At 40.3% G+C, this 56,717-nt stretch overlaps 2 protein-coding genes across 2 annotated transcripts; both read left to right on the top strand.

Annotated features, from left to right (window-relative positions):
- Positions 1-16,846: 16,846 nt before the first annotated feature.
- On the top strand, positions 16,847-35,025 carry LOC124269261. Its single transcript, XM_046704271.1, has 9 exons — positions 16,847-17,055; positions 18,048-20,265; positions 21,807-21,937; positions 24,452-24,619; positions 25,667-25,856; positions 32,091-33,675; positions 34,041-34,145; positions 34,402-34,937; positions 34,981-35,025. The coding sequence occupies exons 1-9, from the start codon at positions 16,943-16,945 to the stop codon at positions 35,023-35,025; spliced, it is 5,091 nt and encodes a 1,696-aa protein (XP_046560227.1). The 5' UTR covers positions 16,847-16,942.
- LOC124269228 lies at positions 34,936-47,629 on the top strand. Its single transcript, XM_046704244.1, has 4 exons — positions 34,936-37,308; positions 37,557-37,662; positions 42,585-42,781; positions 46,301-47,629. The coding sequence occupies exons 1-4, from the start codon at positions 35,148-35,150 to the stop codon at positions 46,393-46,395; spliced, it is 2,559 nt and encodes an 852-aa protein (XP_046560200.1). The 5' UTR covers positions 34,936-35,147; the 3' UTR covers positions 46,396-47,629.
- The last annotated feature ends 9,088 nt before the right edge of the window (positions 47,630-56,717 follow it).

Genomic DNA, 56,717 nt, shown 5'->3' with positions numbered 1-56,717 from the left:
TAACTTTTTAACAGTGTGGTTAACTCCCAAATGGCGTTCATGACTAACACTGCTTTCATGATGCCAGTTCAGCAAAGAAAGGATAGGGTGTATCGTGGACTGGACTTCGATGTTGGTAATTATTCTGACGAAGACTTACATACGAAACTGTATCTATGCACATCATAGGAACTAAAATACATGTTGTACAAGTACATGGTGCCTACGTTTCATCTTTTAACACTTGTGGCAAGGTTTATATATGCTTTACTACACTAAATGTGTGAATTTCTTTCTGTAAATATTATTCAAACAAACACTTTCAAAGAATATAACATGTACACCCACACCCTATACCCACGTATGATATGATATTGAACACGGTTACATGTAGATAATTAAATTAGTTTCATGAAAAAATATCCGAACGATTACATTATGATACTGAAAGTGTAATCGGCGGGATATGGTGATTGTGTATACTCTTATTCTACCGACCTTCACCTCAGAGAAATTGCCAAATACACTCCCAGGGCTACAGATAAGGGGCGTACAGGCGTAATGTACGCCACAAAATCAATTAAGTATGACATAATATAAGATTTCACGCGTATCATGTATGCACAAAAATACCTTTGAATGTCTAACATTTAATTTCCGTGCGTATCGTGCAAATGGAAATCTATTTCGGATAAATACTTGTCAAGTTTCTTTTGCGAAACACGATTTTGACACATGAGGAAACCCCGACAGTAGGAATCACTTGCGTTGCCATGCAACGATATGCGTCACTATTTTTCGATTGGCTAAAAACTACACTGTTCCTATTTATATCCAGTCGGACCTGACATTTCGCGCATCACACGGTCGCTCAGTTATTTCTGACTCGTCTTCAAATACAAATGCATGGTTGGAAATAGTGATCGATGAATCGTCCAGACAAACCACATCACCAACTCGCTCACACAAAAACATGTCAGTACTCCTTCAAAATTCTCAGTACACCTCCACTTGCAATATGATGTGTAAGTACACTTGCACCCCCAAAAGTTACCTGGAGCCCTGCACTCACTTTTTAAGAAAGAGAAGAAGCCAGAAATGCAGATTATTACTGTTGTCGTTCTGTGTGATTTTGCGTAGTGATGGCGTCAAGCAGTCCAGAAACTTGACAGTTTCGTGTAAACACATCACATTCCTGTATTGTATCTATTTTTAATTTCCTGTTTCTTGCTACTATTCTCTGTCCATGCAAATGGGTGTCTGAAAATTTGAGAAAATGCTACATTGTGTAAAGTCTGAAATTTTCTTGGTTTACATTTCAAACAGGTGTTGTCTTTTCGAGCACAGCAGTTGTTTCCACCCCCAATATCTTTCGTTTCACTTTATCTAGACACTTGGTATTGGTGCCAAACAGACCAGTTGTATGAGGAATTCAGTAGGGCTGGGACAGGTAGGAAACAATGGAATCGAGTACCCGCATGTACGTACCCGAATCGGAACCGAGTACCCGGAAATGTAAGAAATACATTCGGGGTCAACTTTCTGAATACTCAATCACGAATTGAGATTTTGAGATTATTATAGAAAACCAGAACAGTTGGTAATAAGACATTAAAACTGACCTCAAGCTATTTAATTTACGTCTGTTTAACCAATATATAGTTTGGCATGAAATGCATGTGGATCCGTTTTTTTGTAAATATCTCTTCATCCAATTACCCAATCGATCTCAAACTGTGCAAGTGGACATTTTGTCAGACAACCTAATCACATTGTAAATCACCGATTTTATGCATTTGTATGAAAGAATCTGTCTATGTAACTGTCAACAAAATAAACAGAACGCAGACGGCTTGCAGAGGGAAGGAGCCAATGACCTGTAACAGCGGCAGTGTTGGGTCATAAAGGTAAATGCACGTGCAGTTCATGATAGTTACATGTGCACTGCACAGTGATAGACCGTTTGGAGCATTCACATTGACTACTTCTAGCTGTCATCATGAAAGCTTATTCAGATGATGCTAAACGTTTAGTTAGAAATGTGTTGAATTTTTTTTTAAAAGAGAGCAAACGTGGCAAACCTATTTATGAGGTGTCGGATTACATGAAACGTACAACTTTTGCTCTTGGCATGAAAAAGAACATCGTGGTAAAAATTGGGAAAAAAAAAAAAACAACCAATAAACAAAACCTTGTACAAGAAGGTGGGCATCCAAAGTTAGATTCTTTTGACATCAGGGTCATCAGCATAGCTGACCTACATTGACGAACATTGACCTTTATGACCCAACACTGCCGCTGTTACAGGTCATTGGCTCCCTCCCTCTGCAAGCCGTCTGCGTTCTTCTGTTTATTTTGTTGACAGTTACATAGACAGATTCTTTCATACAAATGCATAAAATCGGTGATTTACAATGTGATTAGGTTGTCTGACAACACATCCACTTGCACAGTTTGAGATCGATTGGGTCATTGGATGAAGAGATATTTACAAAAAGACGGGTCCACATGCATTTCATGCCAAACTATAGAGAGTAACACCATTACTTATATTCCTCGTTATAACAACGAATGTTTTGTTCCTGTTGCTACTGTCATTACAGTCATTAAAACTATGCTCCATTAATTGGACAATACCAATGATGTAAAAACCCGTGAATTTCCTGGTTGGAATATGGATCTTCAGTAACCCATGCTTGTCGTAAGAGGCGACTAACGGGATCGGGTGGTTCGTGTGAGTGTATTTATGAAAACATCTGAACACGATTCCAGGCTTATTGGCAACGTTTCAGAATTATTAGTGATTTTATTAAAAACTGATATCATTGTTAATTAATATGCTATTTTTTAAAGTCTATACTCCAAGTAATTATCCGATTTTGTTTTGATATGTCCGTCTGGCATCCCTTCGCATAGATAGATTTTAATTATATTTTTACTTATCATTTCAATAGGCCTAATTTCTTTTTCATTCTTCGAATGTTTTAATTGAAGCAAATCATCTTTTAAAAATGCTGTATTAATTGATGAAAACTTAGTTAGCATAAACATTGCTCTCGCAACTGATGTGTAGGAAAATAAACAAAACATTATTATGTATCTATTTCTGTTGTGAGTGATATGCAGGCCTAATTCGTAGTCACTTTGATTAAATGTTATATTTGAATATCAAAACCTTTTTGTCACAGCGAACACAACACTATCTCTTGTCATATTACACGATAATATTTGGAATTTTTAACTTATTTTATAACAATATCTGAATGCTAATGTTATACACTGATAGGTTCATATAAGGAAAACTATGGCACAATAGTATTTCTCTGCTGAATCGTTGCAGCGTTCTATAATACACTTATGAAAAATAATACATGTTTTCCGTCCTTGAAGACATTGAAAAGAACTATCTATGCATTAAATGGAGGTTCACCTGATTAATGAGTATCGAGGAAATTATGTTCATCTACTTCAGCGTTCTATAATACACTTATGACATATAATATATGTTTTCCGACCGTGAAGTCATTAAAAAGAATATAGCATTTTCTGCAGTCACTTGTGAATTGAACTACATGAAGGTTCATCTGATTAATGAGTATCGAGGAAATTATGTTCATCTATAAATTAGACGCAGCTTCATGTTTTTCAAGACATCTTTTCGGAATATGCGTCCGTGAAGGCATTCAGATAATGACGATATTGCACTGTATTATTCATGAGATTCCTGTCAAAAGTAAGGTCTGATAATAGATCGATTTTATTCAGCAGTGTTGGCCCAGGGGCCTATAGTACAATTACAGTTTGATTACTTGCACGTGGTGCTAGTAACATATAAAGTTTCTATTGGCATTGAATGCACATTTCAGATAAAAGCTAATGGTATTATTTTCACAACATCTATATTGTTTGATGTTTAAAGATTTGGCAATGTGTGTTCATACATTAGAATTTTTGACAGACTTGGCAAATAATTAATAAATGATATTGATAGCATCTTAATGACTTGGCCATACAGTAATGACAATTTAAGGAGTGAAAAGTGAGCGATAGGTCTTGTGGGAATTCAAAGATTCATTAAGACTGTAGCCGTCTAAGCGTAACTCTGTGTGTAATATTTATACATTTTCTTTCCACGGACAACATGCTTCTAATATTAATATTATTTTCATGGATTCATCATATTTTATCTATAGCTGTGCTATAGGTTTTCATTAAAATGTCTTTTCTGTTGCTGGAATTGAAGTAAGTCCTACACAGAGCTGGGATCATATGTCTTTGAAATATAAATTATGCAAACGTCTGGAACCTTGTGTTCCAATACAAAACGTTTGTAGCGCTACTACATTCGCATGCCTATGATAAACTATAGAGTTGGCCTCAACAATTGACTGGATTACATTCTGTTTGTCAGCAGAGAAATTTCAACTTCTCTTTTTCCTTGGGGTGCAGGCGACATTTTGCGTTTCCATTTTTGGTAAACCGGAAGTAAACAGAAAACGGAACTATGGGATATATGGAAGCTAACCAGTGACGTTAACCACACTGTTAAACTTTGACGGCGACGTTAGCTAACGGCATGACTAACCATGTTTTGAACAACGCATATTTAATGTTCGGTTACCTAACGCCGGTTAAGGATTTAACTGGCCGTTAGGAGTTAACCGGCGGTTAAGATAACCGAGTATTGAACAACCGGGCCGTGTTGGTCATATCCTTGTCAAATATCAGTACCTTGTAATTTAATAACCCTTAATTTATACTTAAAGCAATGAGTTTCATCAATTATCAGTTATGTGAGTCAGGTATAACACATTGTCAGTGAGAAAGCACTTAGGATCGACTATTGATAAGCTCAATCACTGATAAAAAGCTTCACTTAACTATGTACACACACTAATTATTCAAGATAGACAAACTTTATGGATAACAACTTCTTTATATAAAGGTGTCCCAAGGGCAGCTGCGTTTAAGGCTTGGTTATGCTTTTGGTGAACTGACAGAGTGAAGTTTTCTGGAGTGATAGTTGTGACCACAGTGCAGCTCTACAGTTGTATGTCTAATGTCTACTTTCAGATGGCCGTGTTGAAACCCGACTCTGACACAGTGTTATTGATGATGCCAGACTGCGCTCTCACATATCAGCTGGGTGAGGGGTCGTCTTCTCATGCATGTGTCAGGGATATGTCAGGAACTTGTTAACACCATGGCAGGCAGTTTAGGAAAAAGAGCCATATGTCACTCTTTCTTCAGCACTGCATTTGGTGCAATAAAATAATGCATACATTTCCCGTTTATAACACACATGTGTTATAGCAAGAGCAGCATGCACATTTCACACAGACAATGGGTTTTGAATTTTTCACCTTGAAAAATACTTACCTGCTAGCACATCACACCCAATATACATTTTAAACACTATATGATTATGACCATTGACACCTGGAAATGAACCTTTGTTGTCAGAGAATATATTCACTGTGTTTGAAATGAAGCTTGAGTCGTGTTAAGTGACACCCTATTTTTAAGAGTAGTACATTTATTAGACCTGGAAAGACACTTTTAGAATGACACTCTGTGATATGACTGAAATACAGATCAAAGGACAAAGAGACCTCACGTTAAAGCAGCCACAAGAATACCAGGAAGTGAGTTCTTGTTGCAATCTGATTATTTTGATGTACCAAGATATATTGAAGGATAATATTTTCTGAATTGTTACTTTCAGGTTTAACCAAGCCTCATCAGTATCCTATTGTTCTGCACTGTATATTTCTGTCCAAACAGTCCTGCAAGTTCAAATCTCCACGTAAGTTTCTTGTCAGCACGGGGAATCATGAACAGGAAGTACTTTCATTTTCAGTTGTTTACTATAATAGATCACTTTGTGTCCCATATGCCTATACCATGTTCACTGGTTGAGAAACTTGCTATATGTGATTAGAAAACTGCACATAGTAATTGGATTATCACCAATCACTGGTCTTTCTTAGATTTTGATATTAGACAGATCTCTGGTCATTTGTGAGAGTGCCATCAATTGAAGGGAGGTAACTCACAGTTAACTAATAGTTGTATATTGACCTGAACCAAAACAGTTGCTGAAATGAACGAGTTTTGTATAGATACAGTTTATGTTTAGTATTGCATCCCCAGTATGCCAATGATATCCTGAATATGTTAGTAGTTAGTTGTCAGAGGGAGTTGTGAAAGTCCATTTCCATTTTTTTAATCTCATCCTAACAGAAGTCTAGATTAGCTTCTAAAGTTCTGGACACACTTGTTGAGTAATAAAGTTCAGTTATTTGCAACATCTCTTCGTACAGTGTTAAGTAACAAAGTTCAGATGAGTTGAGCCCATTGGCTTAATTCATCTGTACATTTGTCAGATTTGGTTTCATTTTGTTGCAATGCATTGCATTGTATGTCAAGGTGGTTATTGTGATTGTATCTCAGTCAGTTCCAAGTGTACCCGTGAAGGTCCGATTTAGAATATTGATCTTCAGCAACCCATGCTTGTCGTAAGGGGCGAATAACGGGGATCGGGTGGTCAGGCTCGCTGACTTGGTTGACACATGTCATCAGTTCCCAATTGCGTAGATCTATGCTCATGCTGTTGATCACTGGATTGTCTGGTCCAGACTCAATTATTTACAGGCCGCCTCCATATAGCTGGAATATTGCTGAGTGCTGCGTAAAACTAAACTCACTCACTCACTCACTCAGTTCCAAGTGCATGGTAGAATAATGGATTATGTGTTATTGGCAGTTGCATGTGGTACAGTCTGGTTATGCAATTCTTTCTTGTGTCTACTTCCAGGATACATGATGAACCAGTGTCGTATCCAGTCTCCACCTCCACCTACCTGCAATAACAACACATGTGTTGCCAGATCAGCAACATTATCACCAAACTTTGCCACACCTCTTCAAATCAATATCAACAATAACAACAACCAACTCCATCCTTCCAGCCCCTCCCTCTTCACCCCTCCTCCCCCCTCAGCACCACCACTACCCTCAGACCTCTGGTCCAGCACACCACCACCACAGCTACCATCACAGGCACCCTCCCCCAGCTTCTTCCCACCTTCGCTTCCATTCAACCTATGCATACCTCCTCCACCACCGCCCCCACCCCTTCCTCCTCTGCCTCCACCACCCCCACCACCCCATCACAGCCCACAGTCCTACCCTAGCAGCCCCGAGAAATGGCCACCCCTGTCCCCAGGACAGAGACACAAGTCTACCAGCCAGCCCGTGCTGACCTGTGACATGGTTCCACCCTCTCCAACCAGCCCTAGTGGTAAGCAAGTCAACACTGCATGAGAAGTTAGCCTTTGTGCGGCAGTACTGGAACTAGCACACTGAATATTCTGACACCAATCAGTAATTGAACGTAATTAGGAGTTTCAAAGAACAGTAATGTGGTGTTCTACATTTTGTAATGTTACATTTGCCTTTCATTTTGCATGATTTTCACTACCTGATTGTGTATATATTGCTGTACTGTACTTTCATGTATCTTAAGTTTGAATGTACTTAACCAATACCTTGTGACTGATGCTATGAGACTGCTGCTTTCATGTGAACCCTTATTGTCAGCTGAAATGTCCAGTCATTTGGTACAGGTGGCAGTGATTTTTAGGTGCCACAATTTGTCATTCAGAGTTGCTTTCCCTAATCATACCAGGATCAACTGATGAAAGTTTTCTACCATGATAATCCATTTGCCTGTGCATTTGTTTCAACAAAGGGGTATGGGTGCACCACCCACATCTCACTCAGAGCAGAAATACTCCAAAACGTTCCCCTGCATTACAAGGAGTAGAAAACAGATTTCTTTGTCTCATCAAATACTGAATGTTTGTGTTTCCTGCTTGTTATGTTGTGTGTGTGTGTGTTTGTTGTAGTGCTGGTGTCTGCTAAGTCAAGTCTGTCGCCCTTGTCACGCAGCATTGTAGCTGCCCGCGGGAGAGTGGACCAGCCACAAGACTTGGGCCTGTTGCTGGTAAAGTCTTGACATGCAATCCATACTTGTTGTACTACCAGCATGCTGAGATGCTACTAGTGCTGCATCATAGTCAGACTGCCATGTAGTCTGCATGGAGTATTACTGTAGGGATTCACCTATATCGTTCGTGATAGGCGACGTAATGGATGGTCGCTCTGTTGAATGTGTCTGGATCGTTGTATTGTTCACTGGATTGTCTGATCCAGACTTGATTGTTGATAAACTTGTTAATTGTAGTGATAGATTATGTACTCGGTAGATGAGTTATCAATGTATAACCACATATTTCAGTGATGTACAATGTGTCACGGTGGAATCAAGCAGCATGTGTATTAGAAACTCACATTATCCGCAGGTGCCTTCTTGATGCATGATGATAGTAGATGCTATTGTGGGTGTTTATTTTCAGAAGCCAAACTGTTGTACCCTCATTTGAGTGGCCCACCTAGCTCCACACCCTTCCTACAGCGAAGCAGTTCCACCTCCGACATGCATGACCCACCACGTCCACTCCGGATGACCAGCCTTCCCGTGGGATTTGATGAGGGCTTTGCCCAGAAGGTGCCCAACCACTCCATGCTGAATCGGTCCCAGGTGCAGAACATGTTTGACTCTCAGAATAAAGTGCAGCATGACATGAAAAACAAACCACGACAAAAACGTAGTGACTGTGAGCAGGATTCCACCATAACATCCACCTGTGCTGAAGAAGAGGCTCATCTGGCTTTTGAGGCCAGGTTGGAGTCACAATTGGCAGAATCCTCTAAAAGTGACTTCATGTTTGAGACAAAACACCAGAAAACAACAGGCATGCATTCCCACTCAGACATTGAACTTTCTGAAAGTGAAGTCGAGTCCATTGTGAAGAAATTCTCATCAGATTCTTCTGGGAAACATGGAAAGAAGGCCAAGCCTGATGAAGAGAGGTTTGATGACAGTCCATCGTTAAGACCTCTCATTACAGATGTTGTAGCTAGTGCTCAAGACATGAGAACTTTCCTAGAAAACAATCTACAGCGTTCCAGAAATCCACCGAAAGGAGATAAAGATCGTGCTGATAAAGTTGTTGTTGACACTGTACAGCCAGTCAAAGCTGTGTCAAAGGTTGGCAAAGTGGAGGAAGAACCAACTGTATCGTCAACAGATGGGTTAAAAGATTTGAAAATGGCCAACCAACTCTCAACTGCAAATGACATGAAGGAGTTCCTGAATTCCACTCTACTGAAACCCCTCAAGCGTCCTTCTCCCAAGAAAGACGTCAAGAAAGGCATCAACACAAAGACAAGGTGGCTAGGATCTCAGAACAAAGGTACAGTATATCGAAGCTGACTGCAAGTTTTGTGAACTATAACTTCCATTGTGTGAGTGTGGTGTCAGTTTTAGAATTTCCTTAATAATATCATTTAACAAATCCCTCCTGCCAAAGATTTGATGAAAAACTTTCCACAAAATAACCCTACAGCTTTCAGTATTGTAATTATTGTGAATATAGTCGTAGATCATTGAACAGGGCCCAGGCTCCAAGAAGGAATCTTGAAACATGACTTTCAAAAGCATGATCATTCAAAATCTCATCAATTTTAGGACTTATGGTTTCAAACTGTAGAAAATAGTGGTCTTCTCTTTTTATGTAATTATTGCAAAACTTCAGACTTCAAATAGATAGCACATTGTCATTGGTCTAGTAGGATTGACAGAATGTCCCAGTCCTGGGTACAACAGTCTGTTCTATAATATCCCAGTCAAGGGGGACAAACAGTGGGTTTTGTTTTTTTTGTTTTTTTGTTTTTGGTTTGTTTTTTTGGGGGGGTCCCATGTACTATTTCATCACTGTCAAGGGGGGGCAACAATGATGTCTGTGTGCTATTACGTCAGTTTGGGGGCAACAGTGATCTCTGCGTCTCTTTTTTGTCACAGCCTAGGGGAGGGCTACAGTGATGTCTGTGCTCCAGGATTGCTTCATTGTCTGAGCCCTGTTCTTTCCCTCCCCCTCCCAGATAGACTTTTGTTGAAATTAGAATTAGATGCCCTTTTATTGGCATATTAATTATATTGTAGATTAAGCTCAAGCTAACCAATTAAAAGTTTCCTATTGGAAGGCAGATTCAAATTCCTTAACTCTCTAGCCTGTTTTTATAGCTTCCTTTTCATGACGTAACCTTAGCAACATGTGACGTCGGCTGTCTATACTATATCTATGAAGTATTGATTCATCATCTTTCATCATCCATGTAGCAGCTCCTGATAACGGAATAGGAAAGTTTTCAAATATGGTTGTATTTACACTTACGTTAGTGTTTTAGGTATAAGCCTGCTATCAAACTGACTGACATAATGAATCAAGCTTTCGGATCCAAACCTAGTCTTCATTTGAGGGGGGGCATTGAGCTATACCATGGAGCTTGAAGATTTAAAGATTTAAACAGTTGACATTAGACAACATAGGATCAGTTTTCAAACTGACACCAGTGTTATAACTAGGTATGCAGTGTTGAAGAAGTCATGTTTTGTTCAGCTATTGCTATGATTAAAGTCAAATGAATAAATTTATTGGTACGGCAATACAGAACTACAATTTTGAACAGTCAGCAGCATATACACCACTGATCAGTTATACTGGGCCTAGATTTTCGAAGCTCTCTTAGCGCTAGGTTAGTCGTAAGTCTGTGTTAATGTATGGCACTTACGACTATCTTAGCGATAAGAGAGCTTCGAAAATCTAGGCCCTGGTGTAAAGGGTTACCTTCACTGCGACGATGCTGGCATGTGTATCAGCTGTGTATCGTTTGTTGTGACCGTCATCCAGGCATAGTCGCCACATTACCATTCTGTAGACATCATCACCATACTTTCCAACCAATAAAGTAAAGTGAGGATGTTACAAATCTTGTAACAGTGCAGGAAAATTACAATTTCATTCCAATTTATTCATTTACTACGTAAAGTTCCCTACAATCAATTATTATGGCTATATGATACATTTTATCAATATAATTTTTAGACTCAAATTACCCAGGATGTTCATATTTCCTGAATTTAGGGTGTGTCTTTGTCCCTAACAACTTGTGAAGGATTTTACCTGTGGAAGCCAGCACAAGAAGTACATATTTATCAGTGTGTTCTTATCAACATGACGTTGAAATTTGAAGTTTTATTCAGTTTTGAAACACGCTCAAGTGCTACTTTTTGTTCCAGTGACATAGGTATGTTCTTCAGTTGCTGAATGAAACAGAGACATTATTGCTCCATCGGCTTTGTATATAAGTTTAAATTTACAAAGCCCCTCTGCTGAAAATCTTTCTAGCTTTGTCTGATCTTCACCCTAAATTAGGTTGGACCTTTTGTCTGCTAACTTTTTTGATCACAGGACTGTTGTCTTCTTGAAGATGTCCTGTGTCCTTGTATCTGTATGAGGAGGAATATAACTTATCATGTTCCTTATGACATAGACCAGCAATTGTCAGTATTATCACATTAGAAGTGTGGGAGTTCATGAAAACATCTATAACAAGTACAACTGGCCAATTTACTAAATCTATGGTGGAGATGTACATGTGTTTGACAAGAACAGGGGTTACTGGTAATATGTAATAAGTAATATAAGTTTTCAAGGTTCTACCACATTTATTATTTTGGACTCTGATGAACAACAGATTATGAAACATCCTTAATTGAACCTAGAAATTAAATGAAAGGAAACAAATACTGAGACATGTTGCAGAACATGGATAGGTTGTCCAGAAAAATTGCATAACATATGCCTTGAAACTTGGATCAAGTTCAGTTTTTCAACCATCTCAACTATGCAATTTTTGTTTTCTACAAACACCTTAATTCACAAACAAGTTAACTATAATCTATAAACAGTAATTACCGTCAGTGATTCAGTGTTTGAAACTGTTCTTCCTGTTCAGGAAGTCTGTTGTTACCATCGATCCTCTCTAAAGTTCTCTGACGCCCTTGATGATGCAGCAGATGCATGAGACTGTACTTGTCTGTCCAAATGTCCAATGTGAATTCTTAAACAGTTATTCTTTAGCAGGATTGTCAAAATGTGCTGGCAATGTTGTTGCCTGCTTTTTCTCATCTTCTTTCTTTGGCATGCAGTTATTCCAATTTGAGCAGATAGTCAGATATTTAGGAAAGACATAAAACTGAAAGTAGTGTCCACATGATATATTCATTAAAAGAAAAGGTTACGCAATTCATATAGTTTTGTCTTTCTGGTAGTTTGAGAACCATGATAAACAAAGCACCATTTCAAAAAGAAATGAAACATCTATTTGTGGGAGATGATTATCCCATACACAAGAAGTTTATTCAAGAGAAATCGTTTCAATGTCTTTGACATTAGAATGTTGTATATTTATAAATTTGTAATTTGCTGAAGATAATCTGCATTTGTACCATTCCTGAATGTGAACACTAATAACAGGCTTATACCTGCAACACTACAGTAGAGTGTAAATAATGGCTTCCCTCCTCTTACGTCAGGACCTCGGTGACATTTACCACTTGTCAGTGTCTAGTAACAAGCTTCTTGATTCAGTATTGACTGATAGTTGTACATATGATAACTCAAAGACCTACAAAATATGCTTGTCGTAAGAGGCGACCAGTGGATCAGATGGTCAGTTTCGGTTGATAGTGTTATTATACCATGACGACATGGGTCTGTGCTCAGTGACAATCTGTTGATTGTCTGGTATTGACAAAACATTTACAAGCCACTCTCATACAGTTGGGGCAGTGCGGTAGCCTAGTGGTTAAAGCGTTTGCTCGTCACGCTGAAAACCTGGGTTCGATTCCCTACATGAGTACAATGTGTGAAGCCCATTTCTGGTGTCCCCTGCCGTGATATTGCTGGAACATTGCTAAAGCTGTGTAAAACCAAACTCACTCACTCATACAGCTGCAATGTTGCTGAGCATAGCATTACAACAAACAAACAATGATTTTGAGGTCTGTTTGACTGAAGTCCCATTGTGACAGGTTCCAGCTATGCTTGTATGTACTAATTAGTTTCTTTCTGTTAGCATTTTAAGTCCAATTCTCAAGAAAATCAAACGAAGTAAGATAAAGTCATGGATAAAGGCCATCAACACAAAATCTCCGACAACCATCATCACAGGTGCCATTACAAAACCGGTTTCCTTTTTAACATGTTTGCTGTTGCATTTGTTCAAGGAACACTAATGGCATTGCATGGAGTTGTTCAATTTCTGGACAAAGTTCCAAATAGCCTATTTTATTTGAAGATCAACATTTATGATTCATTCATAGACAAGTCACATGCCAGCCAGCGGTTTTTAGTAAGGCTCTGTTCTACAAAGCAATGTTAGTGCTGAGATGATTGTAACTCCCATACTTTAACATTGACCTACAATAGTCGTAGTGCTAACATCTCTTTGTGGAAAGGGCCTTGACCATGCTTTCTTCGCTTCACTACATCATTGCTATAATGGAAGTCTTATCAACATGTTTTGGGGCCATTGGGAAGCCTACTGATAAAACGTTTGCTTATCACGCTTCAGACTAAGTTTTGATCCCCAAATGGGTGGAATATGTGTAGACCATTGCTGGTATCTATTACAACAATAATGCAGGGACATTGCTAAGAGCAGTATGAAATTTCCATTCTGACTGACTATTCCCATTATCAACATAGCTAAGATGTAATAAATATGGTAATAGGAAATCTAGTGTTCTCTTTCCTGAAGATGTTGCATTGCTGTCCTCCTGGTGTGTAAATGTTGATAACAGCCCAGTATGACATTGTTAATAGCCCTGTATGACATTGTTAATAGCCTTGTATGACATTGTTAACAGCTTGACAATAACAGTTTGTGTCTTGTTGCATGGAGCATAATGTGCATGCTGCATTTAGAAACATTAACTAGTTTCAACTAATGTGCATTTTCTTACAATTTAACATGCACCATTTTGCTTGAAATGTATCAGAGTGTTTCCCAAGCAGTCATCCTTAAATGTCGTGTGAAATAGAGATCCCACAATTGGACCAGTTATACTGGATCTGAAAAAATTGTGATGTTTTGTGGCATTTAGATAAGCTCCAACAGTCAAATGACAATTCTGTCTAGCGGCCATTGTATGACTGTACATTTACTTCTTATTCCACCAGATGTGTTCATATTGTTTAGTTATTCCTGAGATATATTGAAATTATTTTGATAGAGTCTCTTGTTGAGGATGACGGCTGAGGATGTTTATTTATAATGGATGCAGGTAATGTTAGTATAAGAATTAATGGTGTTCACAGTCCAAACCAATACATAGCTGAAATCATTCTTATTGCAGCATTAAACAATATTTACTAACTCGTATGTATTGAAAAAAGTACCAAAACCTATTTACATGAAAACTAGTTTGAACTACATAAGATTCAATGTGTTCAGGAACCTGCCTAGAACAATTTAACTTGGCTGTAAGAATATGTGCCATTTTAAAGGTATTTGCCAAGTCTTTCCAAAGCATAACCAAGGTATATTCACCCCATAAGGTGCTATATGATGTTAAGTTAGTATTCAAGGAACATGGTGTATGTTAGTAGTAATATTGAAGTTACTGCCATTTGAATAATCCAATGCATTATGTCACCCTCACTGAGCCACGTTTCTATTGTTTTGTTTTCACCTTCTGGTCCTGGTAAGTTTGGGGCAATTCCCAGTGTTTCTTGTGTTTTAATTCCTTTAGTGTTCGTGCATAAGTGTTGTTGTCAATGTGCTTTTCATGTTCTTTTTTTGCACGTTTGTCTTAATGTGACTTCTTATATCAGTAAAAACGAGCTTTGTTTTCAGTCATATAAACTTTCTCTATTTTTGTCATGATGTTAAACATGTTTATTTGCTTGTCATATTTATGTTGTAGAATACAGATAAAAATCTTGATCAATCAATTGCCCGAAATTTATTAAAGTTATGAATGAATTTTTCATAAATACTTATAGTTTTTTCCACATTTGTCAAAATAATTATCCCATATCTTATAAGGAATTTAGTTGTATAACTGCAATTCAAAGTCTTACTCAAGTGATATTTTTCGATGATTTTTACCAAAATGCTGATGTCTGTGCTGGCATTGCTTGTACAGTGATTTTGAATATTCTATTTTCCTGCATTCACACACATGCCTCCAGTTTGATATTGTCAGAATATACACAACTTGTTGTTCTTGCATTCGAGTAAATAATTCTTATATGCATTTTAGGGTCGAGTTGTAAGAAAGCAGGGAGTATAATTGGCAGCTATGTCTTGGCCATTGACGTAACATTTGATGGGAATACATTGCTTCACTACGGGACCTGTTCAAAAGTTTGGTGTAAGCTAAACCAAAATTAGTTCTTTAAGTTTGGATGTATACCCCCTTTTTTTTCCCACATCAAACTTTTGAACAGGTTCGTTAGTGTATCATGGCATATGTCTGTCTTTCCGTGGGGATTTCATGATTTCATTGTGTTTTGTATGTTGTGCCATGTGATATTTGAACTGATGAAAGAATATGTTACGTTTTTTTGGGCAATATTTCATCACATACGTAAAATTTATATATACATCGAGATGGAAATGTTGTAGTCCTCCTCCCATCAAGTTATCAATAGCTATGACAGTTTCAAGAAACATTGGCAATTCCTTGATCACATAGGTCCCATGTCATGATCACAACTACTGACATCTAGAAAGCAGGGAATATTTACAAGACAACTGTCAAATCAAGGTTTCCTTTGGATCTGGAGTTTATGCCTATCAATTAGTCTATATGCTATCATTAGTCAGGCAAATGTTGCTAAAGAAAGTTGCAATCCTTTCGATCCCAACACAGATGTAATCTGCAACATCTGCCAACTTGTGTATAGTCTGTAGCTAGTAAAATTACTTTAGGACAAGTAAGCACATCTAATTATTATCCATCGGATGACCAAGTTTCATCCACAGTTTGCCAGCACAGGTGAAAGTAGGCCATTTCTACCCAGCATCAGATATCACATGTGTGTTGAACGTGTCCTGACATCAGTAAGGTGCAGTACACACGAAGCATCAGCTGCACGTAACTGATCCATGTTAGTAAATCTGGGCAATAATGGCATCTCTCCTCAACATTTGTGTTGGTTTGGGACATTTTTTTGTAAGTGTTATGACTCTAAGCGGTTCTCAGTAAGATCTGCATTGATATCAATATCTGGGCATTCTACAGCTGTGGTGAAACGCTATAACCATTCAGACGTTACATTGTTTAGCAGAACATGCCTTGAGGATTACTGCCAGTATATATATCATTGTTCTAACTAGTATCAGGGTTCTATTTAGAGATTGACGCCTGAAACTCTCCATAAACTTTCAATTTTAGCCATTTCATTGTGTGTATAAACATGAAAAATATGTTAGATAACATGTTTTGTGCTTTGAAGTATATTATTGTATAAAATGAATAGGTACTGTCCTTAATACAAAGTGGAGTATAATAATTGTATTTAAGCCTAATTTAAACACCCTGCTTTTCAGTGCTTTCTGTCTGTCATGTCTGTAACACCTATGTTCTTACACCCTGTTTCAAGTTGGATCACAAATATTGTTGGCCTTCATACCTAGAACTTTTATTTTTCAGTCCTGCCAACCTTCATTAGAGAGACTGACAGCAAGCACCTGCCGACTATCCACAGTAAGCCCAACAGTTCTGGGTCTGATACTGGAGGATCTCCAGATACACCTTCATCTACATCTTCACCTGTACCCAAAAACTCTTTGCCTTGTTTTACCTCCCCTGTCACTGATACACCGGCCCCATCAAACCCAGAATCACAACAAACACCCACGTCCAAAACTTCCGAGACACCTGTGGTGCCCTCCTCTCCTGGATTCTTGACTCTGTCCAGGAGGAACAACGACCTAGCTAATCAGAACCTGTCAGCTGCAACCCTGTTCTCTCCTCCTCGACATGTTCGAAGTGACAGCTGATGTGACGGAAGTGAAGATCGTCAACACGTACGAGCACGCTACCCAGATCCCTAAGCCTGGCAAGCTGGAAGCTATACAGTACATGTTGCACGGGTAAGTGGAGGGCCTACACTGTATGTCAGGGCCTACGCTGTTTGTCGGGGCCTACACTGTATGTCAGGGCCTACGCTGTATGTCGGGGCCTACACTGTATGATGTCGGGGCCTACACTGTATGATGTCGGGGCCTACACTGTATGTCAGGGCCATCTTAAGGATGGACATACTGGACTATTCCCTATGTGCCCCACAAAAATAGGGCCTTAATGCACGGCTTTGCCTAGGGGTCTATGATTCTGTTGTTCTGTTAAGATGGCCCTGCTGTGTGTTATATATAAGTATATGTGGAAGGGTTACCCTGACATAAAATACTCAAGTCACAGTGCACTACGTTGTCCCTACACATCCTCTGTGGTATGTCCATGGTGAGGTCTTCAGGCCAGAGAGATCTCAAAACCGATGTTATACTGTTCTCGCGACCACCTTTACAGGAATATACTTCAAGTTTTTACATTTTATCATATGGTTTGAATTCTTGAAACAATAAACTTGTTGCCTGAGAAAAAGAAGCTCACATTTCTGAGAAAAGTAACCTTTTCTCCGTTTCATGTACCTTATTTTACTCATGTTTAATCCATTGTTCCCCTGAACTGTTTTTGTTGCTTATGTCTGCAGTCCCCAATGTTACAAGCCATGCCGCTTACAAAGAAGTTTAGGACCACATTTTTCTTTCATATCACAGCAATTAGTCCGTCATGCCATTAACTATTATGGGGGCAATGGGGTAGCCTAGTGGTTAAAGCGTTCGCTCGTCATGCGAGGAAGCCCCGGGTTCGATTCCCCACATGGGTACATAGTGTGAAGCCCATTACTGGTTTCGCCAGCCGTGATATTGCTGGAATACTGCTGAAAGCAACGTAAAACTAACTCGCTCACTTTTTGTATTATGAAAAAAAAACAATTGATGTTTGACTCTTCATGGCCTTAACATGTAATGAATCAGTGCTAAAATCCTTAGTTATAATTTTATATTATTCCGTATTTCAGTCTGACTCAAGAGGTTCCCACCTCACGTTTGTCAGAAAGCATCATGGCTGTCTTGCACCAAGAAGAAGAGGAAGAGGACATTCGTTATGTGAGGTCTGCCGACTCCAGCGACAAGTTGGGGGAGGACAGCAGCAGTCAGGATTTGCTGGACAGTTCTCAACACAAATCACACCCAGAAGCTAACATCAGAGATAGTCGTAATGTTGTTGTCAGTGATGAACAGACTATAGCCGATAAAGTTGCTGAAGCTGAAGTACAAGAGGAAGAGTGGATTGTAACCGATGTTCTTGAGGAGTCCCCTGTAACAGATAAAACGCAGCAGTCTATTTGTCGGTCAAGGTCACCATCAGGTTCTAGAAATTCATGTGGTAGCGTAGGCATCAAACCAACCAAAGACAATTCAGAAGGTTTCAGAAGAGGTAATTCTGAAAAAGTGATAAATGATTTTTCTGAAAGTTTGGAAAAAACAGATGAAGAAAAACCTGAATCTCAGACTACATCCAAAGAAAGCTCAGAGGAGAAAAGCAGGCAGCACAGATCCCGGGTTAAGAGTGGTGACTCAAGTAAGGGAGGAAATGCAGAGAGCAAGAAGTCAAAAGGTCATTCTAAAGATACGGACAAAGATTCAAGGGAGGCCAAAAGTTGTAACAGAAGAACTAGTTCAACAGTTAAAGGTAGAAGAAAAGAAACATCACACAAATACAACACTAGTGAAAGATGTCAGGAATCAGGAAAAGAGACTGGCCGTAACCATAGTAACACTAGTGAAAGATGTAAGGAATCAGGAAAAGAGACTGGTCGTAACCATAGTAACACTAGTGAAAGATGTAAGGAATCAGGAAAAGAGACTGGTCGTAACCATAGTAACACTAGTGAAAGATGTAGGGAATCAGGAAAAGAGACTGGTCGTAACCATAGTAACACTAATGAAGGATGTAAGGAATCAGGAAAAGAGACTGGTTGTAACCATAGTAACACTAGTGAAAGATGTAGGGAATCAGGAAAAGAGACTGGTCGTAACCATAGTAACACTAATGAAGGATGTAAGGAATCAGGAAAAGAGACTGGTCGTAACAATAGTAACGCTAGTGAACGGTATAAGGAATCAAGAAAAGAAACAACTCACAACTACAGAGGTGCTAGTGAAAGAAGTGAGTCTGGAAGATCAAGACATTCCAGCAGATCATCAGGTAGTTCTAGATCAAGTTCCAAATCTGATTCCAAGACTAGGGACATTAGCTTAGATAAACAACTGAAGCACGTTTCAAAGATGGCCAATAAAGTGTCAAAGAAGGGTGACCAGGACAGACACCAATTAAAAAATGGTTCCAAAGAGAAGACGTCAGCAAAAACTAGGCGCAGTTCAGGAGAAAAAACTGAAAAAAGCAGCTGTATTCAGGCAGGTAATAGTGATAAACACAGTAGAAATGTGCATGACAGGCTTACTGATAAGAGCTTATGTCGAATATCAGACATTGCTGACAAGGTATCTAATGTCAGCAAACCCAGCAGTGGTTATTCCACAAGATTTGGTGATGGCAAGCCGAAGTCAAAATCACAACTTATGTTTGAGAAAAAGTATGCTGAAAAACTGAAGCAGTCATGCCTTCCCCAGATACCTGGTTTGTACAGCAGTGAAATGGTGGAGCTATCTAAGCTGCAGCCACTGAAACTAATTACAAATGTTGAAGTATCCCCATCCTTCAAGCTGTTGGACACAGATTCTTGTCACAGCAGTTCAACATTGCCCAATCCGGCCGTAAAGAATCTTCAGAAATCTTTGGAAGATAAAACACATTCGCCTCTGGCTCTGCTAGAGAAACAGAATGAAATATCTGGCAAATCAGTATACGAGCAAAAGCAGACACAAAAACCTGATGCAAAAACAGAACAAGAATTGGAAGGACACAGCATGCACTGCTCTGAAGAAGATTCTCAACCAATTTCCAGAAACCTCCGTTCAATTGTCACTGCTGTGTCGAACAGTGACAGGCCTAATGGCAATGGGTTCAACAACGATATGAGAGGTGATGGCCTTACAGCAACACAAAGCACCTTTGATAGGAGACCCAATGGAGATCCAAGATTAGGAAACCGAGCCAGAGTTAATCATTCCAGAACCAATAGCAGCAATGGTGACAAAGAGAAGACAGATGACAAGCCTAGCAACACTTCAACTGTCAGTGGAGACAGGAACAGTCAGAATACCATGGATGGAGTAAGTTTTGTGATGTGATGTGAATATATTGTACATAATAATAATAAATGTGAACTTATAATGCGCCTTTCCCATGCACAAGGCCCATGCTCAAAGCGCTAACAAAGTGGGTGGATAGTATACATATATACAATGAGGGACTAGTAGCTAGTATACATATATACAATGAGAGACTAGTAGCTAGTATACATATATACAATGAGGGACTAGTAGCTAGTATACATATATACAATGAGGGACTAGTAGCTAGTCATAATGCAGTGAAAACAGATGAGTCTTGAGAAGTCGTTTGAAGGAATTAAAGTCAACTGCTGATTTAATGGTGATAGGGAGAGAGTTCCAGAGTAGAGGGGCAGAACAGGCAAAGGATTTCCTTCCAAAAGTTTGCAGTTTGAAACGAGGCACAGAGAGTAGGTTCAGATTCTGAGAACGGAGCTGTCTTTCTGGAGTGTATGGGGTAAGAAGTTCTTTCAAGTATTCTGGGCCTTTGCCATTAAGGCATTTGTACACAAAACACAATATTTTAAAGTCAATTCTTGATTTAACAGGCAGCCAGTGGAGGTTTTTCATGACAGGTCTTATGTGGGAGCGCTTTGAAGTTCTGCTTATGATTCGGGAGGCTGTATTTTGGACATTTTGTAATTTTGATAGCAGCTTCTGAGAAATCTTCCTACTCCCGAATTTTGGCGGTGGGGTATCCTTGTGGTTAAAGTGTTCTCTTGTCATGCCGAAGACCTGAGTTCGATTTCCCACATGGGTACAAGGTGTGAAGCCCATTTCTGGTGTCCCCGGCCCCCCACCATCAGCTAATCTGGGCCTCATTTCATAAAGTGATTGTACCTCTGGTTCTGTCGCAAGCCGTCTGTTTTATGAGAATAGGAGTTACAACAGTCGTAACTTTACTGTAGCATTGTGAAATAGGGTGCAGTGTTCAACTGAACCAGATTCGTATTATTCTGGTGACATGTCATGTCCTGTCCTGATAACACATTTTCAAGCAGTGTGCATTTTCAAATACTTAAATTGGGTTTGCTTGTTTTTTGTCTCCATGTAAAGATATGGTTTGACTGGCAGTGTATCATGTGGAGAGTATAGCTGTCCTAGTCTATTTGGGTTTACATGTGTACATCCAAACTGGTTTTGATTATACAATCGGTCATAGTAGTATGGTTATTGTACTGCAACAACTTTATTGATGACTGTAATAACTGGAAATACTCAACTGCTAAAACTTGTCCCATGTGGATGCTGAGGGGGCGGTTGGTGGTTAAAGTGTCGCACCGAAGACCCTTGTTTGATTCCCTATATGGATACAATGTGTTTAGTCCATTTCTGTTGTCCCCTGCCGTGATATTGCTGGAATATTGCTAAAAGCGGCATCAAACTATAGTTACGCACTCACTGTACTGAAAGGTGAGCATATGAATTTAAGAATATTGCTGAGTGTGTTGTTAAACTAAGTAACGTTTAGTCTGACAACCTCTAGACCACCGGTGGGTTGTCAGCTTGTTTTCACATTAACTTTGTCCCTGCCATTTCAGCCCCCTGGTCGACACCCAGTGAGGAACCTCAGCATGGCTCAGATCACAGAGGACAGGCACAGTCGACAGTTCCACCCCTACAAAATGGCGGGAAAGAGGAAACCAATGGCTTCCTTCAACATTCAAATCAAGTATGTTAGCAGGCTCAGTATTGTGTCCTAGAGTCCAGGAGTTCAGAATCTTCAGTTGATGCAAATGTTAAACAACCTGCAATGTCATTAGCATGAATCCGTATCCGAAATTGAATAACTTGAGTTCAAGTAAATAGTAAAATTTAATGAGGATTTAAGAGATTATACCCTTCACTATAACTGGTACAAGAAAAGTTATCTTACCTCCCAGTCAGAATGTTGATCAGGTTCATGTGATCTTGGTAAAATACTCTGTATCTCAGGTGAGGAAGAAATATTGTGAGCAGAAGAATATATTCCTTACTCAATTTTTTTTATTTTTTTTATTATGGCTCATTGAAATATGTTCACAACTTAAATTCAGAGAGTTGTGTTAGAGACACTAATGCAGAACACACATGCCCCAGTGGATACTGCTTCAACTTGTAGTATTTTATAAGAAGGGTAAGATACTTGATGGATGACAACTTCTTTATAGTATACTAAGCAGCAAAAGAAACGTCAGTTTGGAATTTTCCTTCTCAGAAACGGATAACTGTAAACTCATTTAATGTTTTGATTGTATATTTTTGACAAGATCTCCGACTTGACCTCAGCAAAGACATTCCTTCCCAAACTCAGAATGGAACCCAAGAAATGGTCTTAAAGATGCAACCTTATCTTAGAGATGGTACGGTGTTCTCCATGTTTTTCGTGCAACTCATGCTGCACATGCTGTTCACAAGGACCAGCCCTATAAAATGCACCCCCAAACCTGGTTGAAACATTCACATTACAACGTCAGCAGGATGCCGCGACTCACGACAGTGGAGAGGAACCAGGCGCTAGGAAGACTTGAAGCTGGCCACACTGCACAAGCTGTTGCCAATCACTTCCAGGTCAACGTTCAGACCATCTACAGGCTGAAGCAACGTTTCTGGGCCACCAACACCACAAATGATTGTCCCCGTACTAGCAGACCAATGGTACCACAAGACAAGACCGCCATGTTGTGCATGTACAGAATCTCTTCATGCAGGCATCCCGAAACAGCACACCAGACAGTGGGAACACACGGAAGACCAATCAGTACTGATACAGTACGCGGACGTCTTAACAGCGGGAACCTCCATTGCCATAGACCTTACCGTGACCTATCCTCACCGCTCGTCATCGGCGTGAACGTCTACAGTTTGCCCTACAACACCAAAACTGGAGATACAGGCAATGGAGAACTGTTCTGTTCACAGATGAGAGTCGGTACTGCGTATCAGCTGCAGATGGCAGAACAAGAATATTGCAACGACGTGGCCAGAGTTACTCAGGCCAATGTGTTATGGAAAGAGACTCATGGGGAAGTGAAAGCATCATGGTATGGGGTGGAATAGGCCTGAACCAGAGAGTGGGTCCTGTGGTGTTCCAGAACTTTGGTCCAGGGAGAGGAGGCGGCATCACAGCGGTGCACTACATCGACCAAGCTCTCAGACCCCATGTCATACCACATTTTGTACGTCACTGGAACAACATTTTCCAGCATGGTAACGCACGGGCCCATACTGCCAGAGCTACACGGGACTTCCTACAGCAGAATGGTGTCAACATTATGCAGTGGCCAGCCCTTAGTCCTGATTTAAATCCAATTGAACATCTTTGGGATGAAATTCAGAGGAGACTGAATAATGTCATACCAAGGCTGAACACAGCCGATTTATTGCGCCAGGCCTTTCTCAGAGTGTGGTTCCAGGTGCCAATGGCCTTCATCAATCGATTGGTGCACTCCATGCATAGACGCTGAGCTGCAGTTATTGCCACTTGTGGTCGTCACACTAGAAACTGAAGTCAATGGAGTGCAAACGTTCACAAAATGCCTTGGAATTGTGCTGAGTTATTTATTGATGTGTCAGGATATTGTATACAAAAAATGTTTCTCATCCGCTTATTATGTCCATTTCTGTAATGATTTGATTACAGTGCCTATCTGATTTTGAATTCGTACTGACAGGTTTTTTTTGCTGCTGAGTATATTTTGATGCAATGTTTCAGTATAGGCTCTTATTCTGTTGTCAGGGGTGGTGGGGTAGGATAATGGTTAACCACTCTTCGCGCCGATGATCTGGGTTCGATTCCCCACATAGGTACAATGTGTGAAACCCATTTCTGGTGTACCCCGCTGTGATATTGCTGGAATATTGCTATAAGAGTCATAAAACCATACTCACTCACTATATCGTTATCAAGAACCTATACCGACGTGTCACATCATAATAAAATGGTCATCCATAAAGTATCTTACCTTTCTTATTCACTCTGTGAAGCCCATTTCTGGTGTCCCCTGCCGTGATATTGCTGAAATATTGCTAAAAGCGGCGTAAAACCAAAACTCACTCATTCACTCACTATTATTCACTCACTTTTAAAACGCCAATCAAACAGATTGTAGTATTGCACTGTGGAAGTTCTTATAACTGCTTTTCCCAAAGCCTGATTCTCCGGAACATAGTGTACTGTCCAGGTAATGATGTGTTTCGTTTTAAGCAACATCGATGAGCTGCTTTCCGACCTGACTTCATCTGGCCTGAAATGGAAGCGTCTGAAAGAATCTTGGAGCTTTGGCATGCATCACAACTTGAGACAGCAGCCTCGCTTCTCAAACTACACATTCTTCAGGAATCCTGTGCCATCTTCACCCGACAAACAAGATAGGTGAGAAACTAATCAAAATGAAGATGAATATAGATAAAAGTGCATTGAACACTCACCCTGTGAGGATTCTTGATTGGAGTCAGTTCCTGGTTACCTTTGCTTGTCATAAGAAGGACCAGCTTGGATCAGGTCATCATCGATTACTCATAGAATCAGTCACTGGATTTTCTGGTCCATACAATACTATTTACAGGGTCTTCTCTAGTAGCTAGATGAGATGTTGAACAAGAAACATTGAACCTGATGTTGCAGACATATTAACATGGGTGATAGTTCTGACTAGATTCCTTTGTTATCCCCCTCAACAACAAAGTTGCAGGGGATATTGAAAGGAGTTCCGTCACACTTTGTCCGAAGCATATCTCCTAAACTATTCGTGATAGCTTAACCAAACTTGGTACACATGTCAACCATGATCCCTAGATGTGCCTCTTGGCGGTTAGACCCAGATGTGAATTTTATGTTTTGCTGTTTCCATGGAAACATGTCTTAGGCTGTGACTATGAGGATGTCATCCCGTTGCATTTCCATGGCAACAAGTTAGACTTCAACTGAATTTGGTGGTAGTGCTCCTTTCTGGAGCAGATCTTAAAAACATTTCAATACTCTCCTTCCACTTTGCTGTATAAACTCCAAAACATTTGACATAATCATAACTAGCAGACATATTCATAAAGAGTATTTTGCCGTTGCGGGGGATATTGATGACTTTGTCTTCTTGTTATTTATGCAATTAAGGTAAATAGTTAACATTTATCTTCAACTTATGAAGATGAAGGGCATATCGTCATACATGAAAGCTTTCTGTTTTTGGAAGGGGTGGGGGATGTGATGATGTATTTGTTATGCTATGAGTGTGAACAGTTTCCACCTAAGTCTCTGTCCCTGAGGCTGTTTTCACGCGGCACAATTTGTGTTTATCGATATTCAAAAATGACTATAGTGTAACAAGCCATGGCAGATCGTGCATAAAGGTTTTTACTCATGCAAGATAGTTACCATTCCAAAGTATAGTCTTAATATATGTTGGTTGTTTCTGCTACATAGTTTTAGGCCAAACAGACCAGTTGAAGAAGAAATGAAGTTGACATCTGACAACATTCCTGAGTTTGAGACAAGGGCACAGCAGGCTGACATGTTGGATGAGTTCTTCATGGGAGGAGGAGGTGGAGAGGATTCACAGCAGGAAATATCGGCAACCTTTGACATGGAGAAACACTCTTACGATTCACAGGAGGTAGGCCCGCTTTAACCCTCTGGATTCCAAATTACTTCTCTATATAAACAAGAAATGCATTCTAATCTGTGTGACCAACTGACTGTAAACTTGCACTGTAGTTACCACATAGTTGGTGTGTCCTGCTCTTATGATGGCACCTGCAGTGAGTGAAGGTCAAGGTTACTAATGAAAGATCCACCAATGTCAAGCTGGAAAACAGTTCTCACTGAAATATTGCTTGTCTCTTACTGGCTACCGTATCCTTCATTCTTTTTCATACGAGATCCTCCTTGGGGCTTCTACACTTTAGATTGGGGATTGTTGTCACATGTGTTACTTTACATCGCATTTCATTTGTTATATCTATGATATATATATATATAATGGTATATATATTAATTATGACATGTCATTCCGTCTAGCTTGTGCTTTTTGCAGTTGACAAGGTCATGCTTGAGTGACTTTTCTTCTGTACGATTGCTTTAGCGATACGACGAGTTGAATATCGCACGTTTGGCTATGTAAACAATTATATCTTTGCCAAATTCTCCACTTCAAACTAAGTGTTTGTCAAGGAGGACTATACAACGGGCAGCATGCTACGTTCATTTAGATGTTTGTAAATGTTGTGGTGTTATGTTTGCTTCACATTCAATTAATAATTAACACACTTGTGTTAATATATTATTACGTAATGTTTGTGCTATGTTATACATGTATACATTCTATACCTGTACACACTAGTTACCAGGGTTGGTTCACTTTGCAGTCTTTCAGAAGCTGCAGTACGTGTAAGACCCACCTTCCCCCTCAAGATCCCCATGAGTTGTGCCTCCGATGCCTTGCTGAGGAGGCACTTGATAATCAAGGATATGGGATCTGCCAAGGCTCTACCCATAAAGCCAGAAAAGCCCAACACGCAGATCTGATGCTTTGTACAAATCTGCTTCGAGCAGGGGGCAATATTTGGGGTCAGGATCCCCCGTCTGAAAAGGCTAATAAATTGCGGAAGAAGGCGGCTTCTACCGTTGAGTCTGTCTCTAAGGAGGCAGGTGGTAAACAGGCCAGGGTTTCCAAGGAATCCACACTTTTTCCCCCTTCTACACCTCCCCCACAATCACCACCAGTTGCTGCACCATTAACCATTGATGATATAGTGTCTTTATTGCAGCAACACATGACTTGGTTTCGTAAGCTTATCTCAGACGCTTTCTCCGGGCTCCGAGAGGAGTTTAGGACAAAGTATATGGATAGAGCCTGAGCTGGCGCATCTGTAAGGGGGAGGTACTGACCACAGCTTCGACCTCCGGGGGACAGTCAGACCCAGGTTTCGGCCTCGGGGATGGTTTGAACCAGGGGACTTGCACCACCCCGGATTTTGGCCCTGGTGCGGAGCAGATCCAAGAGGCTGGTAGGAGGCTACCAGCCTCCTCGACACGCCAAGGTCTACCCATATACTCTGGGAACCCTGATTTGTCAGGCTCTTCTCATGTGTCTCGGAACCACAGTTTGGGCCTGAGCCGCAGACAGGTCGATCTGAGCATCTCGGCTCTTCTCAAACCTTTGTCTCTGACATCACACTCTTCAGCTGCGGGTTCAGAGACCAGAGATCTCTTGGCCATATAAGATGGGTTCTACCCTCTTCCCTGGGGCCCCGAGAGTGGTATTGGAGGACAGCGGAGGCAGTTAGCACTTTTAAGGATTCCATACAACACCCCACTGCTCTCCAACGGCCCTCGGTACTTGCTGATTCTTACCCGCGGCGCCGGGGAGGGAATCTGTTAGGTGGACTGCTCCACTACAGATTAAGAAGAGCAAGAGAGGCAGGGGCAAGGCAGTTTGGTCTCAACAGCCTTTTCGAGGGAAAGGGAAGTTGGCCCCGGCTTCCCATTGAACAAAATCCCTTAGGTGTCCCCAGCACTGGCAAACAAATGTTGCTGGATGCAGGGGTTCACTGCCTCAAGCCTCATATCCCTGTCGTCGGTCGGCTCTCCCTTTTCCTCATGATATGGGAGAAAGCCACATCGAAGCCCTGGGTCCTGTCCACGTTCGGGGAAGGTCATTTTCTCCTGCCCAGTTTGGTCAGTCAGTTCTAATAATAAAAAAACAAAAAAAACTAGTCATTTGTTTAGCGCCCTTTCCAAGAAAGATTGCTCAAGAGCGCTGATCACTGGTAGGCTTTTGCCAAGAGATGCGTTTTGAGTTTTGCGGTGTGGTACAGTTCCTAATGTCCAGAGGGAGAGAGTTCCAAAGAACTGACCCTGCTTTCTCGAAAGCTCTTATTTATCACAAAATGTAATTGTTGTTTTTTGGAGTGAGTGAGTTTAGTTTTACGCCACACTCAGCAATATTCCAGCTATATGGCACAGTCTGTAAATATTCGAGTATGGACCAGACAGTCCAGTGATCAACACCATGAGCATCGATCTACATAATTGGGATACGATGACATGTGTCAACCAAGTCAGCGAGCCTGACCACCTGATCCCATTAGTCGCCTCTTACGACAAGCATGGGTTACTGAAGATCAATTCTAACCCGGATCTTCATGGGTTTGTTTTTGGAACATTGAGATGAGATGTGCTGAACGGAGACATCTTTTGGGGACGTGCAAAGCAATTAGAGTTTGTAGATAAACTTGAGGCGTTTGTTGCAGTGACTTGAAGACAAAGGTCAGCAGCTTGTAATTAGTGGTGTTCCCGATGATCGAAAAACCATCGAAAGAAGGACTAAAAATACTTATTGATTGTTAAACTTGAAAACATATTTTCTATTAATCAGAATTTTGTTGTTTTAGTATGACACACTTGAATGAAGTAAACTAACCATTAAATGAATCCAGCAATGGTAGATACACTGATTTTTCAAACAAAATTGTTGATACTTACTGGCCATGGTCATTGAAGCCTTGAAAAAAACAGCTTTAAGCTGACCAAGAATGATGTTCTCTTAACCTGTTTGAAATGTGAAGTTTTCATCTGTTCTATAAAGCTAGTTCTATATTATGAATATTTGGATTTAATAATGTTCCAAATTCTTGTGGATGGAGTTAATACTGTTAAACTGTTATATTGTTACCTGCCATCACAGTGATGTGCCAAAACTTGATATTCAACAAGTCGACTAGCAATACGACATACAATAAACTGCTTCACCACCTCAAGGCTCCAGTGAACACTGCTGTTTGTTTTCAGTTTTATCATTTTTTTCAATATTTAACTTCAAAAATAAAAAGCTGTGATGATTGTGTCAGACTGTCTCAGTGTCAAATCGAGCTTTGTTTGTGTATGCAGGAACAGCTTTTAGAGGCAACGTGAAGAGTAATAGAGTAGAGTATAACCAGACTCAGGATACTCATGAATGATGGTATATATATTGAATAATATAGAATAAAATAATCAAGTAATGAAAAGATGGCAGTAAGCATTGTAAACTTTTAACCACTTTAATTGTTTAATTACAATTCCAGTGTCTCTCCTTCTTGCGTGCATTTCATTGCATGACAGTATTAGTTATAAAAAAACATTAATTAGAAAAACCTGGTGAAACTCCTTTAAAATTGGTGATTGCATTAAAAATGTATATGCAGTCGAGCATCGTTGTCTCGATATTCATGTGACCAAGAAAAAATATCGCGTTATGCGAACTTCGAGACATCCGACCAGGTCATATGATCACATATCACTATGAAAGAAACCAAAACGCTTCTCGAATGTTTTGATTCGAAACTATAATCTGTTATCAGTAGTGTTTAGTCGTAACAGTTAGTACTTCCTAATTAATTCCTTCTTAATTAATCCTAGTTAAATAACAAACAAGTGACACCTTCAACTCAATTAGCCTTAATTAGTTTACACCTACCGCATCCCTTTGATTCATGCCGCACCGTGTGGAAACGTGTGGAAACATCCTCAGTTCAGAGGGATACTTGCCCACGAAAGGTAGGTGAATATCGAGTTTCTTTGCAAATATCGAAACAACCGTTAAAGGGGTAAGTTTGCTTGTTGGGACCATGAAATTATATCGAGATATCCGAAATATCAAGACATCAGTATCGAGTTAAAAGAGCTTGAATAATGATAAATTATGAAGGATTTTGCTGGAACCGAGATGTTATATCGAGACAACCAAGATATCGAGTTATCAGAGTTCAACACAACTGTGCTCGACTGTATTTCAACTATAATCGATAATCATTCACCACAGGTCCTCCAATAATCAATGGTGGATTTAGTTTCCGATTTCAAACACTACTTGTAATTGATCCGTTGCTTGTTAGGTAGCCAATGGAGCCTCTTTAGAACCGGTGTTATGGGTTCATTTTGACATGTGTGTCAAAATCCTGGCTGCCACATTTTGGACACACTGTGACTTGTCAAGCTGGTTTTGTTGGATCCCGTACAACAGGCTATTGCAGTAGTCAAGCCGAGATGTTACCATGGCATTGACAAGGACTTCAGCGACTGAGGGGTCAATATAACGCCTTATTTGGCTGATATTTCTGATCTCGAAGTAGGCAGATTTGCAGATGTTACTGCATGTTGTATGTGGTATCCATGTTCTTGACATGAAAGGTCTAGAGCTGAATATCATGACTTCTCCGCAATGGGTAGAGTCGTTAATCTGTGGGAGTCTGTCTTATGCTTATGAGTACCCTAAGGACGATCTCTTATGAAAAGGGGCGGTGGGGTAGCATAGTGATTAAAGCATTCGCTTGTCACGCCAAAGACCCCGTTGAGGCTCGATTCCCCCCCATGGGTACAATGTGTGAAGCCCATTTCTGGTGTTCCCCCATCTTAATATTGCTGGAATAGTGCTAAAAGCAGTGTAAAACAAAACTCACTCGATCCTTCTCTTATGAAAAAGAATGGAACCAACCTGTAGAGGTTGCTGATTCTTTGAAGCGAATCCTCCTTGGGGTACGACCACCCACCTCCCCACATTCTGTCTGATCACAATCAGTATGGAAAGTGATTAGCAAGGTAAGAATTACCCTGTTTTGGCTGTGGGGCCTTCCTGGGCCCTACAGGGGTGGTCGAACAAGATGGAAACGAGGGTTTTTTTGTTTTTTGTTTTTTTTGTAAATAGTTTGTTGAAAATACAGTTACAACTGTTGTAGGAATTTTTAATGGACATAAAAATGCTTATAAGTACCCCAAGGAGGACACTGTTGAAAGAATCAACAACCTCTACCATTAGGGCTGTAGCAATGCTTCGAACTATCGATGGATTGCAATTGTTGAGTCCGATAGCAATTAATCGATGGTGGAAACGAAAAACTATCGATGCATCGATAGTATGTGTGACTATCGATAGTCTTAGTAACTGACTTCTGTTGATAAATGAGCAGCGCAAAATACAGGAAGTACCAGATTCGTTCACTTTGATTTAGAGTTTTCCGTCCCTGTTACCTCTTAAACAATCTTGAACTGGGTTTCAGGTTTCTTGTCAGTTGTTAAAAGAGACTGAAACTACTTCAGCTTGTTTCTATTTCATATAAACTATACATTCATTTCGGAAATGACTTCAAATGAGACAATTCCAGCAGAGAAAAAAACTATTGCAATAGTAATGCAATAGTTGGTCACAATAGTATGTTGCAATAGACTATCGCTATCGCACTTGTTGTTTCCCCCCTCAATAGTCACCCCTAGTGACCAGACGTTGTCACACCATGATTGCTAAATCCTTATAATAAGGAATATTAAACAAATCGTATTTTTAAACATTGTGAGGAGAATAATTTAGCCCAATTTTGAAATTTTACAGTGAATGATTTGGATTGAAGATAAATATAGTCCCTTTTTAAAACCATATTGTTGTCTTTCATAAGTATACAAATCATGAAGTCTAGTGTGATGTTACCAACCTTTATGTTTAGCCCAAAATGAAAGTGAATACATTTCAGGAAATCCCTGCAACATATTGAGAATTGTTGAGCATGCTAACAGTACGTAGCAAAACAATCTTCTCCATGCCTTTTGTACACTTCCCCGCTGGTTGATTGGAACATTTTCTCACTCGAAAGCTGATTCCACTTGGCTTTTGAGAAGTAATTTAGTTAGATTATGCAGGCATTTTGTTTTCTCACTGTAATGACAGATTGCATACAGAGATAAGAAAGATACAAAGATCAAATGAGTGGTATGGGTAGGATTGGGAGAAACAAACTGCCCACGTGTTGTTTAAGTATTGCTGATGTTACACAACATGCAAACAGTTGTATGACCCTGAGTCTCCATCCTGTTCCAGACTGGTAACAGCCATGGAAGTCGTGACACACAAGCATCCCCCTGTCTGCCACCTGGACAAGCAGCTCACAACATTGTTGCCAGTGTATCTGTGGAAGGACCACTGCCAGTCAATGAAACTTCAGACCATATTTCTGCTTCTGAGAAGGGCCTTAAACATGCAGGGGAACACAGTCCTGAAGAACAGATGCCACCTCCACCCGAAGGAGGACATCAGAAAGATGCTGGTAACCTTGGAATACAGATACTAGGCTGTCATTCTTGGGCATCGGCTCCTCATCAGGCTTGGAATGAGCTGCCTAAGTCAGTTCAGCCTGCAGCTGATAGGTTCTTTGATCAGTTCGAATGGTCCTTTGAGACGGATTCTGTTAAGTCCAAACAAGATATAGATGTACAGCAAATCAATTTCACTGATGACCATACCATGTCAAGGGGAAACAATATTGCAAGAAGTATGGATACAAATTCGGATGTGACAGCTGCACATTCAGTGAATAAACCACGTGATCCCCGACTCGCCAAAAGAAATCTGACAGTTCTACCTGTAACACAAACAGCTGAATGCCTACACAATGCTTCATCTCCCGTTGTTTCAAAGGCACATTACAACACTGGCCTTCACCAAGACCCTCACCAGCTTGATGCAGTGAAAATCCCTGTTCCTGAATTGAATCAAGCTGTAATACCAGACTGTGAAGTAAATGCAAGAAGCAGTGAGATGAAGGTGTCCTCACATGGTCTTGATGACCTGCAGGAGGCACCAATGGACTTGAGTGACAGTGAGCAGGAAGCCCCAGGTCATGTTGATGGACAATCTCAGATTAGCACCACAGTGGACGGTCCACTGAGAGGAAACAGTTATAGTCCTGGGAGACGTGTGTTGGGAAGGACGTTGTCTGCACCTGATACTCTTTCCTTAAGAAAGAGGTCATTTGCTTTGTTCCAAGACATGTGGACATCCCAAACTGGACTTGACCTTGCTGTTCCAGCTGTCTTGAAAACCGTGCCAACTGGTGAAAGTATTGCTTGTGGTTTAACAACTCACACAGGCAGTGATTCAGTTTCTCTAAAAGCTGATGGAAAGGCTGCTGGTACTCATGTTAAGAAAGCTCGCACAGAAGACGTGGCAAGGAGGAGGAACGAGGCTGCTGAGATGCTGGAGGAATTAAACAGCTATCTCGGAACTCAAAAACCGAAAGTCAAACATGACATTGAGCATAATTCAAAAGCAGATGATGACTTTGAACAGCTTGCTCCCCAACCACACAGTATTGTTCTTGACCAGAAGCTGACCTCCTTTCTCGGACATGTTGACCCAGTGGATGTACAAGACTCTTCATGTGAGTCCTTGCCTCAACCTTGCTCTCCGGATTTTGATATGCTAGCCCCCTTCCCCAGAAATAAAACAGCTGAAGAATGCCTGTCACCACGACTTAAGACTTTCGCCAAGCAGTTGAACGGAGAGAATGACACTACATGTTCGACTTTGATCAACTCTAGGAACGAAGACTTGTGCGGGAATGGAAACAGAAAAAAGACAGTGTCTTCAAACAAAAGCAAACGCAAGGAACATGGAAGTGGAAGAGGTGAATATTAGATTTATTTTTGCTTTGCATGTTAGTGATTAGATTCCTGAAAATATCACACACTTAGGCAGGGTTTGAAATTATTTCGAGTCGGCTAGACCAAGACTTGTCAAATCAGGAAGTGGTATTTCCTTGTTTTCCTACCATTTGTACCATTTGGTAAATGGTAGCAGAACTTATTACAAGATGATGTCTCCAGTGGAATTTTCATATATAAGCAAATTGTGGAAAAAAATTCTTTATATCTTTTATGCAACTTTTAGTCTTTAGTCCTATTAATAATTTACATGCTACCCTCAAATGTTCAATTCTAGAAGATATTTTAAAAAATTGTAATGTATCCATTGCTTTTCTTTGTTGTGCAGCTAAGAATAAGAAACCTCGTCGTGCAACTGGTCCCCATCCCGACCGGTTCAACAGATGGGACCATGTGCTCTTCCCCTTCACCCTTGACCCCTGGAGGGATTTTAGTATGTTGATCAGGCTTATTTCATAGTCCAATGTAACCATGAAAAGAATAAAATATAGAGAAAATCATACCACATTTTAGGTCATCTTTCATCAACACTTTTCTCGTTAATGCTGCTTGACAGCTGCTATGCCAAGACATAACTTTAATTGCTGTGCAAAACAGCATTAAAACTCAACTCACTCACCCACTTTACTCCACATGTGACTTGTGTGTAGCAGAAATATACATATTGATTGATTCACGTCTGTTTTCAGAGTATGAACGTAACCCGCAGCTTGGTAACTACCATCTTCTTGAGCTTCATGACAACCCTTCATTGGACCCCAGGAGGAACAAGGCCATCCTGCAGAAGAGGGATCTGGAGCAGTCTCAGCAACACACTGATAGTCAACTCCGCAACATCAAGCCAGACAGGAAACCTACAGTCAACTCCATGTTGGAGAGGGAGCTTTTTGCTCCCACGCTTGCTGAACAAATAACATGTGCAGCTCAGGCGAGACGTATTCAGCTTGGACTTACAAGCTCCTTGATGTCAGCACAGAAACATCCGAGCCTTGAACGAACAAGTCCACTTGATGAACAAAACGCATCACTGCACACGCCAAAAATGGACCTTGGAGCAGATTTACAAACTGAACACAGCTGCTGTTTGCTTAAGTCAGGAAAGTCCAACACAAGTAAGTCGGAGATGGGAGATCATGTTCGAAATTTACCTCAACTCAAAGTGGCTCCCAAAATGGAAGTCAGTGCTGAAGAAAGATCTGGAGGAGAAACTGGGGAGAATTTAGAAGTAAATTCCTTGCATCTGAGAAGTGATATCATCTCCGCTTCAGGAAAGACCCAACAAGAAAACCCAGAGAAAAAACATTCCACAATAATCAACAAAAATGTACTTGCGTCAGAAAAAAGAAAGGTGGAGACATTTAGGATTACTCAGCCTTCTAAGTATCATTCCAGTGGAGGAACAACGAAAACTCAGGGCAGAGCTTCAGGATCAACCATGGAACAATCCTCACCTCAGGCAATGCAGCTGTCGTCCTCTCAGGTTCCAGTACCTCCTTCACCATTCCAAGAAGACAGTAATATATCTGCTCAGGATCTACTCTGTGATAGTCACACTGGTGATACTCAACATGCTACAGAGACAGTAGAAAGACTGATGAATGGTGCAATACAAGGACTTCAGACTACCGGGGATGCCATCCTTCGTAATTTAACTGTGGAATATTTTGATCATGAAACACAGTCAAGGGATCGTGAGCTTCCTGCAAATAAGAGGAGGAAGTTTGAAAGTCTGGCAGAAAACCCAGATCCTTCTCATGGAGGCCTGGGACCTAATGATAACAATACACATGAAGCTGGTGATTCATTTGGTAGCTTCAGGAGCCGGACCGACCATCGTGAAGCAATGAAACCATGTGTGGAAGCCAGTAATGAGCAGAACAGTCTTGTAAACAATGGGGGATCTGTCAAAGGCAGCTTCCAGAATTGTGAAAATTCAAGCCTCAAAACCAGGGCAGAGTCTAGTGTATCAACATCAGATGCAGCTAATCAGTCTCCTGTGACAAGTATTGCAGCAGCAAACACGTCTTATAACATCTCCAACATGGTTTCTGAAATACACTCAGTTGGAGAACAAAGGACACAGGAAGCAAAATACCCAGATATTCCTCAGCATAAGTCTTTCAGCAAACACAGTCTTTCACCATCTAAATGTGATCTTTTTGAATTGAATAAATACTATAAGGATGTTGAACCTATGGTGGAAAATGTAATGTCCCAGATTATAGTAGTAGAAGATTCCGACGATTCAGACAAAGAAGCTGATGGATATGTAAAATCTGTCTTAGATAATAGTGAATCGCAGAAAGGTCCAAAAGACTTGGATACCTCTGGCCTGTTAAAAATGGGGGAAAAGATTCCAACGATTGGAGGTGAATGTGTTAGAGATTCTAGATTGAGTCCTATCCAGCAAATCGAATCCCTCGCCCCAGCTGTGAGTTACAAGCTACCACACTTTTTACCTACTCTAAAACCATCTGCACAGATGAGCAGTACCGATTCTACGCACTTGATGAGCAAGCCAGGTTTGGTTGGAGAAAGATCTGACATCCAGCCAACAATACAACCTGGGACTGCCTTTCAGCTTTCTGAACAAAGAAACCGAGTTTACTTCAATCCTCGTATGATGCATCTGTGGCCTCAGATTCAGCAATGTAACCAACATGCATATCCACAACCGTGTATTCTTTATCCTCAATCTGTTTCTCCACTAAACTATGCACCTAGTTCCTTACCGTACCCAGTGTCCAACTTGTCCAGCACCTCTGGCCTGCCATGGAATGCAAACGCATCACTGTGTGTTAATTTCCATCCATATCAGAACTCGTTACCATCATATCCTTCAGTGATAACATATCCCACAGCATTCATGTCCACACAAACAGCTGTGACCACCAGAACTTGCACCCCACCTTTGAGGGAGTCTCCTGTTTGTGTGGAACATGGTACCTTGCAGCAGCAGCAGAAGATTGGTCAGCTGCTCAAACAAACAGTCTCTCATACTATTACTGAAAATGATGACAAAATTGAACCTGGTATGCCAGGAGATGATTGTAGCCCTCCACACTTCACAGACGAGCCTTGTGTGACTCGTATCACAAACAGTGATCACAAAAGCAAACCTTTGCCAGTATCAAGCCAAGATTCTGACACAGAAGCAGTTACACCTTTGAAAGAAATTACCAAGTTTGATCAGTGTCTTGAAGACATCTCGGACAATGATGACCTGGGTCTTGGATCAGTTGAAAAAGACGTTGAAGTGCCAGAATTTAGGGAAAGGATTCAAGATCATATAAAATCCTGCCTTGACGACCTGGAAGATTTCACGCATGACATGCATGAGGGAAGACCTGATGTTGGCCTGGAGCCTGGACTGAACCTGTCCAGTACGTACTACACCTACTGTGATGAAGTGCCGATGCCAGAGAGACTACAGTGCACACTTAGTCAGGGGGAGAGGACGGTGCTTCGGCAGTTTGCTGATGTTCAGAAGCAGGTGTACGAGTCTTTGCCTGACAATCCCTGGGGCCTCCGCGCTGGTGTCTCTGAGGGTGGTATTGTCAATGCTGATGATGACTTCCTTCTTCAGGGAAAACCAGGTAAGACTTCTTTAAACAAGAGGAACAAAGTCAGTTTTGCTAGATTATAATAATTAGAAGATACAAATCAAGAAGATGGCCGTACATAGGGTATTTCTGGATTGCATCTTCAAACAGCCATCTGTGACCAGGATATCGCTGACTTTTGCTGACAGTTTCCTAAATCAGATAGATATTGTTTAGAAGCAGTTTCAAAACAAGACTGTTGTTAATTGAGGTGATTGATGAGTATGTACTGCCTGTTCCAGGCGATCTGGATGACATCCTGTCTGGCATGTATGCACTGTGTCGGTCTGGGAAGAAGTGGCTGATGCTTGTCCACTCCAGTGTCATCATGCAGTTGGCTAAAACAAGGTAAACCATCAGGACTGGGCTACGGTGCTGGCCGCCTCTGCCCCATACTGGTGTTGTCAGTAACTACACATGAACACCAGGGGACTTGTACAATGTTACTCTGGCAACATGAACACACCAGGTGACTTGTGCAATGTTACTCTGGCAACATGAACACACCAGGGAACTTGTCCAATGTTACACTGGCAACATGAACACCAGGGGACTTGTTCAAGGTGACTTGTACAATGTTACTCTGGCAACATGAACACACCAGGTGACTTGTGCAATGTTACTCTGGCAACACATGAACACACCAGGTGACTTGTGCAATGTTACTCTGGCAACACATGAACACACCAAGTGACTTGTGCAATGTTACTCTGGCAACATGAACACACCAGGGAACTTGTACAATGTTACTCTGGCAACATGAACACACCAGGTGACTTGTACAATGTTACACTGGCAACATGAACACACCAGGGAACTTGTACAATGATACACTGGCAACATGAACACACCAGGTGACTTGTGCAATGTTACACTGGCAACATGAACACACCAGGTGACTTGTACAATGTTACTCTGGCAACATGAACACACCAGGTGACTTATACAATGTTACACTGGCAACATGAACACACCAGGGAACTTGTACAATGATACACTGGCAACATGAACACACCAGGTGACTTGTACAATGTTACTCTGGCAACATGAACACACCAGGGAACTTGTCCAATGTTACACTGGCAACATGAACACACTAGGTGACTTGTACAATGTTACACTGGCAACATGAACACACCAGGGAACTTGTCCAATGTTACACTGGCAACATGAACACACCAGGTGACTTATACAATGTTACTCTGGCAACATGAACACACCAGGGAACTTGTACAATGATACACTGGCAACATGAACACACCAGGTGACTTGTACAATGTTACTCTGGCAACATGAACACACCAGGGAACTTGTCCAATGTTACACTGGCAACATGAACACACCAGGTGACTTATACAATGTTACACTGGCAACATGAACACACCAGGGAACTTGTACAATGATACACTGGCAACATGAACACACCAGGTGACTTGTACAATGTTACTCTGGCAACATGAACACACCAGGGAACTTGTCCAATGTTACACTGGCAACATGAACACACTAGGTGACTTGTACAATGTTACTCTGGCAACACATGAACACACTAGGGGACTTGTACAATGATACACTAGATACATGAACACACTAGGGGACTTGTACAATGTTACTCTGGCAACATGAACACACCAAGTGACTTGTGCAATGATACACTAGATACATGAACACACTAGGGGACTTGTACAATGTTACTCTGGCAACATGAACACACCAAGTGACTTGTGCAATGATACACTAGATACATGAACACACTAGGGGACTTGTACAATGTTACACTGGCAACATGAACACACCAGGGGACTTGTACAATGATACACTAGATACATGAACACACCAGGTGACTTGTACAATGTTACACTGGCAACATGAACACACCAGGTGACTTGTACAATGATACACTAGATACATGAACACACCAGGTGACTTGTACAATGTTACTCTGGCAACATGAACACACCAAGTGACTTGTGCAATGATACACTAGATACATGAACACACCAGGTGACTTGTACAATGATACACTAGATACCTGAACACACCAGGTGACTTGTACAATGTTAATCTGGCAACATGAACACACCAGGTGACTTGTACAATGTTACTCTGGCAACATGAACACACCAAGTGACTTGTACAATGTTAATCTGGCAACATGAACACACCAGGTGACTTGTGCAATGTTACTCTGGCAACATGAACACACCAGGTGACTTGTACAATGTTACTCTGGCAACATGAACACACCAGGGAACTTGTACAATGTTACTCTGGCAACATGAACACACCAGGTGACTTGTACAATGTTAATCTGGCAACATGAACACACCAGGTGACTTGTACAATGTTAATCTGGCAACATGAACACACCAGGTGACTTGTGCAATGTTACTCTGGCAACATGAACACACCAAGTGACTTGTATGATGTTACTCTGGCAACATGAACACACCAGGTGACTTGTATGATGTTACTCTGGCAACATGAACACACCAGGTGACTTGTACAATGTTACACTGGCAACATGAACACACCAGGGAACTTGTACAATGTTAATCTGGCAACATGAACACACCAGGTGACTTGTACAATGTTACACTGGCAACATGAACACACCAGGGAACTTGTACAATGTTACACTGGCAACATGAACACACCAGGGAACTTGTACAATGATACACTAGATACATGAACACACCAGGGAACTTGTACAATGTTACACTGGCAACATGAACACACCAGGGGACTTGTACAATGATACACTAGATACATGAACACACCAGGTGACTTGTACAATGTTACTCTGGCAACATGAACACACCAAGTGACTTGTACAATGTTACTCTGGCAACATGAACACACCAAGTGACTTGTACAATGTTACTCTGGCAACATGAACACACCAGGGAACTTGTACAATGTTACACTGGCAACATGAACACACCAGGGAACTTGTACAATGATACACTAGATACATGAACACACCAGGGAACTTGTACAATGTTACACTGGCAACATGAACACACCAGGGGACTTGTACAATGATACACTAGATACATGAACACACCAGGGGACTTGTGCAATGTTACTCTGGCAACATGAACACACTAGGGGACTTGTGCAATGTTACACTGGCAACATGAACACACCAGGGAACTTGTACAATGTTACACTGGCAACATGAACACACCAGGGAACTTGTACAATGATACACTAGATACATGAACACACTAGGGGACTTGTACAATCTTAAACTGGCAACATGAACACACCAGGTGACTTGTACAATGTTACTCTGGCAACATGAACACACCAGGGAACTTGTACAATGATACACTAGATACATGAACACACTAGGGGACTTGTACAATCTTAAACTGGCAACATGAACACACCAGGTGACTTGTACAATGTTACTCTGGCAACATGAACACACCAGGTGACTTGTGCAATGTTACTCTGGCAACATGAACACACCAGGTGACTTGTACAATGTTACACTGGCAACATGAACACACCAGGGAACTTGTACAATGTTAATCTGGCAACATGAACACACCAGGTGACTTGTACAATGTTACACTGGCAACATGAACACACCAGGGAACTTGTACAATGTTACACTGGCAACATGAACACACCAGGGAACTTGTACAATGATACACTAGATACATGAACACACCAGGGAACTTGTACAATGTTACACTGGCAACATGAACACACCAGGGGACTTGTACAATGATACACTAGATACATGAACACACCAGGTGACTTGTACAATGTTACTCTGGCAACATGAACACACCAAGTGACTTGTACAATGTTACTCTGGCAACATGAACACCAGGGGACTTGTTCAAGGTGACTTGTACAATGTTACTCTGGCAACATGAACACACTAGGGGACTTGTGCAATGTTACACTGGCAACATGAACACACCAGGGAACTTGTACAATGTTACACTGGCAACATGAACACACCAGGGAACTTGTACAATGATACACTAGATACATGAACACACTAGGGGACTTGTACAATCTTAAACTGGCAACATGAACACACCAGGTGACTTGTACAATGTTACTCTGGCAACATGAACACACCAGGGAACTTGTACAATGATACACTAGATACATGAACACACTAGGGGACTTGTACAATCTTAAACTGGCAACATGAACACACCAGGTGACTTGTACAATGTTACTCTGGCAACATGAACACACCAAGTGACTTGTGCAATGTTACTCTGGCAACATGAACACACCAGGTGACTTGTACAATGTTACTCTGGCAACATGAACACACCAGGGAACTTGTACAATGTTACACTGGCAACATGAACACACCAGGGAACTTGTACAATGATACACTAGATACATGAACACACTAGGGGACTTGTACAATGTGACACTGGCAACATGAACACACCAGGGAACTTGTACAATGATACACTAGATACATGAACACACTAGGGGACTTGTACAATGTTACACTGGCAACATGAACACACCAGGGAACTTGTACAATGTTACTCTGGCAACATGAACACACCAGGGAACTTGTACAATGATACACTAGATACATGAACACACTAGGGGACTTGTACAATGTTACACTGGCAACATGAACACACCAGGGAACTTGTACAATGTTACTCTGGCAACATGAACACACCAGGGAACTTGTACAATGATACACTAGATACATGAACACACTAGGGGACTTGTACAATGTTACACTGGCAACACATGAACACACCAGGGGACTTGTACAATGTTACACTGGCAACATGAACACACCAGGGAACTTGTACAATGTTACACTGGCAACATGAACACACCAAGTGACTTGTGCAATGTTACTCTAGCAACATGAACACACCAGGGAACTTGTGCAATGTTACACTGGCAACATGAACACACTAGGGGACTTGTACAATGTTACACTGGCAACATGAACACACTAGGGGACTTGTACAATGTTTCACTGGCAACATGAACACACCAGGGAACTTGTACAATGTTTCACTGGCAACATGAACACACCAGGGAACTTGTACAATGTTTCACTGGCAACATGAACACACCAGGGAACTTATACAATGTTTCACTGGCAACATGAACACACCAGGGAACTTATACAATGTTTCACTGGCAACATGAACACACCAGGGAACTTGTACTATGTTACACTGGAAACATGTGAACACAAATACATGACATGTAATAAACTGCCAAAATCTAGTATATGGCCTGTAAATTTACAGAGAGACAGACTCGGAGCAGTGTTTGGTGCAAAAGACCCTGGCGCTGATCTCCACTTTCAGGAAGCGTGGCATTGTGCGGCTTATCTCCCAATGTGATTGCGATCGCTACATGCGCAGCGCCTACAGCCTCGGACTGTGTGTGTCCAAGTTCAGCCAGAAGGAATTCCCTCTGCTCCGACTTAGCGTTGTAGTCTCAGGTAATCATTCATACATAGCCTTGTTGTCTCAGGTAATTATTCATACATAGTGTTGTTGTCTCAGGTAATTATTCATACTTTGCCTTGTTGTCTCGGGTAATCATTCATACATAGCCTTGTTGTCTCAGGTAATCATTCATACATAGTGTTGTTGTCTCAGGTAATTATTCATACTTTGCCTTGTTGTCTCGGGTAATCATTCATACTTTGCCTTGTTTTCTTAGTAATCATTCATACATAGCCTTGTTGTCTCAGGTAATCATTCATACTTTGCCTTGTTGTCTCAGGTAATCATTCATACTTTGCCTTGTTTTCTTAGTAATCATTCATACATAGACTTGTTGGCTCAGGTAATCATACATACATAGCCTTGTTGGCTCAGGTAATCATACATACATAGACTTGTTGGCTCAGGTAATCATACATACATAGCCTTGTTGGCTCAGGTAATCATACATACATAGCTCTTGTTGTTGGCTCAGGTAATCATACATACATAGACTTGTTGGCTCAGGTAATCATACATACATAGACTTGTTGGCTCAGGTAATCATACATACATAGACTTGTTGGCTCAGGTAATCATACATACATAGACTTGTTGGCTCAGGTAATCATACATACATAGACTTGTTGGCTCAGGTAATCATACATACATAGACTTGTTGGCTCAGGTAATCATACATACATAGACTTGTTGGCTCAGGTAATCATACATACATAGACTTGTTGGCTCAGGTAATCATACATACATAGACTTGTTGGCTCAGGTAATCATACATACATAGACTTGTTGGCTCAGGTAATCATACATACATAGACTTGTTGGCTCAGGTAATCATACATACATAGACTTGTTGGCTCAGGTAATCATACATACATAGACTTGTTGGCTCAGGTAATCATACATACATAGACTTGTTGGCTCAGGTAATCATACATACATAGACTTGTTGGCTCAGGTAATCATACATACATAGACTTGTTGGCTCAGGTAATCATACATACATAGACTTGTTGGCTCAGGTAATCATACATACATAGACTTGTTGGCTCAGGTAATCATACATACATAGACTTGTTGGCTCAGGTAATCATACATACATAGACTTGTTGGCTCAGGTAATCATACATACATAGACTTGTTGGCTCAGGTAATCATACATACATAGACTTGTTGGCTCAGGTAATCATACATACATAGACTTGTTGGCTCAGGTAATCATACATACATAGACTTGTTGGCTCAGGTAATCATACATACATAGACTTGTTGGCTCAGGTAATCATACATACATAGACTTGTTGGCTCAGGTAATCATACATACATAGACTTGTTGGCTCAGGTAATCATACATACATAGACTTGTTGGCTCAGGTAATCATACATACATAGACTTGTTGGCTCAGGTAATCATACATACATAGACTTGTTGGCTCAGGTAATCATACATACATAGACTTGTTGGCTCAGGTAATCATACATAATCATACATACTTGACTTGGCTCAGGTAATCATACATACATAGACTTGTTGGCTCAGGTAATCATACATACATAGACTTGTTGGCTCAGGTAATCATACATACATAGACTTGTTGGCTCAGGTAATCATACATACATAGACTTGTTGGCTCAGGTAATCATACATACATAGACTTGTTGGCTCAGGTAATCATACATACATAGACTTGTTGGCTCAGGTAATCATACATACATAGACTTGTTGGCTCAGGTAATCATACATACATAGACTTGTTGGCTCAGGTAATCATACATACATAGACTTGTTGGCTCAGGTAATCATACATACATAGACTTGTTGGCTCAGGTAATCATACATACATAGACTTGTTGGCTCAGGTAATCATACATACATAGACTTGTTGGCTCAGGTAATCATACATACATAGACTTGTTGGCTCAGGTAATCATACATACATAGACTTGTTGGCTCAGGTAATCATACATACATAGACTTGTTGGCTCAGGTAATCATACATACATAGACTTGTTGGCTCAGGTAATCATACATACATAGACTTGTTGGCTCAGGTAATCATACATACATAGACTTGTTGGCTCAGGTAATCATACATACATAGACTTGTTGGCTCAGGTAATCATACATACATAGACTTGTTGGCTCAGGTAATCATACATACATAGACTTGTTGGCTCAGGTAATCATACATACATAGACTTGTTGGCTCAGGTAATCATACATACATAGACTTGTTGGCTCAGGTAATCATACATACATAGCCTTGTTGGCTCAGGTAATCATACATACATAGCCTTGTTGTCTCAGGTAATCATACATACATAGACTTGTTGTCTCAGGTAATCATACATACATAGCCTTGTTGTCTCAGGTAATCATACATACATAGCCTTGTTGTCTCAGGTAATCATACATACATAGCCTTGTTGTCTCAGGTAATCATACATACATAGACTTGTTGGCTCAGGTAATCATACATACATAGCCTTGTTGGCTCAGGTAATCATACATACATAGCCTTGTTGGCTCAGGTAATCATACATACATAGACTTGTTTGCTCAGGTAATCATACATACATAGACTTGTTGGCTCAGGTAATCATACATACATAGCCTTGTTGGCTCAGGTAATCATACATACATAGACTTGTTGGCTCAGGTAATCATACATACATAGACTTGTTGGCTCAGGTAATCATACATACATAGACTTGTTGGCTCAGGTAATCATACATACATAGACTTGTTGGCTCAGGTAATCATACATACATAGACTTGTTGGCTCAGGTAATCATACATACATAGACTTGTTGGCTCAGGTAATCATACATACATAGACTTGTTGGCTCAGGTAATCATACATACATAGACTTGTTGGCTCAGGTAATCATACATACATAGACTTGTTGGCTCAGGTAATCATACATACATAGCCTTGTTGTCTCAGGTAATCATACATACATAGACTTGTTGTCTCAGGTAATCATACATACATAGACTTGTTGGCTCAGGTAATCATACATACATAGACTTGTTGGCTCAGGTAATCATACATACATAGCCTTGTTGGCTCAGGTAATCATACATACATAGACTTGTTGGCTCAGGTAATCATACATACATAGCCTTGTTGTCTCAGGTAATCACTTCGACTTGGCCTTGTTGTCTCAGGTAATACTCAAACTTGTACCAACATAGCCTTTTATGGTCAGCAAGGAAATATAGTTGAATATTGGGATTTGTAATGGTCATTTAACAATGACTTTGGTTACCATGAGACACTCATATTGGAAGTAAACGGAAGTTGTTACGGTTGTTTCTCTTTAGTATAATGTCATAATAGTCATATCTTCCAGCCAGTGTATGTGTATCCACTTAAGCAAAGAGACTATTCAGATAGCTATATCTCAAAATAATAGTTATTGTTAATTTCAAAGTACTTGTTATTGTATGTTTAATTTGCCCTGGCACACAATATAGCTCCTTCCATCTCTCATTATTGTGATGTTTTCAGAAAAACCTGACAAAACGCTTCAAGTTACCGATGGAACTCGCCAAGTTGTCTACATCCAACCGAAAGCCTTCATTCAGCAATATCTCACATCTTGACCAGTCTCCCTTCACCATCTCATCTCCAAGTCTGCACCACCATTTGGCAGCCTGGAAAGGCTGTTGGTCACACTCTAATAACATGGTGTACTGTACAGTTTACAAGTAACTTGGACTTCTTGTCACAAGCACCTGTTTCCCTAAAATATCGCCCAGGTTTCAAATCCGACTGTAATCTATGCACGGGTATCTTCAAGTACCAATCTCCAGATAGCTAATAAGCTAACATTTTTGGCTGATGTGATAAACCTTAGTTGTACAATTATTTTAGTGATGTTCACAATACAAATGGTTTGTACCAACAAACTAATTAAACCCCATGAAGTGTTGTCCCTCACCAACTCGGCCACAAACCTATGACAAAGCTCTGTCAGTGATATGTGTGCATTCTTTGAACTCAAAGTGACAAAACTCATTCAGTGACGTGTAGAGAGTGTGAGTTTTCCTGGGCCAAAACTCGGTGTAGGCTCTCCTTGCTTTGTGTAAATACACGACATTACCTTACAAGACATACACTAACCCTTGCCAGGCCCACAATGGTGTGAGTTCCTTTTACAGTGGTTACACCCAGACAGTGATGATTAAACATGGTAACATCATTTCTACATGTTCCCTGCAAACCCTCTCTATACAATGGCCTGTGATTGACAGCTAAAACTGTTGTCTGTTCCTGTGCCAGTTTCCTACAGATGTACAGTTGATATAAAACTGTATTGCCATTCACCAATTAGTACTAGTCAGTAGTTAGTATTAATATATGAAACTGCTTTTTTGGAACAATATGTATAATTCAAAGGTGCCCCCATATGTTTATACTATAGTGCTGCCCTACCTATGGGAATGCTTATCAGCTAAGAGTTTATGGCAGAGCACCTGTTTACGAGCATTGGTACTAAGAATCACATGAAGCTTTTAGCTTGATATTGAGCACAAAGTACACAGAATCGTGTACAAACATTACCTCCAAGTCTGATATTGTACAGATGTTCACAATACCAATTGATTGTACCAACCAACTAATTAAACCTCACGAACAATGGTACCAAGAATCAGACAAAGCTTCAAGCTTGATACTGAGCACAAAGTACACAGTATTGTGTACAAACATTACCTCCAAGTCAGATATTGTACAGACTTGCAGCAGATTATTAAATCAAGGTCAACTGTAAGTATATGAACAAAGTAACATGTTTAAGAAGGATCGAAGGTTCATTTGAGTAAAAGCTAAGTGTATCACACTGTTTTTGATCAATACTCTTGTGTCTGTATCATAGGTTGGACAAAGTTGTCAGCGATGATCACCTATTTAAATATTTGTTGTTATTGTTACATTTTTTACCAGTATTGAATATTTCATGTCAACATGCTCCCAATATGTTTGTTAGCGTCTGTCAACTTAAAGGTAGGTAACTTCTACTTCTATGTTGATGTTTGCTTCTTGGGAGGACTTGCTATTATTAAAGTGAAACTTTCATGAGAGACCTTCAGATAAAGAGCCCTGTTGAACACATTATGAAACTGTAATGTATGTTATATTTGGGATTACACTTTCTTAGTAAAGTACAGATTCTAGTACTTTTGGGGTTGAGTCCCATCCGGGATTGGGGCGGTGGGGTAGCCTAGTGGTTAAAGCGTTGGCTCGTCACGCCGAAGACCCGGGTTCGAATCCCCACATGGGTACAGTGTGTGAAGCCCATTTCTGGTGTCCCCCGCCGTGATGTTGCTGGAATATTGCTAAAAGCAGCGTAAAACCAAACTCAGCCAGCCCATCCGTGATTCGAACCCTCAGAGTCAGGCACCTAATCGCCAGCACACAAAGTCAGACGCTAAGGCTGAGCAGTCTAGGCGTCCGACTGTGTGCTGGCGATTAGGTGCCTGACTCTGAGGATGTGGGTTCGAATCACGGATGGGACTCAACCCAAAAAGTACTAGAATCTGTACTTTACTGAGAAAGTCTAATCCCAAATATAACATTTGTTACATTTGACCACTTTCTAAAATGGCATTGTGTATTTCACAGGATGAAGCTGTCATTTAGACTTTAATGAGAGGTACTTCTTTTAGATTTTCACTGGAAACATTTAGACAGTTTTGTCTAAATACATGTGAAAGGTGTAAATGGTAGAAAAGAGCATTTTCAATCCAATAGGGTGATTGTTCTAGCTGAAATATTGCAGACAATGGTGTTTATCAATCAACTGTATGATATTGCAATCTCTGTCATGACTGAATATGGATTTCACAACTATCAACAAAATGCAATAATGTTAGTAATATTAATAGTATTGAACTGTGTTCCATTGTTGAGTGAATACTGTCACCTTGCCATTTCCTGGGATGTTGTTGGCTTTATGCCAGGACCTCTAGCTAAATATTTTGTCTCCCGGAAATCAAAATGTATGTTACATCTGGTTATTGTTGTGATCTCATGCCGACCTTGTTAAGTCAATTCTGTATCAAATATTCCTTACATGGAATACTGGCTGGGGCGGTGGGGTTGCCTAGTAGGTAAAGCGTTGGCTCGTCACGCCGAAGACCCGGGTTCGAATCCCCACATGGGTACAATGTGTGAAGCCCATTTATGGTGTCCCCCGCCGTGATGTTGCTGGAATATTGCTAAAAGCAGCGTAAAACCAAACTCAGTCAGTGGAATACTGGCTCAGAAAGTACATATCACATGTAGAGAATACCAGTATCTTCACAGCACATGAAACCCAAACACGTTTTCTCGAGTTAATGAAATATTTCTCCTTTATGTATTTTCATATTAATTGTAAGGCAAAAAACATTCTTTCTTTGTGTTGCGACAAGCTCTGAAATCTTGCAGTTTCACTGCACAATAGGACAATCTGTAAGTCGGAAACCTGAGTATAATGTATACTAGTACGGTATTGTATATATATGACCACTACCAACTTCAACGAAAATATGCAGAAAATGAGGCAAAAATTTAATTATTTTTTTTTATTTTTTATTTTTTTATTTTTTTTCAATTTGGTTTATTTGCTGTTGAATACATGAACTTAAAAACTGTACAACAGTATGAGATATCTTGGTACACAAGCTGTGATGGGTTCGACATACCCATGATCACCTCATTGAACACACACTGTGCAAAGATGACATTGGTAATGGTCCTTCAAGGATAGTCAAATGTCCTGTAAAATTTATGATATTTACCAGCTATCATATTTGCAAAATGTCCCCGTTACTGAGGAGGCCTTGTTTAGGCAATCTTCCTATGTCCTGTTGAATGTGATAGGAGCCTCTGCCCTTTGTACACAATGTGGTATATAGTCTTATAGCAAGATCATCCTACAACACAAACATCTACCAAGCAACACATCATTACTAACACATGGTACGTTCCTCAGGCATTCAATGGACACGATTTAACTACCGATGTGAAATAACATGGTGCTTAAAGTATAAAATTCAGTACATGACAACCTGTATTCACTTCATCAGTTACATACAGTTTACTCCAGATTAGCATTGTGTGACCTAAGAACTGTATAACAATCGCATTAAAACCCACAGATTCTGAGATTCCTTACAACTGTATTAAACACAACTTTTAAAAGAAACTAGTACTCAAAAAAATGGTTCCATCTAAGTAAAACAATATGGATTAGCATTACACTGGACAGTCTTAATTTGTGTCTTCATTCCTCACAGTTGACAAAGTGAACAACCATGTACTAAGCCTACTATGAGGCAAAAATACTTTGACTTATCATTTTACCCTTATTTTTTCTCTTTGCACTGAGAAACCAACATTTTGCAAGCAGTTCAGCATGAACTTTTTTTCTCTTTTTTAACAAATGGTCAAGATCTCCATGAACAAAGTAGTGTCTTTTTTTTCTCATAATTAAGAATTTGAAAGAGTTCTTTTTGTGCAACTCACGACTTATGACCAAACCATATTCAGTTATATATATATGGTCCTATATAAACACATTACCAGTGACAATGTATTACATTCCCTGGCTGCACAAAGTTTACCAACCAGGGATAATGCTGACCAATCACAACCTGCTGATAGTAAGTAATATGCCATGTGATATATTCATCAAATGTTTGTATAAGGTGTTGAATAAAACAAAGAGATATGTAACAATCATGACAAAAATGAAAAAGCTTTGTTCCTTTCATATATGGAGATTCCATCATGTAAACAAAGGCTATGGTGATATGACTTGTAGTGTCTCAGGCAGTATATTCCAATCCTGGAGATGTTATTGGAAGAATATTTGTATTGGCCTTGTATGTCTGTATTGATTTGTATCACCAGGCAAGTGCTGTGATGTAGCTTGAGACAGTATTTGGCATCATAACGTGTACTACCCAATGTTCTTGATCCATATCGCCTGCTACATTGAAAAGACTAGCTAGTCTGAATTACTTCATTTTCATATTTCAAATCAAAGTGTTGGAAGTTCCAGCTGGCTTTAACCCTTTGGTTGTAGATAAAAGTTCTTTCTGTATAATTTAGTCAAGCAGATACATTTTAAAGCATAATTTTGCATAATGTTCTTAAAACTGTCATGTCGTCAGTGTCCTGGCAGGTTACAGCCCATTAATCTATTTGATACAAAAAGGTGATATTTCTCCGCAGGTGTTTATTACATTTGAATGCATAACCCTTCTATTTATTTCCATTACCGGTAGTATTTATTGTGTAGAAATCCACGTGGTTGGCTTCAGTATTACAATAGTTATACCACAGGTAGACCATGATATATTTTTGCAGCATATCATCTCATTGTATCACCATCCACCAAGTATTGTGTTGTGCAGTTTTCTTCCACCTGTTGGCAGTGGTGCTGTGTGTATTTCAGTTTGTGGAAGACCCTTCCAGCTCTATGTCAGGTGCTGTGTGTATTTCAGTGTGTTCATCTCAGGCCACATGACAACTGTGCCATGCCCTAGTCCCTGTGGTCCTTGATACAGTTTAACTGTTGACAGGTCAGGACCAAAACAACCCAGTGAGTTCTTCATGTTCTTCTACAGCCTGTTGTTGACAGGGATCCATTTAGTTTCTGAAGGCACCATATCTTGTAGGCGATTCCTCTGGAGATCTTATCTATATCCATAAAATCAGAAATTCGTTCCAAACAGGAAGTTTGTGATCTGGGCCCACTTGCACAAAGCGATCTTAGCACTACGACTATCCTAAGCCTATGTTGGAGAATGGGAGTTACAATCATTGTAGGGCTAAGATCGCTTTGTGCAAGTGGGCCCTGGTTTGTTACACTTTGCAACTTGAATTAAGTGTAGAAGTTATTTATGTTCATATTTCATTAAAAAAAACAACCACTGTCCAAATTACACCTCATTTGGTCGTATGAAGCCACTCATCCAGCCAAGTTCCCCTTTTATTTGAAAATAGTCACGTTCCGTGAATTCAAGACATCTTCCTTTGTGTCACCTGTCATATATTACCACCCGTGAAGGTTTTGGTTTAGACTGAACCTTCAGTAACCCATGATTGTTGTAAGAGGCTAACTAACGGGATCGGATGGTTATGCTGCTCGCTGACACTGTTAACCCATGTCATCCTAATTGCGTAGGTCGATGCTCATGCTGTTGATCACTGTATTGTCTGGTCCAGACTTGATTATTGACAGACCGCCGCCATATAGCTGGAATATTGCTGAGTGCGGGGTAAAACTAAACTCACTCCTTTGTGTCAGTTCAGTAAGAGGGAAGCCTTACCACTTGTTATGACATGTGAAGGGCTTAAAATTGGAACTTGTAGAACTTATGTGAGGTCTTCACTCTACCATATTGTACAATATATCATCGTACACTGCAATGTATCCCATGTAGCTGAAATAGTGCTGACTGGTGTTTTTCAAATTCACTCTTTCCTCGGCCATTAGGAACTACAGCAGATACTGATCCAGTGTCATTAATTGCTTTTATTATTTCGTCAAATAGTTACAGGTAAACAGTATCAATGATGAACTTCAGTTGAGTGCAATGACATTTGCTGAGTGTCTGTTACAGTAAGCAGTTTGCGAAATTTGCGCTGGTCCTGTGGTCCCTGGCTAGTAAAAATTCATCAGGACCAATAAATGATTAATGTGTTAATGTACGGTAAGTTTTAGAAGTGATTAAATATATAACAATGTGTTGTATGTAAGGGGTTTGTTTTACAAATATGGGAAGAACTCAATCAAGCATTGTGTGTTAACTTTAAAGATTACAACAAAAATGAGTTGTGACTTGACAAAATGTGGAATGTTATTTTCCATGTATAGTGTTGCTTGTTTTCATGTCATATCTTATCGCACTGCATTCCAGATGTTGCCTATATGTATCGAGATTACACCTTCGTCTTTTCAAAGCTGGACATATCACTTGTATTTTTGTGGAGCAGTTTCATTTCCACTCTTTGAACAATGTTTTTATATGTTTTAGTCAAAATAGTGTACATGTAGCATAGTGTTGATATTATTTCACTTTGGAGCTTGATCATTTTGTATCTGTTGAAAATAAAGAAAAGTACCTTGTTCAGATATGTGTTCGTCTTTGATTGTGAAAGGTTGGAGGGCTTTCAGAAATGTGGTGGCTGTTTATGAGCGGCTACTGAAAGAATGACGTAGCCCATGCAAGATTGCAGAGCTTCCAACCCCAATAGGGAAAAAGACTCTTGCTATGAGGTCCAAGGACCAAGCTCCCCACCTGGGTCCTGAAGCCAACGCATTGCAAATTCCCTTCTCAGAAAAAGTCACTGGAAAAAATACATTCAGACCTGTTTGTGAGATTTATCAGTTTCGGCGTGAGCGCGTGCCATGTTTAAGCCGTGAGTCTCAGCCAAATGCATGAGAGCAGGGATAATCTACAGCGTCTTTACTCTCCCTGATTAGAGTTATGTATGAGATGCTGAGAAATACTATAGTACTGTCGAAAATGCTAGAAAAATGCTTTTTGACTTATGTTTAAAATTCAGAGGTATTACAGTTACTGAAATAACAAATATCACTTCAAGAAACATCTACCTAATGTAGACCGAGGGAATAAATTTTGAGACATGCTCTAAAATGTGTTTTTACTGATGAAAATACCAAAAACTTAGAAAAATAAGGGGTAGTTGGACGTTATTTGAAACAAACATTAACTGCCTGTGTTACGTCATCAGCATGCACGGTATCGACAGGTGAAATTGACACCTGAGCACATGCTCGGGCGAGGGGTCATCTCAATAGATGTTTTCTGCAAAATGTTGAATATGTGTGCTTATAGTATACGTATCAGTTATGTAAGGGATCATTTGTGTATGTGTGTTTGTTTTGAAATAAACATACGAATTACTGTACATTGGAAAGAATCCTATCACTTGTGTTATCTTATCGACTGCTTGTAGAAATGTGCAACGTTTTAATAAATGTTTTGCATGTCAACAGTATATTTCATTGAAAAAATATGGATGTAATTCGGTCAGTTTAATCTAGTTGTGAACATTGGCCAAAGATTTAACAAAGTCACTGGTGTAGCTTCTTTAGAATATATATATTTTTCTTCTCATAAAGTTTGTAGACCGCCCGTCTAAGCACTCCCTTGTCAAAGTTGTCAAGGATGGTTTTACGTCCCGGTTTTGCATTTGAGACGGTCCCTGTCTTGTCTGATTTGTTTACAATATTGTAAACTTGTTGGTAAGACATGCCAACAGCTCTACGAGTTCTGTAATAAACCCTTTCTAAACTAATGAAAGGTTTACCTGTCTTTTTTAAGCAGAAAAAAACTATAAACCTTTGCAACAATCGACTGCAAATCGTTGGCCATAGTGGACGCTGTGATAAAGATGTGCATGCATGACGGGAAACTTATTTATCAAGACTTAACATTTATATTAATATTTCTTCAATAAAGAAAACGATACTTTAGTAAAGTAACACAAACATTCAACATTTATTTGTTTAGGATAAACGTTAATTCATATTTTTACACCACCTGTATTATTAGCATAAATGTAAAGACTATTTCAGATTTCTGTTGTTGAAATCTTAAGTTGCTGTTTTGGTACCACATTCTCTCCTGTAAACTGCCCTTTAAATGCATGGGAATGTTAAATCGATTGAAATAAAAATTAGGTAGACAATAGGCGAGTTGATATATTGACAACACAGTACATTTATCACCTTTATAAAGATATTAAGGCTAAAAAGCATTTTTCTAGCATTTCCGACAGTACTTTAGTACTTGAACTTGATGTGTTTATTGACTTGCGTTTGTCCACCGTCTGTCTGTCCGTTATGTTTGTGCACTGAAGGCCAAACATTGACAGACTGAGAACCACACCCCTTCATGGGGATACAAGTGAGAGTGCCCGGATGTCGGACGTACAGTGAGTATTTTCCTTGTGCTCTTCAAGTTGAACTGTCGGAAAAAATTGCAAAATGAGAGTGGTTTCGAACCGGTTTGGTCGAGCTCAGCGCTATTAAAGGTGTGACTGTAGTAACAACTTAAAAATTGTAGCATGCAACACGTACAGTTGCAACGTCAGAACACCCCACTCGAAACGAGTTAAGATCGCATACCAATTGAATCCCTTAGATCTGTGTCCTTCTCAGAGTGACGTCCCCTTGTCTGACATGTCGAAGACACGGAACGGTGTTTCGCCTGAGAATCCATTTGCGAACCCACATTTGTATAATTACACAAGGACCAAAGTCCCTACGTGGTTTGTATTCATGCTAACGTCGCATTCGATGTTTCTGCTGATGTTGTGAATTCACCGAGATTCATTATGAGCTCTAGTATATTTAAGTATGCTTCCCGAAAAAATGTTTGGCCCGAGACATGGTAACTGACCCTACGGAAGCGCTGAGGGCACCTGATTAAATCAAATTTATCTTGAGCGCACGAGTTAGTATGTTGAGTGCACAAGTTAATATCTCGTGCGCTCAAGTTGAATCATATTTCATCAGGTGCCCTCAGCGCTTCCGTAGACCCCCGATGTGAAACACATCTGTTTCCCAAACGTTTTTACTTACTTAAAACCATTGGAATCTCTGTACTACTACCCAGCAGTCGTACGTCCACATTATCTAACTGCATTTTCCGGTCCATCGGTCACTGAGTTATCTGGTTTTTCAGGCCGCCCTTGCATGGCAGGAGTACTGGGTATATGAACACAATAATACTTCAAACAAGACCGATAACTCTTATTCTACCAAAGTCCCATTGTAATGTGTAGGCTCTCTATGCATTGCTGGCTTGTTCCTGTTGTAAAAGAATTGAACGAGTCCCACCTAAAATATTCTACGGGGTTGGAATACGTCCCACCACAAACATACAGGGGCGGATACAGCTTTTTGAGAAAAGAGGGGTGCACATTTGTTTTTCACTCGAGTTTCAATGGTCATTGAACAAACTTTCAGAACAAAGGGGGATCCGCCTATGAACATAGCTACTGCTTATGACAAACGAGCGAAGAGAACCTGCTTGGACAACAACAGAACGTATAGACCAACTGGCAGGTAATTCCGTTATGTCAGAACTGGTGATGCTTTTGTTCATGATATGTAGTAATCCTTGACATAAATGTTCGTGAGTAGACAGTGGGTTTGCATTCTGAAGTATGGTAAAAAAAGGTACAAATTAATATGTGTAACTAGTTAAGCATGATGAAGTGAGATAACTCCATTTTCTTTAGCGGTATGCGAGGTGAGCATGCCGCTGGAAAAAAGGGGGATAACTCTCAATTGGAATACATCGAAGGTAAGCGTTTTCAGGAATAAAACGACTCAACTGCACAGGATACTGCCACCTGGGACTGCCTTTGACCTGACAAAATGGAACGTCATCGTAACCAATTGTCCGGGACCATCTCTGGGTGGTATGGACTGTGTTACTTGCTGGCGGACGTCACTTCGATTGAAGTACTCCAGTCTCCTTTCAAACCAGCGGTGACTGCCACGTGCTCAAGCTCTGCTGAACCTCCACACCGGATCAATGTTCCTCTGTCCACGTTGCTGACAGCCGTAGATCAGCACATCTCCAATAACCCAGGCTAATGCACACTAAATTGAATTATCGACTGTGGCATTCCATGGGAATAGTGTTCGTGTTGGCTTGTTGTGGATAAAGTCCGACGTTTTCCATTGGGAACTCCTTAGTAACCTGAGTAATCTCCAGCGGGACTCGGGCAAATGAATACGAACATGGATCGAGTGTCCTGTCCTTGATGGATTATGGGTCCCATTGCACATAATATCAACCACAGGTTCATCTGCCCAGATTCGATACATTCCATGCATGTGTTCCTGTCGACGACAGGCGTTTTTTCAACAGGGCTGGCCGTGGTAGGACTG

Source organism: Haliotis rubra, unplaced genomic scaffold, assembly GCF_003918875.1.
Source record: "Haliotis rubra isolate DU_JTF1 unplaced genomic scaffold, ASM391887v1 Scf143, whole genome shotgun sequence".
Lineage (NCBI taxonomy): Eukaryota > Metazoa > Mollusca > Gastropoda > Lepetellida > Haliotidae > Haliotis > Haliotis rubra.
Note: the sequence above shows the minus strand (reverse complement) of the source record. Positions and strands in the feature narration are given on the sequence as shown.

Excerpts from the sequence above, each read along its gene's own strand:
- LOC124269261 (XM_046704271.1), top strand. The coding sequence starts at position 16,943 with ATGTTCGAAGTGACAGCTGATGTGACGGAAGTGAAGATCGTCAACACG. Across the intron at positions 20,266-21,806 it reads GTCAGAATACCATGGATGGA|CCCCCTGGTCGACACCCAGT; the intron begins GTAAGTTTTGTG and ends CTGCCATTTCAG. Across the intron at positions 25,857-32,090 it reads ACTCTTACGATTCACAGGAG|ACTGGTAACAGCCATGGAAG; the intron begins GTAGGCCCGCTT and ends ATCCTGTTCCAG.
- LOC124269228 (XM_046704244.1), top strand. The coding sequence starts at position 35,148 with ATGGAACAATCCTCACCTCAGGCAATGCAGCTGTCGTCCTCTCAGGTT. Across the intron at positions 37,309-37,556 it reads CCTTCTTCAGGGAAAACCAG|GCGATCTGGATGACATCCTG; the intron begins GTAAGACTTCTT and ends TGCCTGTTCCAG. Across the intron at positions 42,782-46,300 it reads ACTTAGCGTTGTAGTCTCAG|AAAAACCTGACAAAACGCTT; the intron begins GTAATCATTCAT and ends TGATGTTTTCAG.